Genomic DNA, 72,089 nt, shown 5'->3' with positions numbered 1-72,089 from the left:
ATAGCTATAATGTCCAAATAGAGAAACGACCACCACCTAAATAATGCTTATTATTAGGGCTGTCAGTTTATCGCATTAATTCGATTAATTAATTACACAGCAAATTATCGCGTTACGAAAATTAACTCAAAATTAATTACAAAAAAATACGTTTTTTTCTTTTTTTTACCTTTTTTTTAATCTCATTCATTCCATAAGAACGTAGAATATACATTTACAGACTTTTTTTTTATATGGTCCATTTGCATGTTCTTGGTATCTGATTCTAGGGACATCTATGGATCTCAGGGAATGTATTCCCAGTGTCAGAAATACTGTGTCTGTTACTAGGCTTGAGTAAATTGTAATGAACCAAATGAGAATATCAATTAAATAAAAATGTTTATCTTTGACTGTGAATAACACTGCTCAAATTGACCAGACCTGAAAAATCTAAGCAAATTAATAGATGGAAGATGATTAAACAGAAGGTTTTGTAGATACAGTACTGAATTCTGCCATCCGGACACATGTAATTTGAAATATGATTATAGAATATAGAATATCAGGCTTAAAATGGTTATGCGATTAAAATGCGATTAATTAGATTAATTAATTACAAATCCTGTAATTAATTAGATTAATTTTTTTAATCACCTGACAGCACTACTTATTATACTTTGTTTTATCCATGTTGAGAGAGTGAATAACAGGTAGGCAGCGAGGTGCAATGTAGCGCTTGCTCACCAGCGCCTGGTGCTGAAATAACAAACAAGCAGTGTGGTGTGAAATTAAAACACCAGTTCAGTAAGTCATTCAAACTTCATCTTTACTTATATATGACTGACGGCACCACACATGTGAACAGTAACAATGCAATTAAACTGAAGTCAAATCAGAGCAAAAAAAGCTGAATCTGCTTCAAGAAGATGCGCTATAAGGAATTACAAGAGACATTTATTAACTAAATAAAACATACAATTAGGCTTTTAACCCTCTAAAGCCGGGCGCAACACTAGACATGTTTTGTAAAACATTGAATATCTTTGGATTTGTTTGTGATAAAGACTGGCTTTATTGTATCGGAATCGATTGTCATCTAAAAATGTTGTGCATCTCTCAGAGAATGTGCGGATGTAAAGCATAGAATCTTGAAATATCTAGATTGGTTGTTTTCCCTGGACTGCATCTAATCCGCTATCCATTTATCACATATCTATGTCTGTCACTATAGCCAATGGAAATGCTAGAAATGGTCACGTGGACTGGGAGAACCAATGGAAAATTCATATTGTTTCTCAATAGTCCAGTGCGCTCCACAGAAAGGGCTGTCAGATAGACGCATTGGTTGCACGTAATGTAAGATAGCCGATAAGAGAGAGGCGCTTGTCTCTGGTTTTATAATAAAATGGCAAACAGACAAAGGTATAATGTTCAGTGCAAATGTGTATGTCGTTTACAGTTTATTATGCCACCTATGCAGCTCGTTTATTTTGTCCATTCTCTGCCTCTGCCACAAATGTATGTCTTAGTTATAAGGTGGTCTGTCACAGAGTTAAAATGTTTTCACTATCAATATATTAAATTAGCCATTGTTTTTGTTGTCCGGCCCCCCATACAATGGCTTGGAAAAAAATTGGCCCTTGGCCAAACCTAATTGCCTACCCCTGCACTACAGTATGGCTCAGCAGCCAGTCAAACTTTATTTGTTATTTATTTAACAGATTGCAGAATGGGTACAATACAGTACGGCTCAATACACACAATTTTATAAGGGGATGCAGACCAGAGAAAGACGTTTGTCTTGTTTACATCAGGGTCCCCCATTTTCAATTCATAGTGACATTTATGACATACAAGACATCAAGACATTTATGGCATAGGGACATACACAACATACATGACATTTATGGCATAGGGAGTGGGACATACATGACATACAGGGGGGATCCTGATGGGGGACCCTGATGTAAACAAGACGAAAGTCTTTCTCACGGTCTGCATCCCCTTAACAATTGTATGTATTGAGCTGTACTGTACTGTACCCATTCTGCAATCTGTTAATAAACTTTTCAATCAATCAATCAATCAAGTATTTAGTACTGTTACATTTGTGACATATACGATATTCAAATATACAGTACTGTTACCCATAGATCCTGACAGAGTATATACATATGATGGGGAGGGGACTGTAGAATTGTTTGTTTTCATATTTAAGCCAAATAATATATATAATATATTTCTCCCTCCCTCGCTCTCTCTCTCCCTCTCTTTCTGAATATTACACACACACAACACAAATATATACACACACACACAGTGGCTGCCTGCAGGAGGGTCTGGTTTGATTATGAATCAGAGAGAGAGAGAGAGAGAGAGAGAGAGAGAGAGAGAGAGAGAGAGAGAGAGAGAGAGAGAGAGAGAGAGAGAGAGAGAGATATGGCCTGATATCGCCGTCGGAGCGTTTCTCAGCGTCTTGCAAGATATTGCTGACATGGCAGAACATACATGTATACAGTAGCCTGTGGCAGTACAGTATGACTCGGCGAGTCGGCGCCGCCGATAACACAGTATGATATGACACGGCAGAATATACAGTATGGCTCCACACACACACACACACACACACACACGCACACACAGCGGCATCACTTATGAAAAGTTATTAGGTTATTAGGTACTCACAGACAGTCACCATTGTTGCAGCTGACGCTGCGGCTGCAAAGTAAAGTCAAGCAACGTCCACAATCACAAAGTTATCCAAGTCCTGTGGGTATTCTCCTAAACTCTTCTGCAGCTGAGCGAATTTCAGGTCTCCTCAATGAATTAATCCGAGAGAGGAATCCGGATTTCAATCAATCAAACAATGCTGTTTGTTTAGACATTAAGACTCGCATAACGTTAGCTAGCTATCTCCGGGGTTCCCTCGTATTGTTTGTTGTTTTGATTCAAACATGGCCGCGAGGCATGTATATTTTCCCCAACACAGTTTCACTGAGGCGATGACGTCGTCACGTTTAGCTTTTAATGTGATTTGATTGGTCCATCGGTGGAAACGTTCTGGACCTGCCCCGCCTCCAGGGCGGCAATTGGGCAGAGGCTAGGCTGCTTAGTTTGCTGACAGCCCCATTTTAAGGTGTGGGCAGGGCTTTAGTAAGCTTGAATCTTATTGGCTAGTATTGGTTTTGGACTCCACATACATGAATCACATGCTGGAAGCTGGAGAAAGACACCCCTCCCCTCTGCCTCAGCTCTCCTCTGCTGCAGTGAGCACAGTGAGTCTGACAGTGTGTTAGAGAGAGTGAGAAGGAGAAGAGGGAGACATTTAAAAAAAAAATTATAACACAGATGAAAAATAATGATTTTTTATTATTATTGTAAACTATATATAATAAAAAATATATATAAATTTTTTTCATATTTCATATTAATCATATTAATTCATATTTTCATAATGGGGAGGCCTGGCTTCCGTTGGCTTCCATGAGGATTTGCCACTGATGGAGCGGGTTATAGTCAACCACCTGACAGCAGCCATAGGCAACTGTCTGGACCCACTCCAGTTTGCTTATAAACGTGGACGGGGCACTGGAGATGCAACACTTACATTAGTCAATTCAATTACTAAACATCTACAGCTGTCTAAAAGCTATGCAAGAGTTTTGTGTATAGATTTTAGCCCAGCATTTAATACAATGACAAGTTTCAAGTTTCTCAAGTTTCTTTAATAGTTGTCATACAGAAGTACAGAATACTTTTATACAAAATGCTTCTTACTGTTTCGCTCCAGAGACTGTGTTAGACAAGATAAGTAGTATAGCATGTAAAATAGAAGTAAAAATAGAGGTCACAGTGTTCAGTATAGACATATGTACAATGTTCAATGCAGAATAGAAGTAACTGAGTTACCATACAATATACAATATACTATGCAATGTACTAATATACAATATATAGTGCAGAGCAGAAATGGGATGAGGTACAATTTAGGTACAATTTACAGTAAGGTGTACGAGTTGTATCTTACTGCAAAGGCTCCTGGATATTGGTACTAATGGTGGACTTATATTGTGGATCAAAGACTTTCTCACTGATCGACCTCAGAAAGTCTCTGTTAATGGCACCTTGTCAGAGCAGACCGTTCTAAACACCTCAAGGTTGTGTTTTATCACGGATATTGTTTTCTATTTATACCAATGAGATGCAACTCAGAGATTCTACATTCCAGTTGTACAAATATGCTGATGATATGGCATTGATCGGGCTACTGCCGCTGCGGGAGGGTGACATCAAGAGTGAAGAGTCATATTGTAGGCATATTGGTGAGCTGATCGACTGGTGTACAGAGTAGACAGCACACTGGTCATAAATACTAAACCAAAGAGCTGACTATCAGCTGCAACAGTAGCCTGCTCCATACAAGCCAACCAGTTACAATAAACAGTCAGTCTGTAAAAGTGGTGGAACATTTTAAGTATTTAGGTACTTTCCTGGATGACACCATGAGCTTTGTAGCTAACACAGAGTACATCTTCAAGAAAGCTATGCAACGCTTGTATCTTCTATAAGAAAGTTGAACAGTTTTGCTGTAAGTAGGGATATTCTAGAGCTGGTATACAAAAGTCTTGTTGTTGATTGATTGATTGATTGATTGATTGATTGATTGATTGATTGATTGATTGATTGATTGATTGATTGATTGATTGATTGATTGAAAACTTTATTAACAGATTGCAGAATGGGTACAGTACAGTACAGCTCAATGCATACAATTGTTAAGGGGATGCAGACCAGAGAAAGACTTTTGTCTTGTTCAATTCATCATAACATATATGACACACACGACATACAGATAGACAGTACTGCTACATCTATACATTTATTACATACCAGATTTGCAAATACAGTACTGTTTGTGATACAAAAAGGGTCCAGAAAAGAGTGTATATACATTTGACGTAGAAACTGTACATTGGAGGAGTTGTAAGTGTTATAACGTTTGATCTCAACCTGGTATGGAAACCTTGGGGCCAAGAATAAGAACAAATAGGCAAGGATTGTTAACATGGCCAGTAAAGTTATAGGAAAACCACAAAGACAATTGCCTGAGTTATATGTACTCCTGAATGACAAGGCTCAGCTAATATTGTTGGATCCTTTGCATCCCCTTCATGGTGAGTTTGACAAGCTTCCATCTGGAAGGCACTATAGAGTTCCTCTAGCCCCAAAAAACATATTTAAGAAGTCTTTCATCCCACTTGCCATTGCCCTGATGAATTCTTAGATTTAAATGTTAACCATGTTAGGTACCTGAAGCTCTGTCCCTGTTTTGTTGTTGTTGTTTCTCTTTTTGCCTATACAGTATTGTGCTGTTTTGGGTTTTTTTTGTGCCTGTGTGGTATTTGTATTGTGTTGTCTTGTGGATTGCAACCATGGTGAAGCCAAAGACAAATTTCCATGAAAGTGGACAAATAAAAATAGCTATCTATCATTATATCTATCTAGTTCCATATTGGAACATTCTAAACGTCTAATATTTCAATGGTAATCAATATGAATTATGATCATGATTGATAATCTCGGGGTGATGGCCAAGGTTGCAGTAACTGTTCCCCACATTGGTTACATTGAGGTCATGGATCACCATGTCATGTTCTATAGTTCATTGCTGGGTTAAGTATACTTCTATTCTATTCACATTATGCTTACTATGTATCTATTCTATATATTACTACATATATTCGTATTACATGTATCTATTGGTCCTATGTCCACCCACCACAAACACGCAAACTGTCTAACGCCTGTCCCGTCTCCCTGTCTCTCTGTGAGTGGATGTCTTGTGGTGATTATGGCCAAGGTGGTGGATGTCTTGTGGTGATGGCCAAGAGGATGCAATCCTCTCTACGTCGCCCCCATACTTCAAATGGATCAGAACGGAACACATACTCATGTGCAAACGGAATATGACTGATTTTTTTTTTTAGCTCAGAGCCTTGACATTTAGCCTTTATCCTATTTTCATAGCGCTCGTTTCCCTATATGCTTTTTCTTTTGTTGTTGTTGTTCTTAGCTCTATTCTATTTAAATCTTTCAAAAATGTTCTTATGTACCAGTTGCTATTCCATGTACATATTAGTGTTTTATTACACTTATATGTACATACATGGCAACATATTCTGCCTGTTTTATTCTCCCTGCATCGATCATCAGCAACACTACTATCACCGACATCTAAGTGGTGCTTTTTCCTATTATTGCTAAGTTTTTAGTGAGTTTTTCCTTACCTTCGCTGGGGTATGTTGCATTTATTTATTTTACATTTATTTTGTATTTCATGGTGGGTTTTTTGTTCTTGATTTATTGTGATGTTTCTTCTTGACTTGTTGCCCATGGGGACATTAACTTGTGATTTGGGGCTTTAAAAATCTATTTGATTTGATTACACATCTCTAAAGAAATAATATGATCACGTTATCCAAATTAAAGGGGGCACTTCACCAAAAAACAATGCTGATTTATTTTGCACATAATCTCACACACATCCATAAAATCTAAACAGTTTTGCACATTAATTTAGTTTGACCATTATTGAGAGTATATACGAGTTTGAATATGGCCCCCAATGACGTCGTCTCTGCCACTTTATGAATATCACAAAAGAATATCAACAATTATAAAAAAGGGAAGAAGGATCAAGCATGAAGATAAGTATCTCAGAGGCAATATTTTAATGTATTTATAATAAAACACAAGATAGTTGTGCTGATAATGATAAGGATATTATGCACTCACTCACATTGCCAAAAGAAAGTATTTACTATAGAATTACAGAATGACTGCCCCATAATGGCCCCCAAACAGCATTGCCAACTCAACAGACCCTCGTTAAATTAAACCTCGTGATTAAACCACTCATGGTCGTTATATATAGATCACGGGAACGATTGTATAGAAAAAGTCCTCATTCAGTCCACGAGTGGTGCTTGTTTGGAGTTGATGTATCCAGTAAAGTACTGCGGTCAATTGGCGCACTCGAAAAACAGGAGCGGCTGGTTTGACCATGCACGCAAAAGTGAAAGACGGCTCACTTGACGCAGTAGAAAAGTTCTCGTTGGAGGAGACGTACGTCTTTCTACTTTCCGTCTTTGTGGGAGAACTCTATGCCTGTATAACGGAAAGAGCCACCGGATGTTTTGCTTTATTAAAATGCAACAGGGCTGTTGTCGTCACCTGTGCGTAAACTGCATGCGTATTGGCACTGGCGCCCTGCTATGCGGGTCTCTAAAACGCTCTACGTCTCGACTGCATAAACCAGTCCACTGGTTTTCACTTATATTTTGATGGCTTTACTATACCGTTGCGTGCAGTGGTAAAGTTACATTGCATACATGTTGCATCTGAAATCACCTCAGTTAATCTAGAAAGAGTGGACAACCATGTCGCCTATGTTGGAGGCTCGTCTGATCATATCTGGGGATTTGGAAATGGTACCCAAAGATGGAAAAGAGACGTGCGTGTAGGAATGGGAAGCATTAAGAGATGTGTGGTGTGTGTGGAACATGCAACAACTTGACAGTCCACCTAATTGAATGCGCATTTCTGGATGAAAACACACGACCCGTTTTCTAATAAACTGGCAACATGTTAATAGACTATTTCAGCGCAAGCGCACGCACTCTCTAGTCACCTGTCTGGCTGACTGACACGCGGAGACGCTGGCGTCGCCCAGCCTGTCACCTCTTGTCAAACCTGTCAAATCTATCACCTCCTAACCATTTATTGCTCTATTTATCTCACCCGGCACCGCCATAAATCACCCATCAACGTAATCGTGGACAGCTTAATGTGTCTGAAATGCCCGTTAGAACTATTTAATTAAAGCGCATTTTACGCGTGTTAGTTTAAGCATAAGGATGTCTTCGTGTCTTGACTCCTCCACGGGAAGCCGCGGATTGAGCTCAATACACATCACACTCACACAGTAGGTCCTATCGACCTCTTTATGTATGTGTATTACTGTACATAATAATAATAATACAACAATACATCTGATTACAGTAGTACTCATTTATATATTGTATATCCAGTTTAATCACCTGTATTGTATATTACTATTGCACTTTATATAATACATTTGCACTCTTTGGATGTCACATTTTGTTGTATTATATTATGTGCTGTATGATGACAATACATTTCAATCGAATCGAATGTAAGTCAGTATAGTCGATTGAAATCTTTTGAAATTGTATTTTGTCAACCGATGACAAATTCCCAACACGTCCTCGTATAACAGGCTATTTAAAAATGTCATCTTAAACGTGATGCGACATAGCGCTGGAGATAATTCAGCATGTTCAGTGAATACCATTATGGTGCATTATTAATATAAAAAGTATAGTTATAATTACACCGATTAAACGGACGAATAGCTCACGTCACGTGAGGCCATTTCTGCGTGACGGTTTCGATGGGACCTCTAAGCAGCCACGTAAAATCACGCCCAATATGACAGTCTATTGTCTGTGCGGTTATTAAGCCATAAACAGCTAATAAATCGCTAAAGCCACGGGATCTTTTGGATTAAGCGCCAGAGGTTGATTTTTAATTGGTCTTTATTCCTTCTCGAGTAGGTGTCGAGGGCTCCAGGTTTCAGAATGGAGCTGCTCGATATCTAATTAGGGGGGATTATCCTCACCTGCATCTGCCTCCATTGTGTGCCGCGCCTCGCCCAGTGGCCGGGCCATTGTTCCGCCGCCTGAGTGGAATGGTGTTTTAAGGGATTTGAGTGGATTACAGGGGATTTGACAAGTGTAAGCGATTTGATTTGAAACCATATGTAAAATATGAATATGGTTTCAAATCAAATCGCTTACACTTGTCAAATCCCCTGTAATCCACTCAAATCCCTTAAACCCCCATTAGCCTATGAGTTAACTTCTCTCCTATCAATTCAGATCCACTTGAATATGAAATGATAGAAACTATGCTGACGATGGCGGTTGATGACACACCGTGACATAGGCTATATGATTGTAAATCAGCAAAGTATATTTTTTTATATTTAAAAAATACGGGCCTGATTATGTAGTGATTAGTTCAGATTTCATATGGGCCTAATGAAGGATAAAACATGTGGAATAGCGTGTATCTGTGGTTACAAGGTCGCACACGTGATGGTGTCAAATTCGGCCTTCCGAGACATTATCTCTACTTGATGGTTACAAGGAGTGATAGCCTAATATTCTGTTTGTTTCGTTTGGTAATGCTATATCTGAGGCGTGGTTTTGAGACACCTTGCTTAATCTATTCCAAGGCATGGAGAACCTATTTGCTTTGGGCCTATACCTTTATGGTCAAACGGCTGCACCACCATCATTTACAACATGATAACCCCCAAAGGACAGCCTATAGGCAATGTATAGATAACAAATACACATATATATATATATACATATATATATATATTATTTATCAATCAATCATTTGTCTTGCATCACTCTTGTAAATTCCAGACATTTTCACACCGAGTCGTTTCCCAGGGAAACATCTATTATCCTATTATCACAGCGATGCCAACGTCGCCAGCGTGTGAGTCAGTATTTACATGTCTATATCGCCAGCCGCTGAAAGGCTTTATGGCCTTGTAGTCACCAGGCATTCCTTAGGATGCTGGTGTTATTTCCCAATGAACACTAACGTGGGCCAAAGCGACATGTCACACGGTGCCCGCCTGCTAGAACATCTCTCAAATGTATATTCTGAAGTGTGTTGTTTATACCCCACACGGATGATATTATAGATTAACCTGAGTTTGAGGGATGTAGCCCTCAAAAAACGTGAACTCTTTATTTGGGACATTCTGGTTTTAGATTAGATTAAAATGTATTTATCATACAGCACATCGATTTGGCATCCAACCAGAGTGCAAATGTAACAGTAATGTGCAATAGTAATATACAATGTATAGGTGATTAAAATATATACAAATGGATATATAGACATTTGTAGTGAATAGTGCTGTTCAGAGTTATTATGTACAGGTATCATGTGTCAGGCTATACTGGTCATCCCATTTCTCTACATTGTAAGGAATTCCAGCACAGACGTGGACATGGTTGTAGTATAGGCTAGTATAGTAGTATTAATATCTACGCATAATGATGATGATGCTAATAATAATAATAATAATAATAATAATAATAATAATAATAATAATAATAATAATAATAATAATAATAATAATAATAATAATAATAATAATAATAATAATAATAATAATAATAATAATAATAATAATAATAATAATAATAATAATAATAATATTCACATAATATATTTTAGTCATTTGGATTAATTCCAGTTCGTGGGAAAAGTGTAAAGGGAAAAGTGTAAAGCCTGGGAACAGCAGGTGAATGAATGAGGGGCTATTTAACAGTGTCTGCGTCGATTCTTTGAAGTGCAGTTATGCACCGACGTCTCCCATTCGTCTATAGAGACACGGCAATCAATGCCCTCGTTGGCGCATTTTCACAGTGAAACGTTACCAGCGGGACAAATCTGAGACAACGACAGTATAAAAATGTCATCAGTCCACCGTCTCTCCACCGGTTCAGTAGCCTTCTTCACTCTTCGGATATTACAACGTGGAAGCCTTCATTTGGAATAGAATTCGACACACCGGTGCCATGGGACCTTATCATCTCCTGACGACATGGGCGCTGCTGTTCACATGCTGTTCGTTTACATCGGCTTGGTATGTCACTTGGCTGGCTCTCGTCCATATCGCGTAAAATGTCAAAATATAGGATTATAGGCGAATTCGGAGTTAAATGTGCTTGATTTAACACGCTCTTGTCTCGTGTTTCCTCTCTATAGGTCGGTGAATAACTTCCTCATGACCGGACCAAAGGTAAGATGATGTTCATGGTAGCCTAGCCTAGGAAACCCAATGATATTAATATGTGTATGCAGCGTGTTGTAAATGCAAATCCTGTTGAATAACAGTGTAATTTATTTTCTCTCCGAAGGCCTTTCTGACCTACACCAGCAGCGTTCAAGTGGGCGCACAGAGTGGCATGCAGGAGTGTAAACACCAGTTCGCCTGGGACAGGTGGAACTGCCCGGAGAGCACGCTCAAGTTATCCACCCACAGCGGGCTCCGCAGCGGTGAGAATATATAACATTATATAATAATATCCTACGAATGTCAAAACGTGCCGAACATATGATCTAAACCCGTATATTACACCATTACGCACAGCTTGCAAACCTTTTACGCACACAAATCTATCTTAGAGAGTCTAATAATAAGTAGACCAACTATTTAGTGTAAAACGTGACGTCTGTGAAACAAATGTGGGTTGTTTTCTTCGAAATTAATTTCCTAAATGTTTGTTTTCTTCTTCTAATTTTAGCCACGAGGGAGACGTCTTTCGTCCACGCCATCAGCGCAGCGGGGGTGATGTACACACTAACCAAGAACTGCAGTATGGGAGACTTCGAGAACTGCGGCTGTGATGACTCCAAAATTGGACAGACGGGTACGTGGTTATGGAATTTACCAATAGAGCTCGTCCCTAATTGGGGAAACGGTGTATCAGATGCAAAGTTTTACGCACAGACCTATAATACGCCTAATGAAAACCCATTATACGCACGAACCATTGTCTATAATATAAATGCACACGTGGATACGTGTGGGCCTATACTGTTTATAATGAACGTTCCAATCCAAACCATAACTGAGATGTCATGACTCCGTATAGGTGGCAAGGGCTGGATCTGGGGCGGCTGTAGTGACAACATCGCGTTTGGAGAGAAGATCTCCAAGCAGTTTGTGGACGCGTTGGAAAATGGCCACGACTCACGTGCAGCTGTCAACCTGCACAACAACGAGGCAGGCAGACTGGTGAGATATAATTATTAACCTTGACATTAAAGCAACGCAAGTGTATTACAGCTTTGGTTAGAATAAGATTCACACTTGAGGCGTGCGAGGACAACTTAATATCGGTTGAGAGAACTAACTCTTCTCAATCCCCCTGACAGGCGATCAAAGCGACCATGAGGAAGGCGTGCAAGTGTCACGGTGTGTCCGGGAGCTGCAGCATCCAGACCTGCTGGATGCAGGTGTCCGACTTCCGAGACGTGGGCAACTACCTGAAGGCCAAGCACGAGCAGGCCCAGAAGCTGGAGCTGGACAAGAGGCGCATGAGGGCCGGGAACAGCGCGGACAATCGAGGTGCCATCGCGGACGCTCTGAGCAGCATCCCGCGGACGGCGCTCATCTATCTGGAGGACTCCCCGAACTACTGCGTCAAGAACCACAGCATGGGCTTCCACGGCACCGAGGGCCGCGAGTGTCTCCAGGGAGGCAAGAATGCGTCTAATTGGGAGGGCCGGAGCTGCCGGAGGCTGTGCCACAAATGCGGCTTGAAGGTGGAGGAGAGGCGCATCGAGGTGGTCAGCAGCTGCAACTGCAAATTCCACTGGTGCTGCACGGTGAAGTGTCAGCGGTGCACGCAGGTCGTGACCAAGTACTACTGCGCGCGCAAGGGGAAGGGACGAAGGCCGCAGAATAAAACGAAGCGAAGGCACCGTGGACGCCGACAGTAACTGCCACTTGGCGGCCTGTGCGTAAAGACAATAATGCTATTTATAATTGCAGCAATGTGAATGTCTCTCTATGTAATCCCTGATTCAGGAATTATGCTTCTGTTTTTACCGAAATGACTATTGGCCTCTCGATGCTACATCAACTGAGTTTTTCAGTGCACTTTATGCAACGAGATTGAATTAGCATCCTCTCTAAAAAGTCACACCGTTTTATTCCTATATATACAGTACGCACACAATTCTCCATGATGCACGCTTTTTTGTTGAGCTTGTTTTTCTCTTATTGTCTGAAGATTGTCTAATATTTGATGTTAAATGTATTTTTGCTACATAATAAATAATCTTAATTATATGAACGCCTCGCTTCATGGTCTGATTTGACAAAAAGTGTGGATTGGCTGCAGGAGCTTTGAAATTGTGATCCGGTCATTTGTATATTGGTGCCGCGGTGCCGCGGTTCCCCGCCTCAGCGGGATCTCTGGATTAAGTCATTAAGAGACGCGGTGGTGTCATGTAGCCCGAGGGTGGAAAACAAACTGTCCCTAATGCCCCCCTTTGAAGTGCGCAAAGGCGTTTCCTAAACTCATCTGCCCAATGAGCTCCATCGGAGCTTGGAAAACAAAGAACAGGAGGAGGATTTGTTCGTCGTTCGGATAAAGGAGAAAGTTGTAGTATCACACAATCACACACTAGATCTCTTCCTTGCGGTAACGTTTTAAGGCTCAAACATGGGTTATTATTCGTTATTCTTTCTGCTGACACTGCTATCTGCTATTAACTTCAATGGTTTTACGGGGCATGCGTGGTAAGACTTTATTCTTAACATTTCATCCGTATGGATTTTGATAACTCTGTGGGCTAATTAATCATATATTCCCTTCTTCAACTCCTCAGGGTGGTAAACAACTTACTTATGACCGGACCCAAGGTAAACAATGAAATGATTATTCACCTTTTCCCCCTCTGTTGGCGTATTACTTTATGCATTGCTTTTATTCTGTCAAATATGCTAATTGTATGCCTATGTTCATTGTATGATATTGAAGCACTTTGAGCTGCATGTATGAAAGGTGCTATATAAATATAGTTATTATTATTATTATTATTATTATTATTATTATTATTATTATTATTATTATTATTATTATTATTATTATTATTATTATTATTATTATTATTATTATTATTATTATTATTATTACATTTCAAGTTTCAAGTTTCTTTAATAGTTGTCATACAGAAGTACAGAATACTTTTATACAAAATGCTTCTTACTGTTTCGCTCCAGAGACTGTGCAAGACAAGATAAGTATGAAATAAAATAGTATAGCATGTAAAATAGAAGTAAAAATAGAGGTCAGTGTTCAATACATACATAGGAACGACCACACAAACGTTTGAGTCATTTAATAATCCTACAGGGAATCGTATTTTAATAATAATTATGTCAAAGGCTAATTTTGTCCACTATATCTCCACGAACAGGCCTATCTGACCTACGCGAGCAGCGTGCAGGTGGGCGCGCAGGGCGGCATGGCGGAGTGCAAACACCAGTTCGCTTGGGAGAGATGGAACTGTCCGGACAGCGCGATCCAACTGAAAGAACTAAGAAGCGGTAGGCCTACACACATCTTTTGATTGATTGATTGATTGATTGATTGATTGATTGATTGATTGATTGATTGATTGATTGATTGATTGATTGATTGACAGATTGATGAATGGGTATAATACAGTATACGGCTCAAATGACCAGAGAAACACTTTCGTCTTGTTTACATCAGGGTCCCCCATTTTCAATTCATAATGAATGACTATCCGTTCTGTTAGACTCAATTATGATTAAATACACGTATACTTTCTATTCCATAACTTGAAACTATTCGACGCTTACAATTGATATAATTTGATCATGCGTGAAATTTGCTCTCCATGCATAAAAATGGTTTGGCTCAGTGCGTAAACAATACTTGACTCTCCATCCACAGCCACGAGAGAGACCTCGTTCGTCCACGCCATCAGCGCAGCAGGTGTCATGTATACTCTCACCAGGAACTGTAGCCTCGGGGACCTGGACAACTGCGGCTGCGACGTCTCCAAGAACGGGAAAATCGGTGAGAACAGAGACGTCTTGATGTTGATGCTGCTATATAGTTCATCCTGCATGGTTTCCGTGGAATATGGTTTACCTCTGCATGTTTGAAGCGCACGTGTTGTTGACAACCCGTGTGTCTGTGTGTAGGAGGACGTGGCTGGCTGTGGGGCGGCTGCAGTGATAACTTTGAATTCGGGGAGAGTATTTCCAAAGAGTATGTCGATGCTTTGGAGACCGGACAGGACTCCCGAGCTGCCGTCAACCTACACAACAACGAGGCGGGACGACTGGTGAGTGCATGCATTTGCTCATTAAGAATTACAATATGGTATTTCCATAACCTATAAATCCAAACAACATTTGTGAAGCCAGAAACTATAAGACTGTGATGCAGTGGCATCGTTTCAGTAAAAGCCAGGCAAGGAGGGAGGGTGTGATGTCATAGGAGCTGCTCCATTGACAATGAATGGGAGGCTGATTCTGTGGACCCACCCATGGCACAGTATTATGTTTGTTTTCTTGTTATACTCAAAATAAGCTTTATTCTATAGTTGCGTTCTCAGATCAGAAACAATTCCCCATACATTCAGAACATTCCTCTGTTAATTTAGTTAGGTAATTTAAATGAACTTGTATTGTGTATATATTTACTTTGACCTATGACACTGGTTGCACTGTGTCATAGGGCTTGGGACGCTGACTCAGATTTCTGGGGGCCTAGAGTCAGCGTTCTTATATGCCATCTGTCCCAATTATTTTGTCTATGTAGCAGCTCTATACTTGATGACATCACATATTTGAGTTGTAGCACACTTAATTCTTTCGATTGAGTTGTTCATGTTCCCTAACAGTTTGGACTGTCTTACCATAATAGGAATAACATGTAGGAATTCTTAAAATGGATGAGTTCCCCTTTAAAGCATGCAAGCCAATATTATGCATAGGTAATTTTCATTCATTCAACTGTATACATAATTCATGTTATACGCAACAAATTTGTGTCCACTTTCTAGTTATTGTCCATGTTGATTGAAATTGATTGATTGAACATTTTATTAACAGATTGCAGAATGGGTACAATACAGTACGGCTCAATACACACAATTGTTAAGGGGATGCAGACCTGAGAAAGACTTTCGTCTTGTTTACATCAGGGTCCCCCATTTTCATTGGAGGGCTCTGGAGGACCCCATTGTATCATACTAATGGACCCTAAAACCCAAATCTTGTTGTGTGTCCCGGGCAGGCTGTGAAGGCCACAATGAAGCGCGTCTGCAGGTGCCACGGCATGTCCGAGAGCTGCACCGTCCAAACCTGCTGGATGCAGCTCTCCGATTTCAGGGACATCGGCAACTACCTGAAGGTCAAGCACCACCAGGCCCAGAAATTCGAGCTGGAGAAGAGGCGGATGAGGGCGGGGAACAGCGCCGACATCCGAGGCGCCCTGGCGGATGCCTTCAGCACCATCCCGCGGGCGGCGCTCCTCTATCTGGAGGACTCTCCGGACTACTGCCGGAGGAACACCAGCCTGGGGCTGTACGGTACCGAGGGCCGGGAGTGCCTGCAGCACAGAGACGGGCTGACGCAGTGGGAGAGGCGGAGCTGCCGCCGGCTGTGCGGCGACTGTGGCCTGAGGGTGGAGGAGCGACGCATGGAGGTCGTCAGCAGCTGTAACTGTAAATTCCACTGGTGCTGCAGGGTGAAGTGCGAGGATTGTTCTCAGGTTGTGGTCAAACATCTGTGCACCAGGAGAGATGGCGCTCATGGACATGGCTACAGGAGGAGACACCGTGGACCTAAATAGCAGAGGTTATTTCCGATATTTTAAACGTATTTAATTACGTTAAGGCATTTTTATTGTCATTTGTATTTAGAAAATATACCCAAATACGGGCGGCTGATTGGCGCAGTGGGCAAGGCGCTCGCCTCTAACGCAGGACACGCTGGGTTCGAGCCCAGCTCTCGGCGTTGCTACCGGCTGGCCGGTCGTTCCTACTAACACAATTGGCAAGTGTTAGAGGGTGGGAAAGCCGGTGGGTGGGGATTTGACGTTGTGGACAGCGTCGGTTTGGTGACGGAAGCAGGAAGTGACGGGGGCAGCGTGAGCCTCCCACGCGTTACTCCTCGCCACTGAGAGTTCGAGCTGCTGCGGCGAAAAGATGCGACAGGCTGCCTCCTCGTGTACCGGAGGGGACACGTGATGCAAGGCTTCTGTCCTCACTACAACCGACCTGTGGGAGGCATAGTCTAGCAACGTTCAAGACCGGGGAGGGAAGAATTTGATACACGAAATTGGGATGGGAGAAAAATAGAAAATGGGGAGAAAAAGTGGATAAAAAATAAAAGAAGAAAATACCCAAATACTTCCTCTCAAAGATATAGTCAAGAAAAAAAATGAAAACAACTTTGTCAAGCCACTGGGATAGCTGTAATATTAAAGGGGCACTTCACCATAACACAATGTTGATTTATTTTCCACATACTCTCACACACATCCAAAAACTCCACATTAATTTAGTTTGACAGTTATTGAGAGTAAATTAGTTTTAATATGGCCACCAGTGATGTCATATGGGACCTTGAATCCTTGTGTTGTGTTAATTACAGCTCAATGAAATGAAATGTTTTTATCTACATTTCATTGAGCTGTAATCAATACAACATATTGATTCAATGTCTGCAATGTCATCACTGTTGGCCAATTTCCAACTAATTTACTCTCAATAACTGTCAAATGTGTGCAAAGCAGTTTAGAGTTTTTGGATGTGGGCGAGATTATGTGCAGAATGAATCAGCATTGTTCTTTGGTGAAGTGCCCCTTTAAGCTGAAGAGAATTTATATTAATTTAGAAAACAAGCAAACAAACTGATCACGTGGTTAAGGCCTGCTTTCAAACCAGCAGGATATCCTACTTACAGAGTTATTCACTGGTCAGACTGATCTCAGACCAGTGGAATAATAATAATAATGTAATAAGACACTTGATAGTTTAAAGTACTCACTGTTCCCAGTTTTCTCATTTGTTAATCTTTTTTTAATGGTAAAAACTGTAAAACAATGGGAGTTTGTTCATCAATGCTCAGAAATCCCTAATCAACATTTTGAGAAATTAGGCAGTCCACCAACTCATACCATGGATTAAACATGAGTCAATATTTATCTGATATTTGCACTTTTTCCATTCTGCTTCCTCACCATGTTTATTTTTGTTGTACTAATGTTGATCACATATTTATGTAGCCTACCATGTACTTGTTTTATATAATAAACTACTGTATATAACTTACTTTTACAATTTGTCCATTTTTCTTTTTAGTTTCATGCATAAATTCAGCATATATAAACCAAATGCACACATTCATTTAGTTTTAATATGTTCACCAGTTATGTCATCGGGGACATTCAATCATCCACCCTAATCCTATAAACCACAATTCACAAGAGATACAGTTTGGCATGTAGTAAAAAGTTGTTTCTATTAGAATACGAATAGGGTTTGGGAATACACTAAAAGGAGATTACATGGAGAACATGGTGTATTTGACACCCAGACAAGGTGTTGATCCAAACTCTACCTGGTAACACTTTGATGTCAAGGAGGCATCGATTGCATTCCGTGAGCAGAGAGAAGGAGGCCTTTGAAGGGGAGTTTTAAGGAAGCATTTCTGGTGGCAGTGAGGTGTTTGGCATGGTAATGTGCTGCTGCAGCTCTGTAACCTACACTCTTGTCACAGCCCAGAGGTCAACCCAACGCATGACAATAAATCAAAGCTGGGGGGATTAGGGGGTGGTTGTGGGGTGGTGGGGGCTGTAGGGCTGACGGTGTGTAACAGGAATGCATTTGTCTCCCTCTGAGTTCAATTATGAGTAGAAAAGGCATCACATTAATATCAACAGAGGGAAAACACTGAGTGACATTAATATCAACACCGTAAGAAACATAATGTAGTTTAGTTTTAGTTTTATTTGTCACATATAAGGTACATGTGTTTACATTATAGTGAAACATTGAATTGCATTAATATCATTGCTAACGGGTCAGACCCTTTAGTTGACTGGTTAGCACTGGCGCCTGTGGTCTGGTTCAATTCCCAGCGGCCCCCTGCACTACACTATGATGGAAAACACTGAGTCACATGAATATCAAAATTCAACACAGTAGGAAACATATGATGGAAAACATTGTATCACATCAATATAAACACAGTAAGAAATGTATGATGGAAAACAGTCACGTTAATATCAATACAGTAAGAATCATATGATGGAAAACACTGAATTACATTCATATCAACACAGTAGGAAACAGAGGTCTGGGGCAAGGAACTACAGCCGCCTGAACATCTATGGGGCACCGGTCGAGAGAGTGAACAATTTCAAGTATCTTGGAGTAACACACACATAGACAGTGTAGTCAAAAAGGCACGGCAGTGCGTCTACTTCCTTAGGCACCTAAGGGAGTTCAAAGTGAGTCAGAAGATCTTAAAGAACTTCTACTCATGTACAATAGAGAGCATCCTGACTGGTAAACATCACCTCCTGGTTTGGGAATAGTGCTGCACACGGTAGGGAAGTATAGGCTACTCGTATGATGATAAACATATTAATATCATCACAGTAGAAAACATATGGTGGAAAACACTGAAATACATTAAGATCAACACAGTAGGAAACATAAGACATAAAAACACTGAGTCACATTCATATCAACATACTGTAGTAAAAAACGTATGATGATAATGTGATAGAAATATTATCATGTCATTATAGATCTGTGTTGAAATACATATTCTATCTCTGATAGAATTTAATTCGATCAGTTTAATATGATCAACTAGTATACTAGCTACAGCTCAGACTAGGCTACAGAGCGGCACGGTGGTGTAGTGGTTAACACTGTCGCCTCACAGCAAGAAGGTCCAGGGTTCGATTCCCGCTTGGGGACCAGGTTTCCATGATGCCAGGTACCCAGGTTGGGTATCTCCCAGGCCTTTCTGTGTGGAGTTTGCATGTTCTCCCCGTGCTCGCAAGGGTTCCCCCCCGATAAGATAAACCCAATGGAAAAACATGCACAACAGATCGCTAACGCTGTGGCGTCCTTGATGAAGACGGACAGGAGCACTTGGATTGGTCCCCCGGGCGCGGCTCACGTTGACGCCCTATCTGCTCCCGGCTGCCCATGGGGGGAAGGACAACGTGATGGGAAAAGTGCAGAGAGACATTTCATCTGCGACTCAGTGCATGTGTGTGTTCCTGTGGGTCGCCCATCTCGCGTGTGTGTGTTAAAATATTTTATTTAACCCGCATTTCATTGTATACTTGTATGCAGTGAAAAAAATAATTCTCTTGACTTGACTTGACTTGACAGTCTAACAGTGTATCTTTAACAACGACCAAGGTTGAGGAGATGACATGGCCTTTTCTCCAGTTCTAGTGTGGAGCCATAACATAGGCTATAGAGCCGTCTTTGTTATTTCATTCTCTCACAGGCAATTATTTGTTTACCTTTCTGTCATATCTGGTATCTAATGTACGTCATTTCGATTATGTATTTAATCTAAGTTCTGACCAGAGCTCTTTGTCACTTTCTGGTCAGACGCTTGTGTGTCTCTGATGATAAACTGATCTCTGTGGAAGCAGAAATAAACCATGTTCTATATTTTTATACAAACTGACTCGATCTGAAATTCCTACAGCTTACTGTCATGGCTCATTTAAATATTCCACAACAATAAACTGTCACATTAGTATCAACACAGTAAGAAACGTATGATGGAAAACACTGAATTACATTAATATCAACACAGTAAGAAACATAATATGATGATAAACACAGAGTCACATTAATATCCACAGTAGAAAACGTATGATGATAAACAGAGTTACATTAATATCAACACAGTAGGAAACATATGATGGAAAACACTGAGTCATATCAACACAGTAGAAAACGTATGATGGAAAACACGGAGTCACATTAATATCCACACAGTAGAAAACGTATGATGGAAAACATAGTACATTTTACAGCAGCATGGTCTGTATTTGGATCCAAAGTTTAAAATGTACTCTTGTAAAGTCAAACACACAGATTCTCGTGAGAAGTTATTACATTATCAAGTATAGTACAAATCGTATATACTGTACGTCCTTTGAGGTCACTATTAAACACAGTGGTCTCTGTGTGAGTTATGTTGCACCTTACGAGAAATCCATCTTTCCTCCTCCGTAGCGACACCTAAGTGGCACATACTAACTAAGACTGGGGAAAGATAATGTTTCTCTGTTGCTGAAGACATTCAAAAGTTCCAGGGTCTCGAACAACAGATTGTTGTGTTGAGATCATTCACTCATCCTCCTCCTCTCTCCCCGACCCCCTGCATCTCCACAAGTCTTCCTCTCTGCTGGATATGCAATAAATCTGCCGCTGGGTCCTGGCTGAATGAGTAATGGGAGGGGGTCCAGAGCCTGAGGGAGAGGGGGTGGGGGTCTAACTGATAATAGTAAGAGGGGGGTAGGTCATCTATACCTTTTACAGACCGTTTACAGGGAAGTACTCTTGGAAAGTAGGCGCAATCGTGTTAGCTGATTAGTTATAATGATAGGATTTAGGTCTTTATTGGTCATAATTTTTTATAGATCATTCACGTCATACGATTTGTTAGGTTAGATTAGGTTTTATCAGAATCTCTTTGGTTTATGTCACTATTTGTATACAGAACCACAGTGTAGGCTACAAGCCTGTTTGAGGGTAGACCTCCGGGGTACCACATTTCAGTGACCTCATTTAAAAGTGCACTATGTCGTTTTGAGAGATACTTGTTTATTTTTGCAAGGCCTGCTACTATAATATAGGTATTTGAATTAGATTTCATCTAATATTATCCAAAATTCTAAGAAAAATCAAACAGAAAGCCTAGCAGATGCTTCTTTGAATAGTACATATATTTGTAAACAAAATATCTGTCCCTGCAATTGTAAGCAACAGTAGAATGGTAACTTTTCAGTGTACCAGTTTTTCCGTGAGCATTATTGTAATGTATATTTCATATACCATTGTATCTTTCCACAACTCGAGTTCTAGAAATCTCCCAAAACTGCATACTGCACCTTTAAGTGTTGACTGTTATTTGTGATGTAGACACAATGCAACTTATTTAAATGATTCTTTAGCAGTAACAACATGTATGAGCATGATTGCATATACAATCTGGCAACTGAACAAATTAAGAAAATCTGCTGTGACATTATATCATATCAAATTTATTTATCAGACGTTAATGTCCCCATGGGCTGGACATGTCTTCTTTAAACAGGTCAAGAAGAAACATCACAATAAATCAAGAACAAAAAACCCATCATGAAATCCAAAACAACACTCCCTGACATACCCCAGCGAAGGTAAGGAAAAACTCACCACATTAAAGTGGTAATCTGCAAGATCTTCATTTTTGTTGTTTTGGCAACATATATTGGTGATGCACGACTTTTGCTGTTGCGTTTTAGCTAAGTATAGACTCGCTTTCCATCTTTATCCATGCTAGGTATTGAGTTAATCTTCTATTCATTCCAAACAAACTGCTGTGATGTAAAGTGTATCACTTCCTGTGTGTAAAGTGTATCACGTCCTGTGTGTAAAGTGTATCACTTCCTGTGTGCCGGATGATTTTCAGTGTTCAGAACAGCAACTATAAAAGCATTCATGAACTGGGTATGGAAGCATTAATGTGTTACAGTTGGGGATAGAGAGTAGCAAAATAAACATCTATTTATATGACGATGTTCAACATTATCAAACGCCTCTGGTTCCTGGCCTTCCGGTAGATGTATTACGTGTTAAGATCATAATGACAAGGATTTGTTCTTGTAAAGCTGGCAAAGCTTCCAAAGTAAATCATCCTTAGGGCTAAACTTTTTAACAAAACTCGACATCAATACTTTATAACTTTACAAAAACAAACTACCCCACTCACCCTCTCTCTCTCTCTCTCTCTCTCTCTCTCTCTCTCTCTCTCTCTCTCTCTCTCTCTCTCTCTCTCTCTCTCTCTCTCTCTCTCTCTCTCTCTCTCTCTCTCTATCTCTCTCCGTTTGCCTCTGGGGAGGCAGTGGTTTCCCCATGCTGCCCTGCTGTGTGCTAATGAAGGCTGCATGGGCCCAGTGGTGGCCCTGCCTGACCCGCCCCTCATCTCTGTTCTCCACCGGGTCCCATGGTGTCATTCTGCTCCATGCCGAGGCCATAGGGTTGGATTCCGTTAGCCGGTTCTGTTTTGGAACCAGTGTTTTGGAACTCGTGTAGATGGACTCTTCGCACACAGCGCCACACCACTACACCTGTTTATAATGACTGTTAATTGATTCCCTCCACAGTTCGCTGTGACTCAAGAGCATGCCCGCTGCCCGTGTGTCAATGATACTATGTTAGTGCTTATCTTTAATGTTTTAATGCCATTTATTTTGTTAGATGATCAACTGAGATATACGTGTTGATGTTTATATGATGATTGTACTCAGAAAGCAATTCAGAGTTTACCTGTTTGTTTGATAGTGGGTAGAAACATAATTTATCATTCATAAATGCTCATTTGTATTTGAAATTATTAATCCAGTGGCGTGGAGTCATCGTCCGTCCAACCTCACTGTAGTGGGAAAATAGGGAATAAAACGAAGATGATGATGATGATGATGATGAATGATTACTTGTTTAATGGTTGTATTTCTTTCTGTCTTTTAGACCACACACACTCATACGTTCACCCTTTGAAGCAGATGCATCAGAACATACCTTTTTGGAGTCATTAACAACCTGACCGTTGTTTCATGGTAGTAACCTACAACATAGGATTCATACAGTCGTACCTTTCCCTTTCCTACACCTCGGTTTCATTAACTTCTGAGTCTAACAAATCCTTGTATCAAAAGTCTTCCCCTCTCTCGTGTACACCTCCCCTCAACCTAAACCCGGCCTTTTAATATGAATTATACTTGTGTATAAATGTGTAATATAGATTACACAGATACTCAACATTGCTGAAAATATATTTTATTACTGCACTGCAGAGACACATTATCAAGTACACTTAAGTGGCACGTGGTGTAGTGGTTAGGTGGCACAGTGATGTAGTGGTTAACACAGCAAGAAGGTCCTGGGTTCGATTCCTGCTTGGGGACCAGGTTGCTGGGTTGCCAGGTACCCAGGTGGGTTATCTCACAGGCCTTTCTGTGTGGTGTAGAACATGTAGAACAGATTGCCCTGATGAAGATGGACAGGGGCACTTGGATTGGTCCCGGGGGCGCGGCCCACGCCACAGCCCATGTCTGCTCCCGGCTGCCCTTGGGGGGGAAGGATGAGAGGCAGAGGCATTTCATCTGCAACCCAATGCATGTGTGTGTGTGTTCCTGTGTGTCGCCCATCTCGCATGTGTGTTCATCTGCATGACAAATAAAGACTATCTATGTAGCACCCTTGATTGATTGATTGATTGATTGATTGATTGATTGATTGATTGATTGATTGATTGATTGATTGATTGATTGATTGATTGATTGATTGATTGATTGATTGATTGAAAACTTTATTAACAGATTGCAGAATGGGTACAGTACAGTACAGCTCAATACACACAATTGTTAAGGGGATGCAGACCAGAGAAAGACTTTCGTCTTGTTTACATCAGGGTCCCCCATTTCAATTCATCATAACACATTATGACATACACGACATACAGATAGACAGTACTGCTACATCTATACATTTATGACATACCAGATTTGCAATATACAGTACTGTTTGTGATACAAAAATAGTCTAAAAAAGAGATTATATACATTTGATGTAGAAACTGTACATTGGAGGAGGTTGGGTAGGTGGGGTGGGGGGGGACTGTACATTGGAGGTGGTTGGGTGGGTGGGGGTGGGGGGGGGGGGGTTGGGTAGGCGGGGGGGGGGGAATGTACAACTGTACAAGCAAAACTGTACATTGGAATATCGACAAAACCATACTTGGTTCTAAGAAGAGGGTCTCGTGTATTCTTGGGTTAGGTCATTTACTGTACATTGGAGGGGGTTGTGTTAGGACATTTACAAGGGCCAGTTTCGAATTGCAGTCTCCCGTAGGTGTTCTTTGAGAGTGGTTTTGAAAGTGGGTAGTGATTCACATTCCTTTACAGCTTTGGGTAGGGCGTTCCACATTGATGTGGCATAATTGCAAAACGTGTTTAGTCCCTTGTTTGAGCCGAATCTGGGTTTAACATGATTTGTGGAGCTCCCTCTGGTGTTGTGGTCGTGGTATTCACTGACCTTTGGGAAGTATTTTGACATGTACATGGGTATCTTAGTCGTGTAGTGTATCTTGTAGACCAGGCCCATTGCAAGTTGCTGTACTCTGTCTTCTACTCTAAGCCATCCTAGGTAGTCAAAGTGGGCAGGGGTGAGGTGGGTTCTAGGAGTAAGGTCAAGTAGTTGTCTGACCAGTTTGTTTTGTGATGTTTGTAATCTTGTTTTTAGCGCCTTTGAGGTACTTTGGTACCATGAGGTGCAAGCATAGTCGTAGTACCCTTGAATGAGTGCTCCTGCCAGAGTCTTCAGGGTATTCTTGTTTACCAGAGAGGAGATCCGGTACAAGAATCTAGTTCGTTGGTTGACTTTTTTTATTACATTGGATGCCATTTTGTCACAGGAAAGATTTGCCTCTAGGATGGAACTTAGGTATGTAATTTCGTCTTTCCTTGTTGTGACAATATTGTCACCCACTGTAACTGAGAAGCCGTCGGTCTTGCTGAGTTTGTTATTTGATCCGAAGAGAATGGACTCTGTTTTACCCACGTGTAATGATAGTTTGTTATCAGCGAGCCCTTCACACACGGACCGCAGCCCAAAGTGCCCCATAGTAAACAGCACAAAATTAACACAGGCATAAAATCAGCCTACAGTCGACATAATAAAAAACAATGTATAAAATGCAGACATAAGAATAGGTACAAAAGACTAACTAATATATATAAATCAAAAACAGTTGCAGGCAGGCCTGCCAGTAAGCCTCTAAACTTCCCCTGCGTTATAGTAGGTAGTTTTACCTTCAGCGAGAGCTGAAGAGAGTTCCATTGATTGATTGATTGATTGAAAACTTTATTAACAGATTGCAGAATGGGTACAGTACAGTACAGCTCAATACATACAATTGTTAAGGGGATGCAGACCAGAGAAAGACTTTCATCTTGTTTACATCAGGGTCCCCCATTTTCAATTCATCGTAACATATATGACATACATGACATACAGATAGACAGTACTGCTACATCTATACATTTATGACATACCAGATTTGCAAATACAGTACTGTTTGTGATACCAAAAGAGTCCAGAAAAAAAGAGTATATACATTTGACATAGAAACTGTACATTGGATTGGGTAGGTGGGGGTGGGGGGGGACTGTACATTGGAGGTGGTTGGGTGGGGGCGGGGGGGGTTGGGTAGGAGTGGGGGGGAGGTTGGGTAGGAGGGGTGGGTGGGGGACACTGTACAACTGTACAAACAAAACTGTACATTGGAATATTGACAAGACCATACTTGGTAATTTACTGTACATTGGAGGGGGTTGTTAGGACATTTACAGGGGCCATTTTCGAATTGCAGTCTCCCGTAGGTGTTTTTTGAGAGTGTTTTTGAAAGTGGGTAGTGATTCACATTCCTTTACAGCTTTGGGTAGGGCGTTCCACATTGATGTGGCATAATTGCGAAACGTGTTTAGTCCCTTGTTTGAGCCGAATCTGGGTTTAACATGATTTGTGGAGCTCCCTCTGGTGTTGTGATCGTGGTATTTACTGACCTTTGGGAAGTATTTTGACATGTACATGGGTATTTGTTTGTTTTGTGATGTTTGTAATTTTGTTTTAAGCGCCTTTGAGGTGCTTTGGTACCATGAGGTGCACGCATAGTCGTAGTACCCTTGAATGAGTGCTCCTGCCAGAGTCTTCAGGGTATTATTGTTTACCAGAGAGGAGATCCGGTACAAGAATCTAGTTCGTTGGTTGACTTTTTTTTATTACATTGGATGCCATTTTGTCACAGGAAAGATTTGCCTCTAGGATGGAACCCAGGTAGGTAATTTCGTCTTTCCTTGTGACAATATTGTCACCCACTGTAACTGAGAAGCCGTCGGTCTTGCTGAGTTTGTTATTTGAACCGAAGAGAATGGACTCTGTTTTGCCCATGTGTAATGATAGTTTGTTATCAGCGAGCCATATGCAGATTTTGCCTAGTTCCGTGCTGAGGGTTTTTTCAACCTGCAACTTGTTCTTGTCAGAGACCAGCAGGGCTGAGTCGTCCGCAAACAGGAACAAGTTGCAGTCACAGGCTGACGACATGTCATTTACATAAATTAGGAAGAGTAGCGGTCCTAGTATGCTTCCTTGTGGAACACCACAGCTCACTGTGAGGGGGGGGGGGTAGAGTACCGTTTACCTCTACCATCTGTTCTCTCCCCTCCAGGTAGGATTGCATCCAGCTCACTGATAAGCTATCAAAACCAATTGCTTTTAGCTTGTCCATCAGAATGGAGTGATTGACAGTGTCGAAGGCCTTTTGTAGGTCCAGCATGACCATGCTGCAGTATTTGCCCTGTAGGTCTGAGGTGGCCAGAAGATGCAGAGCGTAGGGGTCTTGAGGGTGTGTAGTTAGAGACCATTGACCAGAGGTAGGCGGGAGCCGTTCCCTTCACCGCACAATATGCCAGGTCGAGGGCCTTGAAGCGGATTCGTGCGGCCATGGGGAGCCAGTGCAGGTCCCTGAGAAGTGGGGTGACATGGGCTGACTTCGGTAGGTTTGAGATCAGGTGGGCCGCTGCGTTCTGAATGAGTTGAAGAGGCTTGGTGGCAGCAGTGCATTGCAGTAGTCGAGGCGGGAGATGACTGTTGATTGGACGAGGAGTTGGGTGGCTTCTTTTGTCAGGAAGGGGCGGATGCTTCTGACGTTGCTCATGCGGAATCTGCAGGTTCTGGTTGTCGTTGCGATGTGAACGGAGAAGTTCAACTGGTCATCAAGGACAACACCAAGGTTCTTGGTGGTCGGGGACACGGTCACAGTTGAATTCTCGACTGTGATGGAAAGGTCGGTCAGGGGGGACGATTTGGCCGGCAGGTGAAGCAATTCTGTTTGGCTTAGGTTCAGTTTGAGGTGGTTGGACGTCATCCAGGCAGAGATGGCGGCACTTCTAGCCAGGACATATCTGGACATATAAGACATATATGTATCATGTTTATTTTTTGTTGGCTGGGTTTGCGCATGTGGATTAAGGGAGATGTCAATCTGTCGTCGACGGTGGTAGTACAGGGGCAGTACATTTAGCTGTAAAAGCCTGATCAATCTCAATAGCTTCTGTAACATGAACGCAACTACTCTGTACGATGCCATTGTTGTTGTGATGTTGGCTGGATTTGCATGCGGATTAACACATTGGGTGCCACGCCTTTTTCGGGCCCCATCTATTCACTGCCACGCTTTAAAAGATAGGAGTCCGTCATTTTGTTTGTAGAGCTATTGTTATGGTTTGAAACCGACCCCAACAGCACGGCACAGACAGGTAGTTCAGAGTTAGCCAAAGACTAGGGCGTATTTATTTCTGAAACAGGAATGAGCGAAATAACAATAAGAACAACGAAGGGGATAATGTTCTTGGCAGAGTTGTCTGCGGCTCTGCAGATCGTCCCGGTATTGAGATGGTGAAGCGGCGTAGCGCCACTGCCTCTGCGGCTCTGCAGCTACTCCAGGATCCAACTCGGGGAGGAACGGAGAGAGAGAGTGGTCAATAAACAAGCCAACGGAATACAGAGGCAGTCCAGTCCTCCTTAGCTGAGTCCAGTATAATCACACGTGACTTTATCTTCAGTGTTACCAACACACAAGTTTAGCTGAGTCCAGTACAATCACACGTGACTTAATCTTCAGTGTTACCAACACACAAGTTTAGCTGAGTCCAGTACAAAACAAAAACGGCAAATCTTCAGTGTTATCCAAACACACAGAAAACAGAGAATCCAAAAGGTTTGTTCCAAAAACTCACCAAAGCGCAAATGCGCAAAGCGGGCAACGAGGCACAGCTCCAACGGATGATAGAGAAACACAACAGCGGCGACTTCCATAGACGTCCTGAAGAAAAACAGACGAGGCACAACAACGGGGGGAACAGGCAGCAGCAGTGGTAATCCAAAACGACCCGACAACGATTGACAGAAAGACCCGAGTATATGAAGGGCTCTGGAGCGCTGATTACAAACAAACGACAGGTGCGTGACGGCAATTGGTAATTGACCTAGAAGCGTGTGGCGGCAATGAGCCAATCCCCCTCACAGTACCTTGAAGCGTGTGGCGGGAATGGGCCAATCCTCACAGCTATAACTATATTCTATATTATAGCTATGGATACAATACTATGGTCATTTGACAGTGACTTTCTTCCGGTCAAGATGCAAAAAAGAGATAATTTTTTCCATGCATACATTCACACGTTATACCGTGGTGAATATAAGTATGTTTTTAGATTGGTCTGGGGTAATTCCCGAAATGATGAGGAATACCCTTATGCGTGTATTATACTACTATACCGTTGCCGTTTCTTGCATGGACCCACTATTATTCTCAAATCAAATCTATATTATAGGTATTATGTTTCATCATGAATGCATGAAAGGGGGGGGGGGGGGTCGTTTTTTGATGCTTTGATCGTCACCAACGGCATACGTTGTAGACTAACGTTACACACACACGTTCGGATCGAGGTGAAGACATGCTTGGATCAACGCAAGATTGATATCATAATGATATAGCCCTTACCTTGATGTACCCCAAAAATAATATTCCAATTATCTGATCGCGATTCCAAGTATTGATGTCCATCGTGTCGCCAACATAATCCACCACACATCATGCATCGGGAGCATTTGATTCTTCTCAATCCGACCATTATAAGCGCAACCCGGAGACATTAGATCGACGCACAGGCCAAGATACAAGGTTTCAAAGGGTGCTCGATACCGCCATCTAGCTGGATGCGGCCGGTAATGCACTTTGGCGACCTCAGACTCATTCCCTATGGTAACACCAGGCTCCCTAGATGTATAATGAAAACAAATATTGAAAAAAAGGAAAAACGATCCAAAAACACGTGTTTGGCACTCAACGGTTGGGGCCCAGAAACGTATTAACACGTGATTGGCACCCAAAGTGTTAAGGGAGAGGTGGGCTATCGCGTCATCGGTTCAGGAAAAGACGCCTATAGGCTTGTAAAGACGGCGACGCAAGGGGGGCGTCTTCAGATTTGCCCACTCTGGGAGCCGGTCTCAGAAAATAGTGTATTCAGGCTCCCAGAACGCAGTTCCGTGTGGATGAAAGCTGCATACGATAAAATACTTTGACTGATACGACTGAAATCGGTTTCGTCTGGACATGGCCTTACACTCTCTCACACACCCCACACAAATACACTACAAAAAGGTCACTTTAAAAACAGAACTGTATATTTGTATATATTACTCATTACCTTTATTTCTTAAGCTTAGCATTGTATTTTATTCGTATTACTTTTTACCATGTCTATTCTATTTTATTATCTATTCTATTTTATTATTTGTATTTTTGCACAATCGAGGCGGGCATGGCCACCTACATTTCACTACATGTCTCGTGTATGTACTGTATGTGATTTATAAAACTCTTGAATCTTGAATCCAATAAGGATCCACAGCCAATTTGGGACCTACGGTTTCAAAAATCTGTTTTACATCAAATCCAAGATGGAAGAAAATCCAATATGGCGGACTTTATGGGTCCTTGAGGCAAATTTGTAGAGTGAATGTGAATGTGAAAATATTTGATAAGGTATTTGAGAAAATTTGGATTCAATAAGCAGGTTTGATACTGAATTCAAATTTGATAAAATGCTTTCAAACTCCAGCCCTAGTTTAGGCTGGTCTACTACTACTACTAGTAGTAGTAGTAGTAGTAGTAGTAGTAGTAGTAGTAGTAGTAGTAGTAGTAGTAGTAGTAGTAGTAGTAGTAGTAATAGTAGTAGTAGTAGTAGTAGTAGTAGTAGTAGTAGTAGTAGTAGTAGTAGTAGTAGTAGTAGTAGTAGTAGTAGTAGTAGTAGTAGTAGTAGCAGTAGCAGTAGTAGTCAAGTCAAGTCAAGAGTTTTATTTGTCACGGCATACAAGCATACAGTGAAATGCGGGAGGTCATGCCCGCAGTGATTGTGCAATAATACAAATAATAAGAATAAGACATTTGTGCATAATACAAGTAATAAGAATAAGACATAACAGGTATAATGTACATAAAGTTTACAAAAAGCATGGTAAAAGACATGCTAAGGTCCTGCGATAGTGCAATACAATGTTAGCTACGGATGAGGCACTGGGTCTTATGTACACTGCTATACTATACAATCTACAGTTATACTATATATCCTTATGCTATCTTGTTATATCCATCTATTTACTATACAAGAACCACTCCAGTTTTTTTTTTTTTTACCTTTTCATTGTGTAAAGTGACCGTTGAGTGTGAGCGTGTGCAGCATGTGTGTGTGTGTTCATGCTAAAGTGACTGTTAGTGTGTGAGCGTATACAGTGTGTGTGTGTTGTGTGTGTGCTTGTGTGTGGAGAGTTCAGTGTTCAAGACTCTGATGGCCTGGGCGCAGAGGCATGACAGGGGGGGCCTTGAGATAATCTTTTTTTCTTTTTTTTTTGGATTACAGAAAATTTTCACTAAAGTGCTATCTGTTGCAGCTGCACTGTTCTCCATGAAAATACCATATTTGGATAAGTTTGACCATTTCTCAAAATCTGAAAATCATTATTTAATAAAACACAGAAAAGGATCACCAAGTTACTCTCGATAAAAAAAAACTTTACAGACAACATTGAGACAAAGCTTCCTGACACATCTCCATCCAAACTCTTGGAAGAACTCATTGCAATCTCATCTGATACCACCTGGAGAGCTAGTTTCAGAGTGTGGTGCTGAGTACCAAGTATCTCATGATGCAGCAGTTAAGGTGTTGATACCATTCAGCACCACATATCTGTGTGAAGCTGGCTTTTCATCCATGACAGCTCTGAAAACAAAATATAGGGCCAAGTTGAACCTTGAGGATGACATGCGTGTTGCCTTGTCAAAGACTGACAGCAATAAAGACTGTTTGCTTATTTCCTATGTTCGCTTTGTAAATTCCCAGTCACTGAGTGAAGATCTGCTGTTTTGCAAATATGTCAAAAACAGAGCGACAGCTGATGAGCTCTTCAAAATTATTGACAGTTACCTGACAGAACATGGACTGAAATGGGAGAACTGTGTGGGCTTTTGCTCTGACGGTGCGCAGGCCATGGCAGGGAAAACGAGGGGTCTCGCCAAACGCGCAATGGACGCACTGTAAATTCACAGAGAGGCGCCAGCGTCAAGACAGCTTAGCCCTGAGCTGAATGAGGTTTTGACAGAAGTTATAAACGTGGTAAATTTCATCAAAACCCGACCCCTGAAAGCGCGCCTGTTCTCTCCGCTGTGAGGAGATGGGAGCTGACCATTCTGCAGTGCTGTTTCACAGCGAGGCAAGGTGGCTCTCGTGAGGGAAGGTGTTGTCAATTTGAAAGGTCACGATATTGGTGTTATTTCAATTAATTTAAACATGGCCCATTTCATGACTATTTTGTTGGGGCGAGGGGGAGGGGGGGGGGGGGGCCCAAGATATTTTGGTCCGCCAAAGGGGGGCCTGACAGAAAAAGTTTGAGAAGCACTGGCCTGGGGGAAGAAGCTGAGCCGAAGTCTCTCTGTATAGTTGCTGGTGTGCGCAGGTGTTTGCCTGACCGCAGCAGCTTGAACAGGCTGTTGTTGGGGTGGTGTGGGTCTTTCATTATTCTGCAGGCTCTGGATTTGCACCTCTTGTTATATAAGACCTGCAGGGGTGGTAGTGCAATACCCGTAGTACGCTCAGCTGAGCGCACCACTCTCTGTAGGGCCTTCTTGTCCTGTGCCTTGCTGTTTCGATACCAGGCAGTGATGTTTCCAGTCAAGATGCTCTCTACAGCTCCGGAGTAGAAGGACTGGAGTATCTTCCCCGATACTCTGAACTTCCTTAACTGTCTCAGGTGGTAGAGGCGCTGCTTCGCCTTCTTTACGACTGAGTCTATGTGTGTTGTCCATGTCAGGTCTTCTGAGATGTGGACCCCCAGGTACTTAAAGCTGCTCACCCTGTCCACAGTAGCCCCGTTAATCCACAGTGGTGTGTGTGTCACCTGCTGTGTTCTCCTAAAATCCACGATCAGCTCCTTGGTTTTACCAATGTTCAGGAGCAGGCTGTTGTCCTGACATCAGCATGCCAGTGCATCAACCTCCTCCCGGTAGGCCTTCTCGTCGTTGTCAGAGATCAGCCCCACCACCACTGTGTCGTCCGCAAACTTCACTATGGAGTTGGAGCTGAACTTGGCCACACAGTCATGTGTGTAGAGTGAATACAGCAGGGGGCTCAGAACACAGCCCTGGGGGGACCCGATGCTCAGGGTGATGGTGTTGGAGGTCTGACCCCCCACCCTGACCGCCTGAGGCCTTTCACTCAGAAAGTCCAGTATCCAGGCGCTCAGAGCGGAGCTCAGACCCAGCTCGATCAGCTTGTCCACCAGTCTGGTGGGGACTATGGTGTTGAACGCTGAGCTATAGTCAATGAACAACAGTCTCACATAGCCCCCCTTCTGGCTGTCTAAGTGAGAGAGGGTGCTGTGTAGTACCTGAGAGAACACATCGTCAGTGGACCTGTTTGTATGCAAATTGCAAAGGGTCCATATCACTGGGTAGGGACGCACAAATGTAATCCTTAACCAGCCTCTCAAAACATTTCATGACCACAGAGGTGAGTGCCACCGGTCTGTAGTCATTAAGACCTGCTGGGGAGGATTTTTTTGGTACCGGGATTATAGTGGACACCTTGAAGCAGGCAGGGACCACGGACTCAGCCAAGGATAGATTAAATATGGTGGTGAACACTGGGGATAGCTGGTTAGCACAGGACTTAAGTATCCATCCTGTTATCCCATCTGGGCCAGCTGCTTTTCTGGTGTTCACCCGCATAAATAGTAGTAGTAGTAGTAGTAGTGGGGCGCCCCAGTGGCGAACCACATAGCGCGCTCAGCCGCGACACGGCCGACCCGGGTTCGATTCCCGAACCCGTCGTTATTTGCCGAATGTCTTCCCCCCACTCTGTCTCCCATTCCTCCTCTATCTCTATCTACTGGACTGCCCAGTAGAAATAAAGCGATAAAACGCCAAAAAAAATAATCTTTAAAAAAAAAGTAGTAGTAGTAGTAGTAGTAGTAGTAGTAGTAGTAGTAGTAGTAGTAGTAGTAGTAGTAGTAGTAGTAACAGCAGCAGCAGCAACAGTAGTAGTAATAGTAATAAAATAAAGTAAAAAAAAAAAAAGGGCTTTTACTAGGATGCACTTTGCTAACTAAGGAATCTACCTTGTCTATATTACTACCTACTATGTGGATATGTCTATACTACTACCTACTATGCTAATTATGTCTATACTATATGCACCCAAGACTAGCACTCAAGTTCAACACTGTTTGATGAACAATATCACTTACCCTTAGCTGTCAAAGTTGTACCCTTCTGCTGACTTGTTGTACAGAACTAGTAAGTTGCTTTGGATAAAAGCTTTAGCTAAATGTAAATGTAGTAATAGTAGTAGTGTTCTATTCTGTTCTGGGGGTGAGAAGACATCATCTCTTCTCTCATTAGTGATTGAATATGCAAACAATTATTGGGTCAAACATTTAAATAAACATTCTTTATCTGAGTAACAATTGGTTGAGAACTTTGAGAATTATTTGTAATCTTTCCTCAGACTGATGTACTGAAACCTGTTGTTTTTTGGATGATCTCCTCAGACTGATGTACTGAAAGCTCTTGTTGACATCGGTGTGTGAACATACCTTAAACGGACTGCTTTACAACCACAAAGCCATGCCATAAATTCCTTTGCAATAATCCTTGAGATGAAGAACCATATTAAGTATTGTTTATGTCTTCAGATGAAATGTTTTCCAACCTAATTATCTAAAGATAGTCAAGTGGAGTATTGTGTTCATTCATAGTTAAATACAGTAGAGGTTGAGTACTTTATTATTTAAAGATGGTGAGTTAGTGTTGGGTTCACTCATAGTTAAAGACAGTATATGTTGAGTAGTTTATTATCTAAAGATGGTGAGTTAGTGTTGGGTTCACTCATAGTTAAAGACAGTAGAGGTTGAGTAGTTTATTATCTAAAGATGGTGAGTTAGTGTTGTGTTCATTCATAGTTAAAGACAGTAGAGGTTGAGTACTTTCAGGTGATATACTACATTGACACTCTTAAGTGATTTGGATTGATTTCACAATTGCAAATTGTGCTGCCCGGACCGAACATAACGTTATTTGTCAGATAGTTCCTATAGTTCATACAAAGTCCACAGTGGCAGTATTGTTTTTTCCCCATAAGGAGGCAAGCTTGGGGGGCGGGGGTGTAATCTACCACCAGGACCCCCCAGGGAGAGACCTGTATTCAGCCAGACAGGCCTGGAGGTCTGGGGGTGATGGATCAGCCCCTCTCCCTCTGCCCTCCTCTTTCACCTGGGTGTGAGATAGCAGACTGGGCCTGACTCATAGCTCATTCACAAACACACAAACGTGTAACAGCCTCGGACATCATTTTACAACCTAGGCATAATGTAAATTATTGCAAACATTTATACAACATATTTACAACATATCTATACAACTTCCCAAAGGTCAGTGAATACCACAACCACTACACCAGACGAAGCTCAACAAATCATGTTAAACCCAGATTCGGCTCAAACAAGGGACTAAATACGTTTCGCAATTATGCCACATCAATGTGGAACGCCCTACCTAAAGCTGTAAAGGAATGTGAATCCCTACCCACATTCAAAACTGCTCTTAAAGAGCACCTACGGGAGGCTGCAATTCGAAACTGGCCACCGTAAATGCCCAAAACCCCCACCACCTCCTAATAGACAGTCTCCTCCCCACCGCATGTATATAATCCCTCCCCGCTGTATGTATATCTCTCTCCCACCCTCCTAATGTACAGTCCCCTCCCCATCATATGTATATACTCTGTCAGGATCTAGGGGTAACAGTACTGTATATTTGAATACCGTTTATGTCACAAATGTATCAGTACTAAATACCTATATGTCCCTATGCCATAAATGTCATGTATGTTGTGTATGTCATAAATGTCTATATGAATTGAAAATGGGGGACCCTGATGGAAACAAGACTAACGTCTTTCTCAGGTCTGCATCCCCTTAACAATTGTGTGTATTGAGCCGTACTGTATTGTACCCATTCTGCAATCTGTTAAATAAAGTTTTCATTCATTCATTCATTCATTCATTCATTCATTCATTCATTCATTCATTCACAGTGCATAGTATGCAAAAGAGAGGAGTAACTGTGCACCACAATAAATGAGTACAACTCTCTCTCCTTTCTCCTTCTACGACACAGGCAATGTTGCAAGAAATAAGATAAGAAAACAAGATTGGTTTATTCAGATCTCACTGCATGTAATAAATACGCTTCCACCTCTTAGGAAGGCCCAGTTGATCCAAAGTTAAAGCTTGTGGTTTCCTCCCACACCAGAAGCATGCGGGTTGCATCAGGAAGGGCATCCGGTGCTCAGATTGTCGTCTGCTGCGACCCCTAATTGGAGCAGCCGAAAGAAGAAGTAGTCTTGTGTGGCCATGGAGACTTCCTCTTTTGACAGAATGTCACAGGAAAGGCAGGGAGTGAGAAGTTGAGACAGATAGCATCTACTATAAGTCAGATGTGTCGAGGAATGCAATGCATTTGTAAACGTACTGCGTCCATATAGGTTGCTGCCATCAGGTAAACCCTTCCTTTCCTGTTGGATGTGATACTGAAGGCAGAAGATGAGTTTTGCCAGTGGTCCTATGAAGATAGAAGTCATGGGATGGAGTGTCCATAGTCTAGCTGACTATATGAGGAGGGTGAGTGTGTGAGAATTATGGCTGAGTTTACACTAACATATTTCAATGTTGAACAATTGTTATAGTTAATGGCGTAATTAATTAATTAACTAATTTAATTAATCTTTCTGACTCTTCAAAAGAACAGTGAGCACTATGGAGGCGTCAAGTGTATGTTGTCATTCAAAGTAGCCTATTTCGATGAGTAAAACATGCTTCAGAGAAGAGTCAATCAAGTTTCTACCCATCTTACATCTCATGTCTGCCATGTTGTCATCTAACATTTGATTTTGTAGCCCTTTCCACAAATTATGACTCTTAGAAGTGGAAATCAGATAAAAAAATAAACACAAAATGTGATGTTAAGCTGTCCTTTGTGCCAATAGGTGGTGAGTGCTTATGCAAGATTTGCTTTGTTGTTGAAGGTGGTAGGTGATTGACAGGTGGGGGTTCTTTAATGTATGTGGGAGGTGTATCTTGGCCTGGGTTAGGTACAATTTCAGAAAGATTAACATATTTCCTTGTCAGTAGATAGTTATGTGATTATTACTAGTACTACTTACTTAATCACAGGGTAGGGGGAATAATCAAGTCACCCCCCCCCCCCCCAGTACTGTACTTTAGTAGAATGTTGAGGTATTTGTATTATTTCGATTTGAGGGGATACATTCACCCTACCACATTTCAAAGCAAACATCCTACTTTTTACTCGACAATATTTATCTATACCTTCAAGTACTAGTTACTTTTAACAAAAGGGTTTTGCATATAATACATTCAAATGTATACAAAGGTACAGTTAAAATGTTTTTTTCTTCTTTGTGCCAGCCAACGTAGAGGGGAAGCCTGGCCCACCAACCCTTTTAGCTAAAACTATAAATGTTATTGCATCAGAAATGGAATGTTTCTTTGTCCCAAAATCTACACGATACTCATGTATATTCAATATCAAGTAGTTTAGTACTTTTACTTATGTATAATGAAATGGAAGACTTTTACTTTTAGCAGAGTACTTTTCTATCTAGGGTATTTCCACTTTTGATGATAATCTGGGTACGTCCTCTGCCGGTACCAAAACTATATAACTACACAACCCTGCTATTCAATAGTTAATTACTTTGAAAATAGCAGGGTGAAAATTCATGTCCATCTGTGAGTTTATTTGCAGATTATGACGTTTCACATTATTTTCAGCTAAAGCTGTCAGGCTGTGACAAAGCAGTGATGAAGGCCAGCATCAATGGAGCACAGTTCTTGGTAAGTGTGTGTGCAAGCATATAGCCTACAGTGGGCTTCTTTCACTTATTTATTAATAATCTGTCTATTATTCATATTCTAATTTTCTTTCCATGTTCTCCGTTCATTTTCGTCTCTGCACCATCCAGCATATGACAGAGAGTGAGCTTCAAAAGTTCCCCATCCTTCATGTTCCGTGAGTGTGATTCAAATTATTGGTTTTACACAATAAGTCTATCGGTGTGTTGTGTGTGGGTAGGGGCAGGTATATATAATATTTTTTTCTTCTTCCTGTTCCTTTCGGCCATGGTATTTGGTGAATTATATGAATATGTACTGTTGGACTGTGGTAATTCCATGTACGAATAAATAAATGATGATGACAAACTGAAACCAAAAATATAGATTGAGGCCCAATCCCAATTATCTTCCCTTGGCCCTGCCCCTAGTTTTGGAGTGCCCTCAACTGGGTAGTGGCACTTCAGAACAGAGCTACAGCTTATTTGGTTTTTGCAGGGCCGAAACATAAGCACTTTATTTACAGGGTATTTTGTGATTACGTTAAATGTGTGCCTACAATAATATTTTTTTATTTGAACTGAAATGGTTTTGGGAACGGTGTGGGTCTGGAGAGAAAGGAGAGAAAAAGCCACACATTTTGTAATTTTTTCTCAATATCTCCGCAACACCTGTGAGTTACGAAACACCACCGGTTCTTTGAATTAAAAAGAAACCTAAAACCATAATTTATTTTCTTGATTTGGAGAAGTGGAAATAGTTGTAATAATCTTTGGAACGGAGTGCATCTGGAGAAAAGTGAGATAAAAAAAGAAGTGACATGTGACACGATTCAGCATATTTCCAGGGAAAGGTGTTATACCAAGTTCTGCAAAAAAACAAATGATATGTACCAAATGGACAATATATATATATAAATATATATATAAAATATCACTACATAAACCTAAGTCCTTTACATTCTTCCTTTTACTCGTTTGGAGGGCCAGTTGGAGGGCTATACATGACCACTGGGATACCCATGTACATGTCGAAATACTTCCCAAAGGTCAGTGAATTCCACGCCCACAACACCAGAGGGAGTTCCACAAATCATGTTCAACCCAGATTCGTCTCAAACAAGGGACTAAATACGGTTCGCAATTATGCAACAATAATGTGGAACGCCCTACCCAAAACAATGAGGAATGTGAATCCCTACCCTCCTTCAAAACCACTCTCAAAGAGCACCTACGGGTGGCTGCAATTAGAAACTGGCCCCCGTAAATGTCCAAATCCCCCCCCCCCCCCCCCCCCAATGTACAGTTTCTTCCCCTTCGGATGTATATATTTCTTATGATCTCTTTTTACTACACAGTTCTGTATATCTGTTTGTCGTGTGTCATAAATGTCATGATGAATTGAAAATGGGGGACCCCGATGTAAACAAGACGAAAGTCTTTTTCTGGTCTGCATCCTCTTAGCAGTTTGTTTTGTATTGAGCCGTACTGTATTGTACCCATTCTGCAATCTGTTAATAAAGTTTTCAATCAATCACTACTCCTCAACCCACAAAATAATTGGGACACGGCCATACCCTATGCAGCCATGTACAAAACAGAGTTCCAATTTGACATTTGGCAGATGACGCGTGACACACCATGAAAGGTCATCATGATTATGGGCATCAGAACACTGAGTAGAGTGCATACAGACTCTACAACTCTAGAAAAAGAAGGGAGTTGTAACCACAACTGAGAGAATGACAACTGGGGAGAGGAGAGAGAGAGAGAGAGAGAGGAGCGAGAGAGAGACAGCCCCCCACCCACCCAACCCCACCCCACCTACCCAACCTCCCCCAATGTACAGTTTTTACGTCAAATGTATATGGTGTAGTGACTACAGTATTGGTTCGTGTTCTCCTCTGACTGTGTTGTGTAGTGGGAGGGAACGAATGATCTGGCGCCGCGGCCAGAGGGGACATCTATTGCGGTTGCACTCGCTGTTATTCATTCATTACTGTGCTAGCGATTCATGTGCTCTTGTGTTCTTGTTTACTGACGTGGCTTTGTACATTAAACAAGCATTACGTTACCTCAGTTTATTCCTCTTTCCTCCGGCACTACACTGGTGACCCCGACGCAGATTTTTGTCACGGCGAATTGTGTACAATAATCAGCGAACGAACATTCTTTCAAAATGTCCGGACGAGGGAGACGTTCAGGCCATCGGCAGCCATCACCATCCCCCGTCAGGGAAGCGCATGGTGCGTGCGCGCCCACGCTCAGGCTACCTGAGTTCTGGGAGTCGACTCCGGCTGCATGGTTTGCTATTGTGGAGGCGAACTTCAACAAGAGCAACATGGATGACGACGACGACCGGTACAACCACACGGTGGCAGTGTTGGGCAGCTCCACCGCAGCTCGAGTGGTAGGTTTTTTGTCTGATCCCCCGGCGACAAACAAATATGAGCGCCTCAAGACCCTACTGCTAGATACTTTTGAACTGTCCGCTGCAGAGAGGGTGCGCCGCCTATTTGCTATGGCGGAATTGGGAGACGAGAGACCTTCTGCGCGCATGGAGAGGATGCTGAATTTGCTGGGGACCGAAGACCCCATGATCCTCTTTACGGAGCTGTTCATGCGCACGCTGCCGGCACAAGTGAGGATGGCACTGGCCAACACCGACATCGTGGCCCCCCGCGCCCTGGCCAGGGAGGCGGACCGTTTTGTTTTGGTCATGCCTCAGCGGTCCACTGACCTGCTCGCTCCCGCGACCGCCCTGCCACCGGACCATCGCAGGAGAGCGAGGGAGGACGCCAGACCTTCTGGCCAGCACGGTAACGCAGCGGGCCATTGTTTCTTCCATGCCACGTTTGGCGCCAAGGCCAGACGGTGCCGCTCGCCCTGCACCTTCGGACCTACGGGAAACGGCGGGGCCGGCGCTCAGTAGTGGCCCTGAGCGCTGGCGTCACCAACAGGCTGCTCTTCATCCGAGACACCGCCTCTGGTCGCAGTTTCCTTTGCGACACGGGTGCCCAGTGGAGCATCATTCCGGCAGAGAGGTCGGATGTGGCAAGGTAGGAGCGCGGTCCGCAGTTGGCGGGTATGGACGGCACGCCCATCCACTCTTACGGCACAAGGGCGGTGGACGTGTGCTTCAGAGGACAATGTTTTTCGTGGGATTTTGTCGTTGTGGCTGTCACATTCCCCCTCCACAACCTGCTAGTGGACGTGGGGAACAAGCGCCTGGTCAACTCACAGACTTTCGCTTCCTTTGCATGTACGCAGGGGGAGGCCGTTTACGGCGGGTGGTCCAATACACTCGCCGAAAGTGACCAGTACCTTCGGCTACTCGCTGAGTTCCCCGACCTGGGCAAGCCCACTTTTGCCGCGCCCACGGTGAAACACGGGGTGGAGCACCACATTGAGACCAGTGGGCCTCCCCTCTACGGCAGGGCCAGACGCCTCAACCAGGAGAAGCTGGCCGTCGCCAGGGCGGAGTTTGCGCACATGGAGCAGGTGGGCATCGTTCGGCGCTCAAACAGCCCCTGGGCGTCTCCCCTGCACATCGTCCCTAAGTCAGACTGTGGGTGGCGCCCATGTGGGGACTACGGCCGCCTCAACGGCACGTCCAAGCCTGACCGCTATCCGGTCCCGCATGTCCAGGACTTTGCGGTGAACCTGGCAGGCAATCGCTTCTTCTCAAAAGTGGACCTGGTACGGGGGTACCATCAGGTACCGGTGCACCCCGAGGACGTCCCCAAGACGGCCGTCGTCACGCCCTTTGGGCTTTTCGAGTTCCTGAGAATGCCGTTCGGCCTGAAGAACGCGGCGCAGACCTTCCAACGCCTCATGCACTCGGTGCTCCGGGACCTGCCATTCCTCTTCGTCTACTTGGACGACATCCTCGTAGCGAGCACCACAGAGGAGGAGCACCTGTTCCACCTCTGAACCCTGTTCTCATGGCTCAGCCAGCATGGGCTGATCGTCAACCCGGCGAAGTGTGAGTTCGGGCGGGGCGCCATCAACTTCCTCGGGCACCGGGTCTCCGCAGAGGGGGTGACCCCCCTCCCCTCGAAGGTGGAAGCGGTCGCCGCATTTCCGCGTCCCCGCACAGTCAGCGAGCTCAAGGGGTTCATCGGGATGGTGACCTTTTATTATCGCTTCCTCCGCCACATCGCTCACATCCTGCGGCCTCTGTACGACGCCCAGAAGGGCAAGACGCTGAAGCAGCCGGTGGACTGGATGGCGGAGCGGGTCAAGGCTTTTCAAGACACCAAGGAGGCCCTGGCCCGCGCGGCCATGTTGGCCCACCCCTCGCCCTCTCCGCCCACCGCTCTCACCACGGACGCCTCTGACTTTGCTGTGGGAGCGGTGTACGAGCAGTGGGTTGGGGACGAGGGGCGGCCTTCTTCAGCCGCCAGCTGTCGCCCAGGGAACAGAGGTACAGCACGTTCAACAGGGAGCTCCTCTGGCTGTGGCTTGCTGTCAGGCACTTCCATTTCTTGCTGGAGGGACGCAAGTTTACGGCCTACGTGGACCATAAGCCGCTCACGCACGCCATGTCCAAGGCGGCAGAGCCGTGGTCCGACCGCCAGCAGCGCCAGCTCGCCTACGTGTCTGAGTTCACCACGGACATCCAGCACGTTGCTGGGAAGTCCAACCAGGTGGCAGATTGTCTCTCCAGGGCGGTGGTCGGTGCGGTGCAGCTGGGTTTGGACTACGTCAGCATGGCTGCGGACCAGGCCGCCGATCCTGCCGTCCAAGCGCTCAAGTCGTCGGACACTGGACTGCGCCTGGAGGAGGTAGTGTTCGGTGACGCGGGGGTTACGTTCTTGTGCGACGTCTCCATGGGTCAGCCGCGGCCGGTAGTCCCTGCCAACTGGAGACGCCCTGCCTTCGAGGCCATTCACGGCTTGTCTCACCCTGGCAGGAAGCCGTCCTCGCGACTGGTGTCAGAGAAGTTTGTGTGGCAAGGGCTCAAGAGGGATGTGAGAGCCTAGGTCGACACGTGCACCGCCTGCCAGCGCGCCAAGGTGCATCGGCACATCAAGGCCCCCCTGGAACAGTTCTCCGTGCCCGAGCGGAGGTTCGACCATGTCAACGTGGACCTGGTAGGACCGCTGCCCCCCTCGCACGGATACAACTACCATTTCACCATGGTGGACAGGATGACTCACTGGCCGGAGGCGGTCCCGCTCTCCTCAACGACGGCTCCCGACCTGGCCCGGGCGTTCATCGCGGTGTGGGTCTCCCACTACGGCACCCCGGCTGATCTCTCCTCTGACCGTGGCTCACAGTTCACTTCGGAACTGTGGGCGGCGGTGGCGGAGAGTCTGGGGGTCAAGCTCCACCGTACGACCGCCTACCATCCGCAGGCAAATGGGCTCTGCAAGCATTTTCATCGCTCCATGAAGGCCGCCCTTCGAGCCAGCCTCACGGACGGCGACTGGCTGGACAAGCTCCCGTGGGTCATGCTGGGGCTCAGGACGGCCGAGCTGGTTTTTGGACAGCCGCTACGGGTCCCCGGTGACTTTATTCCCAGGTCGACAGAGCCCTGGTCTGCCGCTGCTCAGCGTGCCTCGCTGCTGGACAGCGCCAGGTCTTTCGTCCCGGTCCCGACTATGCAGCATGGGGTCCCTACGTCGAGGCTGCCCCCGGAGCTGCACTCGGCGAGGTTCGTGTTCATCCATCACGATGGCCACAGGACTCCGCTACGTCCTCCTTACGACGGACCCTTCCGCGTCATCGAGGCCAGGGCCAAGAACTTTGTGGTCGACGTGGGGGGTAGGCCTGAGTGTGTGTCCGTGGATCGCCTCAAGCCGGCACACTTGGACCTTGAACTGCCCCTGGACTTGGCCCTCAGACCCCCCGCCGCTCGTGAGCGTCTGGTCACTGACCCCCATCCTGCTCGGCAGGAGGATGTGACGGACGCTGTCACACCCCCTCCCGCACCTCCTGACTTTACCTACAGTCGTAGGGGCCGGGCCATACGCCCTCCTCACCGTGAGGATTTCATATATTGAGGTGAACACTGGGGGGGCTGGTGTAGTGACTACAGTATTGGTTCATGTTCTCCTCTGACTGTGTTGTGTAGTGGGAGGGAACGAATGATCTGGCGCCGCGGCCAGAGCGGACATCTATTGCCAGGGCCGCCTGGGAGAAATGTGAGGCCCTGTGCGAGATTTAAACGCGAGGCCCCCCCCCCCCCCCCCAAAAGGTTAAAAAAAATTAAAATATATATATATAATTTTTTTTCTTCTTCATACAGTCAACATATTCTTAAATAATAGCGCTGCCCGAGGCTGGGCATGATACAGTCAACATATAGCAAGAGAGAGAGCGAGAGAGAGCTCCCGTTCTACAGTCAATATACAGTGTACAGAGAGAGAGAGAGAGAGAGAGAGAGAGAGAGAGAGAGAGAGAGAGACACATTGGAAAGAAATTGAAATGCTATTTGGCCCTAAACAGAGAGTACACAGTGGCAGAATACCTGAGCACTGTGACTGAAGATCCTTGACTAGGTACAGACTCAGCGAGCACAGCCTAGCCATCGAGAAAGGCCGCCATAGGCAGACTGTGTGTGTTAGAAAGAGAGAGAGAGAGAGAGAGAGAGAGAGAGAGAGCATGTGTGTTTGTCGTGTGTGTGTGTGTGTGTTAGAGAGAGAGCATGTATGAGAGAGATAAGCAAAGATATTCAACTTTTAATGGAAGAACAAAACAGAAGGAAAAGATAACTTCACAAAGGCAACATGAATATACATAGATCCAAAAGGACAAATATCAACACTTAAATCCAAAGAGAAGAGGGTCTATACCAGAGAAAACAAAGCAGCAAGGAGCCAATGGCCGACATCAGCTAAATAGGCTAGCCAGGTACTGACACCAGGCCACACACAGCTTTGGCCAACGGCCCAACGCTACCCAAGCTACACAAACGACCAAGACAATTCACACACAGCACATGTCGTATCTCCAAATGTTGTGAAGTAACATATGTTTTGCCTGGAAAAAAACATCGTTATTAACAAAACATTCGGGAGGGGAAGGAAGGAAGAGTGGGGTAATGTCATTACATTTTCATTCATCTTACCTGCACCAAGGAACGCAGGGCGAAAGGCCGCAACACAGGTCTCCACGTTGACGAAAGGCCTCTCGCTGGCGGGACAAAAAGAAGCTATGGCCGGAGCCTTGTCATGGTGCAGGCCCGACTACATCTTCTGTCAAAGATGATGTCGTAGTCAGAGTGCCAGTACCCCCTGCTATTCTCACGGCTAATGTCAATGGTCGTAGCACAAGCTAACAGCTAACTCTAGGCTAACTGATAGCATCAAACTAACGTGCGCAGCCGGCAGCTAACGTCGTAGCTAAACAGCTAACTGGCTAACAGTTAGCTCAACCCGGCTATCGCTAACCATTAGCTAACGCAGAAGCAAGCTATGCGGCTACCACTGAAAAACTGTACAACATGAGAAAAGCAATACAGGTGCTGACACCAGGCCACACACCGTTAGCTACTAGTACTACAACAGCTAGTCGGCCAGTTTGGCTCCAGAGAGAGAGAGAGAGAGAGAGAGATCCACGGCGGGAATAGAATAGTGCATTAAAAACTCACCAAACGTCCAAGAGGATGGAGACAACCGCGTGGAGTTGACGAAGTTCATCTGCCGAACGACCATCCTCTTCATCTTGGCTGCACGCGCTGTCTCTAGGTTAGCTAACGCTAGCTAGCTACTAGCCGACATCATCATGGCTATATCCCGACTGAACCACACTTAATATTATAACGTAGCTAAAGCTAACTAGCTGTCCCTGTCTTTAGCCGGGATGGTTAGCCTGACTGAACTGTCTAACATGCAACAACTTTCATCTTCAGTCCATCTGCCGAACAATGTCCTCTTCATTTTGGCTGGCATAAGCTCCAATGCTGCACGCGCGAAATAGTCAGACGCTAGTGATGGGTCGGTCATGAGCGACGCGTTCATAAGAGCCGATTCATTGCCGTGAGCGTGAGTCGAATCGCTCACGTCTGGCAATGAGTCGGTTCACGCCCCTCCCCCCCCCCCCGGCACGCACACAGACACACACAATGAACTCAACAGATGCTCCTGGCTGTAACCTCTCCCCTCATTGAAACCAATTCTGCTGCCTGCAGAGCCTCAGAGCCAGGAACGTGTCTAATGTGAAATATATAAGCATATAAGCAAAACTAGATTTTAGGTCTGTGATGAAAAAGGGCCTCGCGGGAAGGGGGGCCTCGCAAAAAAAACAAAAAAAAAACAATAATAATAATAATAATAAATAAAGAATTTTTCTTTTTAATTTTTTTTTGTGCAAGGCCCCCCTTCCCGCAAGGCCCTGTGCGACCGCACTGCTCGCACACCCCCTGAGGCGGCCCTGTCTATTGCGGTTGCACTCGCTGTTATTCATTCATTACTGTGCTAGCGATTCATGTGCTCTTGTGTTCTTGTTTACTGACGTGGCTTTGTACATTAAACAAGCATTACGTTACCTCCGTTTATTCCTCTTTCCTCCGGCACTACAATACTCTCTTTTCTGGACTCTTTTTGTATCACAAACAGTACTGTATTTGCAAATCTGGTATGTCATAAATGTATAGATGTAGCAGTACTGTCTATCTGTATGTCATGTATGTCATATATGTACTGATGAATTGAAAATGGGGGACCCTGATGTAAACTAGACGAAAGTCTTTCTCTGGTCTGCATCCCCTTAACAATTGTGTGTATTGAGCTGTACTGTACTGTACGGTACCCATTCTGCAATCTGTTAATAAAGTTTTCAATCAATCAATCAATCAAGAGAGAGAGAGAGAGAGAGAGAGAGAGAGAGAGAGAGAGAGAGAGAGAGAGAGAGAGAGAGAGAGAGAGAGAGAGAGAGAGAGAGAGAGACGGATAGAGAATAAAGTAATACGAGACAAAAATAAATAAAATACAAATATTTTTCATATATCTACTATGGTACTTTTGTTTACTTTAATGTTACATGTGTACTATATGTGAAAATGTACATCATAATTTCATAAATATTATGTTAAAATATAATAATAATAATGCACCTTTCATAAAAGAATTGCAGCCCAAAGAGATTTAGCTTACTTTTTTTTAGCTTACTTTTGCACAGGTGAGCTAGCCTCCCAAATGTCCACAGGTAAAGTGTTCCATAGCTTTGGTGCATAATTAGCAAATGCAGACTTTATTTTATGTTGCTGGGAACCGTCAATATACCAGCAGTAGATGATCGTAGTGTTCTTGGGGCACATACTGTAGTTGACAGTTTGATCCTGTTCCATATATAAGAATATAGCTTAACTTAAAATGTTTTGAAATTCTGTATAGCCTAACTTCCCTAATGATACAAGCATCCTATATGTTCAACATATATCTACATATTACTATAGTATAGAGCTTACAGTATTTGTGAATTATCTTCAATGATATTATCATAATTTATATTTGATATTTTCTTTATTTCCTTTTTTTCTATGCTTTGGCAACACAAAGAAAGTGAGATTGGAAAGGGAAAGAGAGTAATTATGAACACATCACACCTTTCCCAACTTCTAAATAGGCCTATTTCACTTTTGCATCTTTATAGAGTCATCATCAAGATCCAGAGAGAGATCAACAGAGGTGGAGAGAAGAGTGGTGTTGGTCAGAGGTAAAAGTGCCCTCCGTGGACCATATTCACACAGCGGCCATTTTGCTCTTATGTCATGAGGTTGGGATTTCTTTTTCCACCCTGTTCCCAACCTGAGCATGACACTAATGCCCGCCATGTGAATATGGTCACTCAACAGTCAGTGAGGAGAATCGTTATGCCAGGGCAGATGTTGACCTATATTATTTTCATGTTCTTCATGTTCTCCTGCACAGATCAAAAGCACAACAGTTTCCAAAACAAGGTGAGGCAAACTTAGCTGGCGTATAACCTAGAGGCGGGAATTATCCCACAATACAATATTATCACAATGCTAGTCACAATATTGTAATATCGCAATATATTGCAATTTATTAACCTTTTTTCAACTGCTAATTATGTCTTTGTCAAACTTTGTAAACATCTGCAATAAGATAAAATGTTCATTCTGTTCACCTCAATCATTCTTATTGGAGCAAAATGGGATTGTCAAGCAAAATTATTATTATATATTTTTTTTAATATGGCATCACTGTATCGATATAATATCAGCATGCAACATATTGTGATATATTGCTGTATCGACCCCCCACCCCACCCCTAGTATAACTGTACCACTGACAGCATTTCTCCCCATTTCTGTCCCTACCTGTAGATTTCACACAGGAGGGAGATGCTTGTGACTCATCCGTAAGTCATAGTGACTATACTCTACAACTCACTTTCCATTACAACATTTATAACATTGCTATTACAACACAGTTTAAATTGTTTTATTGCCTATATTGTAACATACAGTATATTATAACCGATGGGGCATACAGACCCTCATCTGTACCTTGTATTTTTCTCATATTTTTATATTCCGTTAATTATATTGTTTACACTGTTTATATTCTCATATATTTTTATATTCAGATTATATTTTATTGCCTATATTTATGTCTTTCTTCTATTACCCTGCCCATACTTGTACCTCCCCTCACCCAATGCGGCTATGACACCCAAATTTCCCCAAGGGGGATCAATAAAGGAATATCTTATCTTATCAATACAAATTATGACAGGAACACCGATATAAGATACTCTCTTCAAGTGAGTAAATATTTGGTGCCGGCAAACATTTGACGCCAAAAAAAAGAAAGAAAGAAATTCAATAAATTGCGTGCTTATTTGTTGATGATCCGTTTTGATTTATGGTATATTTTTTGTCTAATTTTGAATCTTTCATGTCTTGTGTGAAGCTCCTTGTAAACTACAGTTTGATAAATAAATATGAATATAATTATATAATATTTAAGTTACAGTATATATGATAAACATTAAGGCGTGTTATAGTTGAAGGCTCATGATATTAATGTTATTTGAATATATTTAAACTTGGCCCATTTCATGAAGATTTTGTTGGGGCGAGGGGGGCCCACAACATGTTGATCTGCAGAACCACTGCATTCAGGTGATCATTAAGTTATAGAAAAGGAGTTGGACCATATAAGTGTATAGGCTATTCTTCCTACTCTTTTTTGGACATTATTGAATTTGAATAAAATGTAATTAAATCTTTATTTAGAATGTGAAAAATAAAAACACATACAAATGTTTACAAATAAAATAATAAAAAGCAACATAGTTAAAAATAAATAAACAATATTGACCTAACATGTCCGAAAAGGAATAGGAAGAGGTATACACATTTATATTTTTGCTGTATGTTTAGTGCTCATTTTATTGGTTATTCTTGTTTTGTTCTCTTACTTATTATTTGTTAGGTGTTCAAAAATAAAAATCTGTTCAAATTTGATTTGAAAGCACCAGTATATACATTATTATCATTATATGGTGATTGTTTGTTGCCATTGTTCATATTATCTGTTGTTGACTCTGGGACATGTTTTATTATCCAATGTTATCTGTCTGGGTTGTTCTGCTCAGGACTGTGAACGTGATAATGTCTATGAGGAGGCAGACGATGATGGGAAGGACAACTATATCTGTGCCCTGTTGCAGCAGCCTGAAGCTGGGCAAGGAGAGAGTGATGAGGGCAGCGACAATGACTATGAGCAACCTCCCTCCACAGGCACAGAGAACCTCCCCAGAGCCCTCACCCAGACCAATCCCCTGGGGAACAGAACTTATATAGGTACCAGAATATAGCGGTTACATACTGTACTGTAGGTACAATATAATAACAGTGGTATAGATACCAGAATACAACAGCACTGTAGGTACAATATAATAACAGTGGTATATAGGTACCAGAATACAATAACAGTGGTTATATACTGTACTGTTGGTACAATATAATAACAGTGGTTATATAGGTACCAGAATATAACAACAGTGGTTATATAGGTACCAGAATATAACAACAGTGGTTATATAGGTACAAGAATATAATAATGATGCTTCATGAAGAATAACAAGTACAAAAAGTGTCATAGCCAATCATCAAACCACTTATCATGTTAAAGGGAAATTCCATCGCATTAAACAAATGTACCACATTGAGACACAACTGATTAATTATCTCTATGTGGCCAAAGCGATCTCTGCTCAGAAACATCAGCAGTGAAAGATGCTCATTTGGTAGGTGAGTTGAATGTCATAATGACACATAACTGAATTGAGAAGAACTATGATGAGCGGGTCATTTGAATTTCCCTGATACCTTGATCGTGTCTCTCTCTCTCTCTCTCTCGATCAGTTTCCCACTCTTTCCCGCCAGGTAATGGAGAAACCACAAGTAAACGCACAGCCCTCCCCTCCTTGTGTGTATTTGATAGGAGTGGCAACCTTTGACTGGCAATGAACGATGCCTGCCCCTTTTCCACCTCAGTGCAGTCCTTTGTAAAGCAGGAAGCTGGAGTATGCACAGTAGTTTAGGGTTTTATCTCCCACCTGATGATATGTACAGAGCTGGCCCTGAGCTAATTTTACTCTGTAGTAAAGCAACCTTTCTACAAATACAAGAGAGACCCAGAGTGGAATGACCCTTTAACTAAACCCCACAAACGGATCCATTGAGACTGCAATCTAAAGGTTAAATGCATGCTGTTGTTATCTTGGTGCCAGGTGAATTAGATGTGTGATGACATTACCTGGCACCAAATCAGCCAATAGTAGATTGCAATAGCATGCATTTAACCATGAGATGGCAGTCTCTCAATGGATTTATTTGTGGGGTTTAGTTACACAGTAATATACACGTGCCTGAGCTACGAGGGGCAAAGTGGCTAACCATGAGTGAGTGAGTGACTGAATGAGTGACATTGCTAGGTTGTGACTGTGAGGTGCTTCATGTAATAACATGGCATATTCATTATGATTCATTTTCTTGTGTGTGTGTGTGTGTGTAGGTTGTGCTCCTCCCCCTGCTGGATGGGCCCCTCGGCTTCCCCAGCGGCCTGGTAGTCAGTCATCAGCCCCCACACTTCGCAAAGTGAGTCTTCATACTATATTCTCTCTCCTGTCTTTTTTCCTTCCTATAGTTTACTACATCTTTTGTAGGAACACACCAACATTATGGGAAATTAGCTTACGGTCTTCTCCAGTGGTGCAGTTGTGGTCACACGCGGTTACACGCAGTGTTACCAGATCACATGTGCGTGCGTGTGTGTGTGTGTATAAATCAGTTCTGTGCGCATGCACGTGGCGTGTTACCAGTTCCCATATTACGACTGCACCACTGGTCTTCTCCAGAGTGAGTTGAGTTGAGTCAAATGATATTGGCAGCAGCCTGAATGGCCTCCGCCATCGGTGTGTGAATGGGTGAATGTGAGGCATAAGTTATAAAGCGCTTTGGATAAAAGTGCTATAAGCAGTCCATTTATCTTATTTGCCATAAAATGTGTACTGCTTAGAACACTGCGAGTCTACGTTACTTGATTATTGAAAATGTTCGACAGCTACTTTACTGTGTAGAAACTTGCGAGGGAAAACAATCTTCACACAGATGGTTAAATTTTTTATTTTTAATCTAACCAAATACCCAACCTCTCTTCTTATTTTTACAATTTAACTGATTGGTAATATTTTTATTATAATTGAATATGAGATATATAATATATACATTTTTCACCACTTCCACTCCTGTCCTGGCAGGTCGCTCATCCTCCTCCACCCAGACGTGACTCCTCCCCTCGGAGACCACTTAAAGCAGCAGTCCAACGTACGTTTGAGTGATAACCCCACAATCAGCAAGCTTAGTGATAATGAAGCGGAATATTTTGATATACTGAATATTTTGACTGCTTATTTATCAAATGGCTGATTGACAAAAGTATGCAATAAGGTCTAAATCAATAATTACGAGTGGAATTGAATGTAAAAATGCTGCCTCTCTCTCAGCCCCGGCCATGTATGGTCCAGCCCTGCCCCATATTGACAGGTGGAGCAAGCCTGGCCAATCTGCCCTAGCCAGGAACAACTCTCCAAAGAAAAGTATGTAGGTATTACATCATTACTGTCAAACGCATGTCAACATCATAGCTCCAAAAGGCTTAAAGCTGCAGTAGGCAACTTTGGAGAAATTAGCAGGAGTGAATTTACCTACCCAGCAGAAATAGAGCAAGCTCTGCATCGCCCATACACGTGCAACACAAGGTTTTCCACAGACTCCCAGAGGCACCAGCAGCTTTAAGCTCTTGCAGCTTTAAAGAAAGACAATCAGATAAGATATGATAAGATATTCCTTTATTGATCAAGATGTTCACTTTGATGACCATACATTTCTTTTTATTCTACAATGGGTTTTAAATCGGTTTCATGTGCCCTAGGATCATGAAACACTCTTGAACCTTAAAAGACCTTTCAAGTAATGGTGTATGACGATGGCTAACATCGGGACTCCTGATGTGTCATGAGACAGCAGCCGTATTGATTATGCAGGTTATATTCAGGACAATAGGTTGGATTGTAAAACTGCAACTGCCTGTGTGATTCTGAAACTTCTACAGTTTTGCATTGCAATAGCTGTTTCAAACCAAACACAATATTTTCCATCATCCTATGGTGCACTTACCCACCATGTCCAGGAGAGGGCAGTCCTTTCATCTCTGTTCAAAATATTTCTGGCTCTGCTCCCTCACCCAACAACAACACAGTCCCTCAAGTGAAGGGCCCCAAGCCACCTGACCAGTCAAACAGGTAAGATAACCTCAATACACCCCCATTCCCAAACACACACACACAGATTGTTATTTTTTAATTACTGAGGAGGGCGGTATAACAGTACCTGATAGGTACTGGTAACAGTACCATCTTCCTGGACTTTTACTTTTAAACCAACATTGTACAATTTTACTTTACTGTACACTTACTGTATATTTTATATTAGAATGTATATACATAACATAGGAAATGTATATCCCGGACCGTATTTTATTCTTAGGCTTATTTCTATTCTTATTTGTGACTTTTATTTTGTCTACCTAAATGTGTACTGTTTACTGTGAGCGATTTGTAGTGCCAAATTTCCCTCGGGATGAATAAAGTATTTCTATTCTATTCTATAAAAGTGGGGACACCCTAATGACGTGCCGTCTTCTTTTCGTCCTCACAGAGCTGGTCAATTCATTCCAACCCCTCCACGACCTCCAACACGATCTCAACCACCACCACTTCAACCACCACCTCCACCACCACTTCAACCACGACCTCCACTGTCTCAAGCCTCTAAGACTCACAATACACAGTCAGAGCAAACAAAGGTAAACCGTGTTAAAATGTCATTCACATCGCCCTTCACTGAGCACATAAGACAATAGGCTGATGGATTGTGGTTAACTTTTCTTGAATAAAAACAATTTGTGTCCTTGGAGGGAGGCAGACAGCAGATGGTGCTGTCTCACCGGTGAATACAGCCAGTGAAAACTGAATGACATACCCATCCATGTTGAGAATTCAACACCCGCCACTGACTTTTTAATTTTTTTTTTTATTATTAAGTAATTATTATTACTACTACTATTATGTCTTTGCTAAAGCAAAATATCCCTAAACATTCCTGTCACTACAACAGCAAAATTAGCTCAAACTGAGAATTCCCTGTTCCTTACTACCGGTATGAGTTTGTTCCATCGTGGTGAACCATGTTCTATTCCATTGTGGTCCAGGCTCTGGATCAAAGGTGGTACGCTGGACAAGCAACCAGGAGCGAGGCCGAAGCTGCTCTCAGAGAGGTCAACAAGGTCAGTCAGGCGTCTTGACTCTCATATCGTCCCATTTCATCTGTCAAGAGTAGTAAACGAACACATGAGAATTCACATTTTGTATTAAATGTCACAGCATTTAAGCATTTGTGTGACATATAAAAGGCAAACACATGACCTTGATATGCCAACTTAATTTCATTGCACACCTTTCAACTCGTGAGCCTCATTTACAGCGACGACAAGCTTACAAAACAAAGACACAGTAATCAGTATTCATACATATAGGCAAAACAAATAAGAATAAACCATACAAATCTACTAAGTTACAAGCTGACACAGTGGTCAGAGATCATATTTTTAAATGCAGCAAGAACATCCCACTTCAGTCAGTTGGAGGGCATTCCAGGTGTTGGAAGCATCAAAGGAAAAAGCAGTTTTTCCTAGTTCAGAGCAAACTCGAGGAACCAACCATTTGAACATGTAAAATAGGTTCCAAGATTCCATTCTAACAGTGTTGTGATAATGGTAAATGGCTGCATTTATCCAAAGCGCTTTACAATTTGTTCCTCACATTTTACCCATTCACCATTTGTGGGACCCTCTCGAAAACGAGATACTGTATCTCAATGTGGTTTTCCCAATAAAAGAATTTCAATATTTCAATATATGCAAGGTGCCAACCGGCTCAGCAATTAGGGGTTAAGGGTCTTGCTCAAGGACACTTCTACACACTAGACGGGAGGAGCGGGAATGGAACCGGGAACCTCCGGATTACCAGACGACTGCTCTACCTACCGAGCCACTGTCACCCCGTGATTTAAGGGGGAAAGCTTACTACCAATAAGGGCTTTAAAAATACCAATGATGGTTGCACATTTCAAGCAGAGAAGGCCATCCAACCTTTTCATGAAGGACACAGTGGTGGGTATAATACCTGTCACCAGTAATACATCTGAGGGCAGAATGATAGACCGAGTCCAGAGGTTTAAGAGTGGTTTTAGAGCATGCCTATAAATCACATCACCATAGTCCAAAATCTATGAGAAAACAGATTCAACAATCCTCTTTCTACTAATCACAGGAAAGTTGAATATATTTCTGTACAGGAAGTAGGGCTGGGTCATTAATCAAGTTTCAATTTCTATTGCCATTTTGCATTGCCATGATCATAAAAACAGGATAATTGAGATAAAACAATTATTGTGCCACATACCACGTTGCTCTCATTTTGTCTTGTGTTGTAAATGCAGTGCACCCTTCCTTCACAGCAGTGCGCCCCCCCCAAATCAAATGAGTAATCTAATTAATAGTAATCTATTATAAAATGTAATAACCGTGAGTTCAATATCAATCAAAATAATCGTGATTATGATTTTTGCCATAATCAAGCAGCCCTAAAAGGAATTTATCTTTGAACTGTGTGGAAAAACGGTGTGTGTATCTGTCTGTCTAATGTGTCTCAGGATGGGGCATTTTTGGTCAGGGACAGCTCCACAGGTTCATCTGAACAGCCTTACACCCTGATGGTGCTGAACCAAGGAAAGGTGTATAACATCCATGTCCGTAACCACGGCAACTGCTACTTCCTGGGCACTGGCCACAATAATGAGGTAAACGGAAGGATCAATCATCAAGATGCCTTCAACCATATTAACTCAGACTGTCCGAGACTCTCCCTCACTCTCCACCTTTAAATCCCGACTCAAAACCTGCCTGTTCTCCCAAGCATACAACCTTCCCTACCCATAACCACCCTCCTCCAACCTACCACCTCCCTTTCCCCTTCCCTACTTTCTTTCCCTCTCCTGCCCCCCCCTCCCCTCAGTTTCCTTACTTCCCTGACTGTTCCCCTACTGGACTCTGTATCTGTTTCTTGTCACCCGTGGTCGTATGTCCTGCGCATTCATACTGTTGCTTATTCCCTGTGGTTCTTTATTTCTCTGTTCATTTGTTTTGCTCATTGTCAGCGTCTTTGGGTTTTTGAAAAGCGCTTTATAAATAAAATGTATTATTATTATTAAGATTAAAAAATATATATATGTGGGCGGCTAGGTGGTGCAGTGGGCAAGGCGCTCACCACCAATGCAGGAGACGCTGGGTTCGAGCCCAGCTCTCCGCATTGCTATCAGCTTGGCTGGTCGTTCATACTAATACAATTGGCAGTATTAGGGGGTGGGAAGCTAATGGGTGGGGATCGGACGTTGTGGACAGCGACTCCTACAGGTCGGTTGGTGTGCCTGCGCAGCAGAATCAGGAAGCGACGGGGGCGGCGTGCCCTCCAAACGCAGACCCCCGACGCTGAGAGATCGCGCTGTGCAGGTGAAAAGATGCGACTGCTGCTTCCTCGAGTACCGGAGGGGACACGTGATGTAAGGCTTAGTCCACATTGCAGCCGGCTTGTGGGAGGCATGGCCTAACAGCGTTCGAGACAGGGGAGGGTAGAATTGGACGATACGAAATTGGGATGGGAGAAAAATAGAAAATGGGAGAAAAAGTAGATAAAAAAAAAAATGTATATATGTCGGAATATTAAACAACATGATTTCTATAAACGTAGAGAGCGAATCTAATTTTGACGACAGTTATGAGTGAACCGTAGGAAGAACAGAGATGCACAGTTCACATCTACTGCCATGCCTCAGGGGTTGTACATACGGTCCACGGATAAAGCCATTTCACATTGACTTGTTCAATGATGCGTCCATTAAGTCACTAACGGTCATTTTTGTTGTGTGGTGCTGTGTTTTAGAGTTTCCCCAGGGTAAAGGAGATGATCGTGCATCACACACAGACTCCGTTACTGCTCCTTGATGCCACAAGCTTTGGAGCACAAAGCCAATGCTGTCTGTTGCACCCGGCAGGACTCTGAGGCAGACCAACGCCAAGCTTAACATGGGTGTTTATGTTTGTATATGTATGTATGTGTCTATGTGTACATGTGCATGTATCTGTGAGCGACTGCTTTGTAGCACATTAAAACATGTCACGTTAAAATATGTCACAATTACTGTTGCCCACAGACAAAGGCGTGTTACTGAATTTTCTAATCTACAAGAACAGAATAAAATAAAGTGATAGAAGAATGATTTCCCAGAACGTGATTTTAGAGCACTCGTTTTACAATGTCTTTTTATAGAATTTAGTATTTGTCAAACACTCACATAATAATGAAAAAAGACATTGTCTCCGTTTAAATTGTGAGAAGTTGTACCATTTCAACAACTTCAGGGTGAGTGTTTGTGACCCAAGTGGCCCAGAGTTTATGTAGGTAATATATAATGCTACAGGGGATCTTTAAGTTAATTTCACTCTATGTTAATTTGCCCGGCTGTGATATGAAGCAAGCATAGCCTAGCGGTACATACACAGCTGTGATATGAAGCAAGCATAGCCTAGCGGTACATACACAGCTGTAATATAAAGCAAGCATAGCATTACATATACAGCTGTGCTATTAAGCAAGCATAGCGTAGCGTTACTGTACATATACAGCTGTGATATTAAGCGAGCGTAGCGTTACTGTACATATACAGCTGTGATATTAAGCGAGCATAGCGTAGCGTTACTGTACATATACAGCTGTGATATTAAGCGAGCATAGCATAGTGGTACATATACAGCCGGGGAGACCAGCAACATATCCCTCTGAGAAACACAGAATACAGTATGTATGCATTTCACCAGGGAGGTCAGAGTGCAGATATTTCTATACATATTTTCCATATGGGGGGATCCCACCAGCAGTGTTTCCCATATAGTTATACTAATATAGCTCTATTGTTCCTGGGGGCCACATAAAAACACTAAACATTAACACACGACATCCAAGAACCACCCACACTAAATCACATAATACATCTGACCCAAGACCCAGATCCCCTCATACTCCAGCCAGTACCCATCATACCCACCCAGTACCGTACCAACAATGGTTCAATGGTGTGTTAGCCTGCCACCACCACAAATAACATTAAAACCTGTTGGGAAACACCGCACTTGTGACATTCCAGTTCTGGTGCAGTCCGTCTATCTAATCATTATGCCCTCGCTGCTGGCCATATCGCATCGTAGTTATAATAAAATGCTTTGTATTTCTAGAGACAGAAACATTGAATATGATGGTTTACACATATCTACCGTAAGTGGTTCTAGTATTAAGAGTCACTCCGTGCATATACATATCTTGGTGTGGCTAGATGAGAAATGTTTAAATTTGGGGCGCCCTCGTGGCGCATACCATAGTGCCTCGCACACCTATGCGGCCGACCCGGGTTCGATCCCAGCTCCCGTCGTTATTTGTTGCATGTCCTCCCCACCTCTCCTCCCGTTCGCCCTCTCCTGTCGGTCCTGCGTGACCAATAAAGCTGTAAAAATGCCAAAAAAAATTAAATTAAATTAAAATGTATTCCATGTGGACAACCTTGCCTCCAAGTTACATCAGAAAATTGTCTTCCTATACAGAAACAGAAACAGCTTTCCTTTGATTAGTAGGAAGAGAGTTGTCAAAGCAGTTTTCTTATCAGTCCTGGAGTATGGTGACATAATCAACCTTTAAATCCTTGGACTCTGTATATCACTCTGCCCTCAGATTCATCACTAATGATCGATACGACACTCATCACTGTGTCCTTTATGAGAAGGTTGGTTGGTCCTCGCTGATGGAGAGGCGCAACAAACACTGGTATTTGTTCATTTTTAAGGCCCTTATTGGTAAGCTACCTCCTTATACTATATCATTATTGGAATCAATGTTGGTACCGATGGAACCCGTTCTAGTGACTGGCTGCTCTTAAGGTCCCTCGAGTTTGCTTGGAACAGGGTAAATCAGCATTTTGCTATGATGCCCCTAGCGCATGGAATTAACTCCAACAGTCCCTAAAGCTTGAGATTCTCCCCTCTGTTGCAGAGTTTAAAACAATGATCTCCAACCATTGTCAATCAAGTTGGACATGTTTGAATTGATTGTTACCCTTTTTTTTTGCTTAACTCTGTATGTACACTCGACGTGACTGTAAATGAGGGAACCTCAGTTGCCTTTCGAGTTTACATAAAGGTTTGAAAATATGCACCACCATCCATCTCTTCTTCTCGCCCTCCCTCCTCCGGCTCAGCTCGGGAAGCCGCTTGTGCTCCTCTTCGCCCCACTCTCTCCAGGGACACTTCCTTGTGCGGGTGGCCGATGCACACAATCAGATCACACTCTCTCAGCTGGGTCCGCACTGCAGGCATTTAGCGCAGAAGAAAAGAACAGAAAGAATCCGCTGACACAAGAGTTTTACACACTGCATCTGATTGTATGTAGTGGGTAATGTCAATTAGTTTAATTAGCCCTGCATTGCACAGACACTGTAATTGGTTCCACGTTCTTCTTCAAAAGCCTCACATACTGTTGGTTGTGTTATCTGAAAACGCTGTTCTTTCACAACGAACGCTAATTGCTACAGGGTATGGTAGTTTACATTATCACAGAGATCACAGCTACATGTTTTTTTTTCCTTCTCATTCTTAACCAAGATATATCAAAGTGTCACAGCGACGAGCCAAAATCCCCCCCTCCGTATCTCCTTCAAGTTTGGATGTGATGATCTAACAAAGCCACTGCATTTCCTCCGGCCTCCGGGGGCTCTGAGACACGAGTGCAAGCCGATAGTTCCCCGTCAGGGCTGACACGTTCTGGGGAGGATTACTGTCGGATTGCCTGTTTGCCCACCAACCGTCCCCTTTGGCAGAGATAAAGCCACAACATTATATCTTACATCAAATGGTGAGATGGGTAAAAACCTGTGTGTGTGTGTGATCCTCACAGTTACTCCTATCTCCCCCATCAGCAGGAAGCCATCTGACAGACATTACACCAAGGGAGTCTAGCTACATGCACGGCTACATTGCGGAGCAGTTGGGTGTACTTTAACCCCGTAATCACGTTTCAGATCTAGTGCAAGTTACATTGTGCGATTTGCATACTTTCACATTACTCTCGGCGGGGTAATTGAACTCTGCGGTACGTTTTGTAGCTCAGACGTACGTGCCAGTTGATCCATGGAGTGAGACATGGCTTCCAGCTGTTTCAGTGCATCGTCCAGATCGATGGTGTTGGAGCAGCCCCTTTGTTCTCCGCTTCTCTCCATCTAGAGAAACAGGATAATAACACGTTGGGGGGGGGGGGGGGGGGGGGGGTGAATAAGAACTTGGCTTTAGTCTCAAGAATCACTTCGCCTGAATACATGTGAATATAATTTAGGGCATCAAATTAATTTGTATTCCTACACTTTTGTTTGAGTCTATTGTCTATTTGATTATATTTCTTTTGGCATCTTTTATTCTCATTGGGGCTTAGGGGGCTACATTTCTATCCTATTACCATGTAACAAAACATGTGCAGACAAAACAATGCTACAGTTTCCCCTCTGGAACAATAATGTTCTTATCTAAATTACCAGGATTCCGTTTGATGTGGCCTCAGATTTACAAAAAGGCTACAAAGACAGTTTCAGTCAAAACTTGTTTTTATTACACTAAATGGGTAAAACAGAGAACACTACAAATCTGCACCTACAACAACAGGGTGAATTGACACAATACCCTCTGAATATATAACAATCCATCATTTTGGGGGAATATGAAATATCACATCAAATATCGGTCTGTGGGGTGGCAGTTGGATCCACATGCTCAGAACACCCATCGATCTCTGGACTCCGGTCAATGTCATGGTCCGATTCCCCACAAACAGCCGCCCTGCAACTCAGATAGCCTTCCTCCAGCCTCCGCATGGAATCCCGGAGCTCTGGTCCGGTCCGCCACACAACCATGTCATAGGCCATCCATGTCAACTGTACTACAGGAGGAGAGAGTACAAGAGTTTTAGCCTACATTAATCAGTGGGGTTCTCAAACTGTTTCACTCAAGGAACCTCAAATTGAATGGAGGATTTGGTCCCCAATGGATATTTGTTATGAGTGATTTAGGGCTGATTTAACAATTCAGAATAATATACTGTAGGTTGGGTTGGGATATAAAAGAAACAGGAGTGAAACCTATAATATGGCCAGATCAGTCACTCTGATACATGATCTTATTTTGATAACTTGAATAAAATGTTCAAATTAAACCAATCCCCATATTCCAGGCTCTTATATTGCATCACTCTAAATGTAGCCTAATGTTATGGTCACTTTATATTCCAAAAAGTCCAGTAACACAGCTGCTATATAGACGGTTTCAAAGTGACAACCATTTTATTTCTAGTTTATTTCCTGTTGCAATGTTTACTAATTCCTAATACAATAGTAGAAAGGAAATACACTCGGGTCCAAACCGTTCCCGAGCGACACAATTCCAGTGAAACCGTCTAAAATAATGGGACAAACCTGATCTACTTTCGACATTTTCAACCATCCTCTCCAAATCATCCTTGGTCAACTCCAGCATCACGTCGCCGCTGCCATCAGGGGAGGAAGGTGAAGCGGCCATCGTCTACAAACCGTCAATATTCTCGTCAGAGGCGTCGAGTCCGAGAGACTGATATAAGTTAATACACACAAGACACAACAATAGTTAAGTTAGCTAAGTTAAGTTAGTAAGGTTAGCTAACGTGGGTCTAAAATGTCTACCTAACGCTGGGTGTTCAACGTATTTGAAAGAGGTTACTAAACTTACCGTCGAGTTGGTTCTTCCAGACGTCTTCTCTTCAGAAACAAACGAACGTCGTGTCCAGAAAATGTTCCGAAGAGCTACGTTGACGTCACGCGCCTTCCTGGATGATGGTTCTTGATTCCGCAGCGCGTGCACCACCTGCTGCCACAACCCGCGGGGCCACAGAACCACTGAGGTTATGCACGCTGCTGGATACAATCATTTAGAAAGGTGCCCGTGGAGGTCAATTTAACTCTTTGAAGGAAGAATCAGGAATGCAATATTTATTTAAATTTTATTTTAAGAATGAAAAAGCAGGCTACCATAAACACACAATATGAATTGAAAATGGGGGACCCTGATGTAAACAAGACGAAAGTCTTTCTCTGGTCTGCATCCCCTTAACAATTGTGTGTATTGAGCCGTACTGTATTGTACCCATTGTGCAATCTGTTAAATAAAGTTTTCATTCATTCATTCACAAATAACTTTCTACTAAAGCTATAAACCAGAGAATCGAGGCACTCATCGACAACAATGTAATTCCATTGTTGTGAACAGTTAATTATAAGTCAGAACATTTAGCCACCACATCCCTATTAAATCATGGCTTGCTGCCACTACTACATCCACAAAGTGCATCTCTTTTTCAATTGTATTTGGAATTCTGTATTCATTAATGATTGGCTGTTTTGTGTTTTATTGTGTTTGTGACTCCTGTCCAGGGAATGGGATGATTGTCTCTTCATGAATGTGCTTGTGGCTCTCTTGTTTATATTTTCTGGAAAAAGGTGTTCAAAATATCTAATCAGGTTCATTACTATTTCTGAATATTTGTTCAGATTTATGTGGGCTTTAGATGAATGGTTGCCTGGTGTGAGTGTGGAAAAATCCTTAATTGAAATCGTGAAACCCCCTCCTGAAGACACAGGTTGACAAGAAAGAAAAAAAGGTGAAAAACCACCTGAGAAAACAACCAATCAGAGGAGACTGTGGGTGTTTCCAGGGAGACAGATAAAACAGGTGTGACAGGTGACATCTCTGACACACTACATAGAGCCAAAGAGGCAGACAGCTTAGAGGTAGACTGGAAATATACAGGGAAAGTAGAGAGAGAAAAAAACAAGAAGGACTAAACAAAAGAAGGGAGATTTAACCCCCGAATTTGAGGCTAAAGATTCTGAAGCAACACACCAACCAAGGACAAAAGACTGAAGGAAAGACTTGGAGAGGCGAGAAACGACAAAGCGACGATGTCTTCATTCGAAGGCCAGGGCCAGTCTCCTCCTCGGTGTGGCCCCCAGTTCCCCAGCCTGGGCCAGGAGCCCCCCGAGCTCAGCATGTACAGTGACTGTTACTACCCTCCGCCCTCGCTACCGAGCCCCCAGCGCACCACGCCGTCCTCCTACGACCTGGGCGACTACTCCACCCCCGTCTCCAACCCTTACCTCTGGTTCAACGGCTCCGGGATCAATGCGCCACCTTACCTGACCACCACGGTGCCGCCAGGGAACCCCGGGCCCCCTTTCGTGCCCCAGCACTACGGCATGCAGAGGCCCTACCTGGGGCCGGCCGGAACCGGGGGCCCGGGCGGAGAGCTGGGCTGGTTTTCTCTTCCCTCCCAGGAGGACCTGATGAAGCTGGTCAGACCGCCCTACTCTTACTCCGCTCTCATCGCCATGGCGATCCACGGTGCCCCCGATAGAAGACTGACCCTGAGTCAGATTTACCAGTATGTGGCTGACAATTTCCCCTTCTACAACAAGAGCAAGGCAGGCTGGCAGAACTCCATCAGACACAACCTCTCACTCAATGACTGCTTCAAGAAAGTGCCGAGAGATGAGGATGATCCAGGTATTTATTGAATTACTTATAAACGTACTTATCTTCCCAGCTGTTTGACAAATGTGTATCTTTTTTATTTGTATGTGTTGTGTTTTGAACATCTTTTCATAACAATTTGGATGTCACTAGCTTACACTGCTGGCGGGACAAAACCTCATAACTCCAAAATCCCAACTTTTCAGCAGATGAAAAAAACGAACACAGATTTGAGGGTGAATAGAGTTAGGAGGTTTAGACAGATTGTTTAAACTTTGTAAAACCCACACACACATATGGAGGATGATCTACGGGGTTGATTTATATAAAAAAAAAAAAAAGTTTAAATGGAGTTATGAGGTTTTGTCCCGCCAGCAGCGTTATATTGTTTAATCTAGTAATTAGCTTTGACTGAACTCTAGCAATCTCTTACATATCATTTCTCCTATGTTCCAGGGAAGGGTAACTACTGGACACTAGACCCGAACTGCGAGAAGATGTTCGACAACGGAAACTTCCGCCGTAAGAGAAAGAGGAAGTCCGACTCCCTGTCTGGTGGAGAGGGGGGGTCAGGGGGTCCAGAGTCCGGCGATAGTGACAGGGGCAGCCCCAAACACCCTGGCAACCCCGGCCTGGACATCTCTCCGACTTCGGACAGAATCCCGTCCCCATCCCCTTCGGGCCCTGCACCGTGCCTGAGCAGCTTCCTGTCTGAGATGTCCGGAGTGGCGTCCGGGGGAGCCAATGAGATCGTGGGAGACGGGCTGAGCAGGCCCCTGCACATTATGGATGGGGCTCAGAGGCCTACACAGCCCGGGGGCTTTGGCAGTTACTCCCCCAACTCCGTTGCCCCGGAGTGGGCATCGCCACTACCACCTCCCCCTACACTCTCCTCTTCCCCAACTCACTCTTCACTTGGGTACAGTAGCCCCATTCTCAGCCAGTTCAATGGCCATTTCTACCCTGGACTGGGATCAGCAGGGATCCTCTACCCACGTGAGGGCACAGAGGTGTGACGATCCTTAAAAACGAGAGAAAATCACGCTTAGGATTAAGAGTCGAGAAACCTGCCAGAGATAGAGGACACGGAGATACACCTGTCTGATCACACCTGAGAGACTGAGCCGTTATCTGAAGAGAGACAAAAATAGTTTCAGCACACAAACACACACACACACATACACACACATAGACACACACACAGTTGTATGTTTGCGCTGACTGAGTCCGTTGAGATCTCTATATCGTGTGACGGCGTCGCAGGAAGGCTCTGCTTCCCACAGGAACACGCTGAGTCAGCCATCCCAAAAACTCCTCGTCTGCTCCACTATCAGGTCCTCAATCAGCTTTAATTCACCTGACCAAAGCCTGTCTCTATCAGATCTGACTCATTATTAACAGATCCCCGATCAGCTCCTCTGCTGATGTCAGCCCGTTCCACACTGCTACCCCCAACCGTCTGCTGATGTTAGATGGTAATCAGCCATGCGATACACATACAGCACAGACAGCATAGCGCAGAGTAGTTTACCTACTCGGTAGTCTTCACAGTGTATGGACACAGCCCTCATAGATTTCAGTCAGTGATAAGGATATTGTCTGTTAAAGCTGGAGCCATGAAGGCTAAAGGAATGTAATCCGATATTCTTACAAACTGAGATTCCCTAATGCCTAGTGGTGATTTAATTTTGTAAATATGTATATAGGATGTGCAATGTTAATGAGTTAAGTTTATATTGGTGGCTTGTGGGTACAACTTTCATTGTACGAAATGGGTTTATAATGTATTGTATATGCTTAAATATTGATGTTGTGTTTTTGATATGAATAAAAAAGAAAAAGATAAAAAAAAGAGACCTTTCACTTGGACTTCTTTCTTTTTAATTATACAGAACAAGGGAATTTACAGGACATTTGCATAACATAAACGCCGGCCAAATGTACAAAATTTATAAATGTATGAATGAATGAAATGTAAACCCTTCTCTCAGCACCTAAACAAAAAGATAAAGAAAATAAACATGCACAGACAGAAAGCAGTCCTGTCAGAAAAGCGATGACCAATGAGAGGGTGAGACCTGCATGTCAGTGTAACCTAATCCCTCCCTGATGGATAGTAAACTGATTCACCTCAACGGTGAGAATCGTCTTCCTTCTCTCCTTCTCCCCCCCCCCCCCCCCCCCCCCAAAACCCTCTGTCACAACCTGCTGACTGGACAAGAGTTATAGTTTGTTGAGGGACGACGCGGGGATTAGCTGGGAAACTGGGGTAAGGGTGGTCGGGGGGGTTGAGGGGGTTGGTCCCTATGAGTTGAAAACGGTAAACATAAACAGTGCTAGTGCATGGTGGTGGTGTGAAGAGAATGGAATTAAATGAACCATTTCACTGAAGAACCATATGAGTCTGTTTTTAAGTTTCTTGGACTGCATGTATTTGCAGTTGTGAAGTTAATCTAAATCACTTTGGAGTGTGAATGTGATATATTACAAGAAACTACTCAACCTTGACTGTCTTTAACTATGAATGAACACAACACTCTAACTTACCATCTTTAGATAATAAAGTACTCAGCTTCTACTGTCTTTAACTATGAATGAACACAGCACTCTAACTTACCATATTTAGATAATAAAGTAGTCAACCTCTACTGTCTTTAACTTTGAATGAACACAACACACTCTAACTTACCATCTTTAGGTACTCAGCTTCTTTAACTATGAATGAACACAGTGCTCTAACTTACCATCTTTAGATAATAAAGTACTCAACCTCTACTGTCTTTACCTATATGAATGAACACAGCACTCTAACTAATATTGTATCAAACATTACATAATATGTTTATATTATAAAATATAATAATTATTATTATCAAACATTATTATAAAGCATCTAAGTTGCCCTGTTACATGTGTAACTATGAAACTCATAACTGTTTGTATCATGGTTTCAAAAGGACATGTATCATAGTTTTAAAAGGACATGTATCGTGGTTATAAAAGGACATGTATTGTGGTTTTAAAAGGACACGTATCATGGTTTTATAAGGACATGTATCATGGTTTGAAGAAACAAAGAAGTTCCAGGCACTCTTCATGTATAAAAAAGCTTTATTAAATTGCTTGGGTCATATAATAAAAATAAAAAAAAGTTTCGGCCTTCTTCAGGGCATACACATTTTTTCAAAATAAATGTATGCCCTGAAGAAGGCCGATAGAGAGGCCGAAACATGTTTTTTTTGTGTTTTTTTTATTGTTCTAATTATGAACCAAGCAATTTATTAAATCAAATCAAATCAAATCAAATTTATTTATAGGGCCCGACAACACACGTTAATGTCCCCATGGGCCGTACAGGTCTTCTTTAAACAAGTCAAGAAGACAACATAACAATAAGTCAAGAACAGAACAAGAACACTAGATGAATGCAAATAAATGAAAGAATGCAAGCACTCCCAGACATACCCCACGCGAAGGTAAGGAAAAACTCACTAAAACCTAACAATAGGGAAAAAAAGCTCCACAGGCAATGTGGAGGAGAGAAACCTTAGAAGGGCCGTTCAAGGGGGGATCTCCCTTCTTAGATGTCGGTGATAGTAGTGTTGCAGACGGACAGTTGGTAAGCATGCACTCATGTGTGTGGTGAAACACAGATGAGTGCATGCAATAGCAACTGTACATTTTGAAAAATTAAAGATAGAGCTAATAGCGATAGCAACTGAACATTTTGAAAGATTAAAGATAGAGTTGATAGCGGATCTATTTGAGGCACAGGGGCGGCGCAAGAGGGTCACGTCCTCCCCGTCTTAGTCACGGGACATTCAACACTCCGGTCGTTGCTCAGGGACAGCCGGAGACAGGGGGAAGGGGGGGTGGCGCAGAGAGGGTCGCGAACTCCCCGACATCATCGCGGGACATCCGGCACTCCGGTCACCACTACGAGACCTCCGAAGACAGGGGGGCACGCAGAGGGGGTCGCAATCTCCCGGCCTTCGTCACGGGACGTCCAACACTCCGGTCAACACTCCAGGACAGCAAGTCATAGGAAGACAGGGAGACGGGACAGGCGTTAGACAGCTCATGAGATTGTAGTAGGCGGACATAGCAATAGATACAAGTGGTAGGCATATATGTGAATGGAGTAGATATATGAAGTAAGCGTATTATGTGAATAGAATAGAAGTACTTAACCCAGCAATGAAACCGCGTTGACTGTTAATCTGTTAACAGTCTGTTAATCAGTTGACAGGACCACGGACAGACGGCGGTGAATAACTGATCCAATGCCTCGGAGGTGCATGTAGAGCAGTCACTACAAGCTTGGCCAAGACCCCGAGGCATCCATCACCTTAAAGCTTTTTTATACATGAAGAGTGCCTGGAATTTCTGTGTTTTTTCAACTGGCTCCCCTATATCCAAAGAGCACCTTCTGAACACATGGATTCACACTACAAAGACGCTGCAGCCCTCCTTCTTGTTCAAAATGTTTTTTGAAGACTTGGATTGTATTGGAGCCTGGTGAGAGGATGCAGCACAGAGCTAAGCTTCTCAATACTAAAGCAATCAGTGAAATGATAGCCTGTACTACGCCAACATCACACCAGACCAGACAATATTTGAATATGGCCTGGTTTATATTATTTATTCTAAAGCAATAGGCTCTGGTATATGACATAATCGTTCCATACATACAGTATATGGGTCAGGACCACACTGGTCTCATGCGGTTTGATAATGCTGTCTCTGAATAAGTGTATTAGTATAATATAGGATAGTATGATAACATTTCCATATTATGCTTCTGTTATACAGAAACAAGTGCGAGAGAGAGATTGAGGCTGGTACGTTGTCGACCCACTTTGATTCTGCACCAATCCCCAACAACCTCCTCCAATTATATTGTGTATATATGATTTCTTTTGAGTGGCAGTGCATTTCGCAAATGCACTCAATCAACTTAGGCTAATTCAACGTATAGCCGTTTCAAAGTGACAATGATAAGATTCTAAAAGGACCCACGTTTATTTCCTGTTGCAATGTTTGCTAATGCGATACTTGATAGGGAATACGTTTGGGTCCAAAGTACTGTTCCCTAGCAACAGAATTCCAGTGAAACCCAAGGAAACTATAAAAGAAGGAAGGGTCATCACATCACTGTGTAGCGTGTGAACGCACATCGGTGCCAAGTGTCGAAACTTTCAGTTCGGCCAACATGGCATTGAATGGGATCAGCCATCTTCTCGTTTAAACAGGTTATTACCTCAGATGTCATAATCATCAGCAATTTGTTGCATTGTTAACTAGCTAAGGTTTGATATATCGGTTGATGTATATTTCCTCAGATAGCTTGTATATTTTAAATTTGAATACAGGCTTCAATAAAACTGGCATCGAGCATAGAACGCTGCTATTCTGATTTGATGGCACCTTCCTTCTTTCATAGTTTCCTTGGTGAAACCATGTAGCCCACGCATTATACAGAAGACGGAAGTCTTCCACTAGCTAGGTGTCTTTATAGGTTAAGGATAATGGAGAAACAAAGCAGATTGCTTAATTTTGTCACAAAGACATCTTGAGGAGCAAGAAGAAGAGAAGTTCTCAACCCAGACAAGTAGCAACGAAACGTATCTCACTAGCAGAAGTTTTCAATCGGACAGGGGCCTTTCCATCACTTGTTGAAGTACTCGACGTGTGCCCCAGGCATATTCCCTAACGTGAATTGTCTCCCATGGGCCCTCGTCACCCTTCCCATGACAAGCATGAAGACCATTTTCAACTCTCAATCGGATAATCTGTCATGAGGGTATCAGTGGTGACAGACAGAGCGATGTCTGGGGAAACATGGATGCACGTGACATCGTCATGTTAAATTGAAGAGGTGTGTTTTTAGTCGACGGCGGAACATTTTCCAGTTTTCAGCTGTCCTGACTTACTTACTTACGCCTACTACCCCTTCTGGGGCATAGGCCGTCAACAAGCGATCTCCAGTCATCTCTGTCTTGAGCTGTTCACTCCAGTTGGTTCCAGATCATCTTCATGTCCTGACTGGGTCTGTCAATTGGCTAGGCCCACCTGATTTTCTCAGTGTACAATACTTATGGGCACTTTGCCGATTTTCAACCATAATCCTATATTGGTCTGTTGTGAGGAGTTGTGTTGTGTTCTGTATCTCCAGAGGTCAGTCGCATTGGCATTCCTCCGGGTGACGTCACAGAGAGGAGAGCAGACGTCTAGCGAACTGCAGACACTACTTCCTCAACCATTTATTCAACTTTCCTCGAGTTGGGTCTACTAGTTGAAAATGATTGAGGAAATAGTGTCCGCACTCCTCTCTGTAACATCACCCAGAGGAATTTCTCTGGGTGCCGATGTGGCTGAGCTCTGGAGACACAGAACAGGTTGGTGAGTTAACTTACATGTCAGATTATCACATGTCCTACTCATAATAGAACAACAGGATTAAGGTTGAAAATCGGTAAAGTGCTCCTTTAAGATTAGTTGAGTTTTAGATATTATATGATTTATGGATCAGAAATATCCTAACACTAGTATACATACATGGAATACCTGATGTTTGTTTATTTAAATATAATTGTAAACAATAAACAAACCTCAGCAGCAGGCCAAATATATACAGTATCTTTTTAGTATACATTTTAGATATTATTTAGAGTTTGTTTGTTTATTCAAATATAATATATTGTTTAACTGCACGTTAGAGGATATATAAATGTGTACAGTACCTGATGGTTGTAATTATTTATTGTATAGCAAGCAATACCCAGGAGAGTAACCCTGAAGAGTAACTTGAAGAGTCCTTCAAGTTTCAAGATTAAAGTGATCAAATTGCTGAACGCATCATCTGATTTATCTGTATTAGTGTTACAGTAGACTCTATAGAGCATAGGTGTCAAACTCACGGCCCGCGGGCCAAATCCGGCCCGCCACGTCATTTGATGTGGCCCCCCAAGAGCTCAGGTAAAAAAATTATTATTATTATTTTTTTTTTACATTAATATTGGGTTAAAAAATAGCAGTGTTAAAATAATTGTGGGTTAATGCGTTAATAAAGCTTTAACTTTGACAGCCTTAGTTATTACACATTCTTACACATACATGTATGTTGAACATCTGAGGTAACAAAGGAAAAAAGCCAAAAGCACTTACTCCTCAGACATTATTTGACAATTTTACAGCCCAAAATACAAAAAAGATCCAGGCGGAATAGGTAACAAAGGGTTGAAGAAATATTGTCTGAACTGTCAGATGCAAACTGGCTGTGTGACATAACCGAGCATCTTGCTCAATTGAATAAGAAGCTGTAGGGACGCAAACAAGTCCCACCCAAAACTTGACCAATATAGTTGTGAACTGAGACAACCCTTATTTTGTTATTTTTGAGTACAGTTACAGTTGTGTGTTCATGCAGACACATAATAGCAATTTCATTACGAATTGAAAATGGGGGACCCTGATGTAAACAAGTCGAAAGTCTTTCTCTGGTCTGCATCCCCTTAACAATTGTGTGTATTGAGCTGTACTGTACTGTACCCATTCTGCAATCTGTTAATTAAAGTTAATTAAACTATCTTCCATTAGTTGGATGTATGGCCTCTGCAAGGTTGTGTGCAGCCATTTGTTTTTGTAACATCTGCTACATCTGTCCCACGTGTTCTTTGCAGCTCACAGTTGTTAGTTCTGCCCCTCTTGACTGTGACAAAAAGGTTTTGAACAAACTTAATGTCATAGCTTGTATTTGATGATATTCTTCTTTGTTATTTACTTGAATGGTTTGATCATTGATTGGTGGAGTAATATGGGGTTCTGATAAACAAAAATTATTTGTTAAAATAACATAAGCTAACATATATTTTTACATTTATGCAAATGAATATGCAATATGTATAACTTGAATAAGTAATAAATACAGAAACACCATGTTTAACAATATGTAAATGTGTAGCTACATTTATTTTACATTACATTAACATGTATACAGTCTTTGGCCCTTTGAGGGCAACCATAATGCTGATGTGGCCCTCTGTGAAAATGAGTTTGACACCCCTGCGTATAGAGTATCCATCCACTACATGCTTAAGTTATAAGTGGTGGTATTAAGGGCTGGTGTGTTTGCATGTGCGTCAATATGGTGGGGGTGGTGGAGTGTCCATGGGCTGGTTGTGGTGGGCCAGTCTGGGTCAAAACATCCAGGGCATCTTTCTACAAAAAAAGGCAGCCTATATCTCATATGTAAATACTGTTTACTTCTCTGGACCCCAATTGATTCTTAATCCACTCATTATTTGAAGTGAGTGCCTTAAGCATCCCGTTTAATGTACTACACTCCCTATTAATCTTTTTCACTTTTAGGGTGTATTTTATTTATTTTATTTGTGTGTGTGTTTTTTCTTTCTTCTTTCCTCTTTCTTTCTGAGATTTCTGAGACATGTTTGAAAAAGATATATGAGAAAATGATGGATATATATTGGGGCCAAACTTAACCCCCCACTTTCCAAAACGTAACTCATAATCTAATAAGTCATGTTTATTTAATATATTGTATTTGTATGTAATTAGTCATGTTTATTTAATGTATTGTATTTGTATATAATAAGTCATGCTTATTTAAAATATTGTATTTGTATGTAATAAGTCATGTGTATTTTATGTATTGTATTTGTATGTAATAATAAGTCATGTATATTATAAAGTATTGCATTTGTATGTAATAAGTCATGTTTATTTAATGTATTGCATTTTTATGTAATGTTTATTTAATGTATTGTATTTGTATGTAATAAGTAATGTTTATTTAATTTATTGTATTTGTATGTAATTAGTCATGTTT

The 72,089-nt window shown here is 42.7% G+C and overlaps 3 protein-coding genes across 3 annotated transcripts in view; all 3 read left to right on the top strand.

Annotated features, from left to right (window-relative positions):
• The window catches only part of LOC311243026 (protein Wnt-8-like), a gene marked incomplete at both ends in the record, with an annotated part of 18,912 nt that extends 2,410 nt beyond the window's left edge, over positions 1-16,502 (top strand). The window contains 5 exons of the mRNA XM_084332097.1: positions 10,864-10,897; positions 11,016-11,154; positions 14,592-14,717; positions 14,846-14,988; positions 15,945-16,502. Coding sequence (XP_084188223.1) covers positions 10,864-10,897; positions 11,016-11,154; positions 14,592-14,717; positions 14,846-14,988; positions 15,945-16,502 — 1,000 coding nt within the window. The remainder of the gene's footprint in view (positions 1-10,863; positions 10,898-11,015; positions 11,155-14,591; positions 14,718-14,845; positions 14,989-15,944) is intronic.
• A 20,248-nt stretch (positions 16,503-36,750) lies between these two features.
• lcp2b (lymphocyte cytosolic protein 2b) lies at positions 36,751-56,654 on the top strand (the record flags this gene model as incomplete). Its single annotated transcript, XM_084332096.1, has 14 exons — positions 36,751-36,759; positions 37,933-37,995; positions 38,124-38,170; positions 47,592-47,647; positions 48,289-48,323; positions 49,596-49,773; positions 50,990-51,072; positions 51,735-51,801; positions 51,981-52,073; positions 52,667-52,778; positions 53,194-53,341; positions 53,747-53,821; positions 55,249-55,395; positions 56,535-56,654. The coding sequence occupies 14 exons, from the start codon at positions 36,751-36,753 to the stop codon at positions 56,652-56,654; spliced, it is 1,233 nt and encodes a 410-aa protein (XP_084188222.1).
• Positions 56,655-62,482: 5,828 nt separating this feature from the next.
• On the top strand, positions 62,483-65,104 carry foxi3b (forkhead box I3b). Its single transcript, XM_084331562.1, has 2 exons — positions 62,483-63,274; positions 63,698-65,104. Exons 1-2 carry the CDS (start codon positions 62,674-62,676, stop codon positions 64,255-64,257), a joined length of 1,161 nt encoding a protein of 386 aa, XP_084187688.1. The 5' UTR covers positions 62,483-62,673; the 3' UTR covers positions 64,258-65,104.
• Positions 65,105-72,089: the final 6,985 nt, after the last annotated feature.

The sequence above is a fragment of the Notolepis coatsorum genome (assembly GCF_963971535.1).
Source record: "Notolepis coatsorum genome assembly, chromosome: 16".
NCBI classification, from domain to species: Eukaryota; Metazoa; Chordata; class Actinopteri; order Aulopiformes; family Paralepididae; genus Notolepis; species Notolepis coatsorum.
This window is presented reverse-complemented; position numbering and strand designations above follow the sequence as displayed.

Excerpts from the sequence above, each read along its gene's own strand:
- foxi3b (XM_084331562.1), top strand. The coding sequence starts at position 62,674 with ATGTCTTCATTCGAAGGCCAGGGCCAGTCTCCTCCTCGGTGTGGCCCC. Across the intron at positions 63,275-63,697 it reads GAGAGATGAGGATGATCCAG|GGAAGGGTAACTACTGGACA; the intron begins GTATTTATTGAA and ends CCTATGTTCCAG.